Source organism: Amborella trichopoda, chromosome 4 (assembly GCF_054954075.1).
Source record: "Amborella trichopoda isolate Santa Cruz 75 chromosome 4, AtrichopodaSantaCruz75HAP2 v2.0, whole genome shotgun sequence".
NCBI lineage: Eukaryota > Viridiplantae > Streptophyta > Magnoliopsida > Amborellales > Amborellaceae > Amborella > Amborella trichopoda.
The window spans coordinates 5,046,470-5,118,475 of NC_142339.1; the positions used below are offsets into that span (position 1 = coordinate 5,046,470).

The window sequence follows — 72,006 nt, forward strand, 5'->3', positions numbered from 1 at the left end:
TACTATATCTTTTATTTATAGACTTAGACCCGACCCAATGTGGCAGGTTAAGTCCTAATCCAATTTATGAACCTGATCCAGACCGTCTGGGTCTACCTTAGACCTACTCCTATCCGGTCTAGGTTGCGTTTGACCGGACCCTACCCAACCCGACCGATTCCCACCCATAGATAAGATGTTAAATAGCTCTTACTTTGATATATTTCCCTTTATTTTTTTTCAAAACAATATTAGGAAAAATACAATAGGGAACATATGAATAAGAATGGTCCAAAAAGTACCATCAAATAGGACAATTATTTGATCTGGGAAAAGTTTATATAGAACCGATGCCCTAAATTATCAAATTAGAGCCCACCTCAAAAATGTCACTAGAAGGGTTTGTTTTGATGCCCAAATATCCTCAAATCGATCATCTCAACATCAAGATGCAGACATGAGAAAAAATAGATTTCAAGCTCTGGAAGTTGTGCATCTTGTAACGCATTTTTGGACCGTTAATTTTCAAGATTTTCAAATTTTCATAGATATGCTATTTTTTAGGCTTTAAATTTTATAATTAGAGAAAAAATGTATATTTTAAGGCTATCACAAAGATTTTCAATGTTGAAACCATATTTCTTGACTCTATTTAACGGTGGGCTCTACTTTGATTGTTTAGAGCCTCAGCTCTATGCAAACCACACCCATTTGCTTAGCATACTTGGTTTTATAGATGGAAAAAGTTTATGTGCATCTCAAAAATCTCACTAGAAGAGTTTTTTTTATACACAAATATCCTCAAATTGATCATCTCGATCTCAAGATGCATGGACACGAGAAAATATGAATTTCAAGCTTTAGATACCCAAATATCTTCAAATTGATCTTGTAATGCATTTTTGAACCGTCAATTTTCAAGATTTTCAATTTTTCATAGATTTGGTCGATCTACAATATTTTTTAAACATTAAATTTTATAATTAATAATAAAAATATATTTTAAATCTATCACAAAGATTTCCAATATTGAAACCTACACTATTTGAAGGTGCCCTATATTTTGATTGTTTAGAGCCTTAGCTTTATACAAATCGCACCCTTGTAGATATATGGATAGTTTTCTTCTAAATCTGCAAAGTTATTTGTGATTTTCGTTTTTCCTTTTTTATTCGAAACGCACATAGATATTTGAATTTACTTTCCAAATAATTAATAGAGATAAATAGCTACAAAATATAAAACTTAAAACTCACAACACCGAATAACAATACGGTGTATGCACCATGGGAAGTAGACCATATACCCGTGGTGCATAATGGTACATGGCACACAACAGGGATATCCACCATTGATTCCCGAGTCTCCCGACAATCAATTCATCTGACATGGTTAATATCTATCGTCCATCGTCAGGAACAAACAGTGGATATCACCACGGAGTACGCAATACCATACACTACAGCAGCATTATGTCATTTCGATAAAGAGTAGGGCCTTTGGGGGCACATGCAAAAGATTGGGGAACATTTGGAGGGAGAAATCTGACGGCACTTTTGAAAGAGGCTCACACGTACTTAAAATGCAAAACAAGAAATCCGAAATTACCCTCGGCGAAATTTCGTATTAGCCAATTCTATGACCATTTCTCCAGGAAAATTTCCATTTTCTGGTGGCAAAAAAAGAAGTATTGCCATTTTTCTTATGGTAAAGAAAGTTGGCAAACTTTTTTGAGAAAATTCCTATTTTTAAGAATATTCGTAAATTTAAAAGAAAAAAGTAATGTAGCAGAAAATACTTAATAAAATTAGTCAGAAAAAGAAAATGGGCAGGAAAATGAAGAAATAGTAGTGCTTTCACCCTCAAATTTTGGGAATTTATAAAAGATAAAATTGAGTAAGAAATTCTATTAAAACAAAATTTGAAATAGTTGTTTACGGAATCAGACTTCGACCAGGAGAAAACTCCACTAAAAATTGAGAAATTCACAAATGATCAAATGGAATTTAATCCAATTTTGATGGAAAATAACCCAAGAAAATGAAATCTGATCAAGAAATACAGGGAAATTTACAGCAAAGAAGGGGGAAACAAAACAGAAAATGGAAAATGCTCATGAATAGAGCAAATGCACAAGAAACCAGGAAGGAAAAGGAAAATAATCAAGAAAACATCAACGAATTTACCAAAAGAAAAGAAGAAAGATACAATACTGAAAATGAAGTGGAAAACAGTATGGAATTCAGAAAAAAAGAGGAATAAAATATGTGATTAAGAAGGAAAATTTAGCTCTGAAGAGAGAAGGAATCTAGACAGAGTTATCAAAGTTCTTCATAGAGAGTAAATTCACACATCAACAGATGGATAATCTAGAGAGAGAAAGAGAGTAAAATTAAAGAAAGAATCTAGAAAGGGAACAGAATTATTGATCTAGAGAGAGAGAGGCTACGGATCAAGAGGGAAACAGTAAAATGCCCGATCAAGAGAGAGAGAGAGAGAGAGAGAGAGAGTATCTTGAGCGAGCGGGAGGGGGCAAAAATCACTGATGAAGAGAGAGAAAGACAGAAAAAGCTACCAATGTTAAGGCGCATTAGAAGCTCAGGGTTGGCCGTGGAGCGATCAATCTGAGTCATTTGCCCAATCTTCTCTGCGAGTGTCATTCGAGACAAAAGGTCGGCAACCCTCTCCTCTAATGGAGCTTTAGGATCCTTGTAAAGGGGCAATGGCGATGGCTGGGCTTCTGTTGTAATTATCAGAGAGGACGAGGACAGTAACAAGAAGAAGAAGAGTAAGAGAGAAGGAGAAGAAGAAACGCCATTAAATCCTCCAAAGGCTGCTTGGAAATTCATCGTGTCTCCAACTGATTTTCACAGCATCGCACAAAACAAATTTAACAAATTACGTTTAAGATGGGGATATTTATATTTAAAGCGGATAATTTTTTCTTTTATTTTATTTTTTTCGTTTTTGCTTTTGAGTTTTTGTTGTTGTAAATATCTCCGCATTTTCTATTTTTTTGGTTTCATTTCACAATACACACAAAGTTTTAAAAGATATTTTCGAGCATAAAAATTGTAAGTTTTATTTTTTCTAGCATTTAAGTTATATTTATTTACTTTAAACTTATTTTTTTTGGTCAAACAAATTTAAAAAAAACATACAATTTTTTTCTAAAAGCCTATTATCTCGAACTTCTCTCTTACGGCCTTTCCCTGAATCCCTTCTCATCAGTCTTTTCCATCGCTCTTCCCTCACTCTCTCTCCTCCCACTCTCTCTTCTCACCTGATATTTTCATACTCCTCTTTTTCTTTCTCCCAAAACCCCCTCTCTTTGTGTCTTTCTCAATTCTCTCCTCCCCCTACTCTCTCTGTCTTCTCCTGTGAATCCCTTTTCTCTCTGCGTCTTTCTCATATCTCCCCCTCGCTCTCTCTCTTCCCATGCAGAAATAATAACGAAACTTTTCTTTCTCTCTCCCTGAACCCTTTCTCTCTTTCTGCGTCTTTTCCATCTCTCTCCCTGAACCCTCTCTCGTGAACCCCTCATATCTCCCCCTCACTGTCTCTCCTGCTGTGCAGAAATAATAATGAAGTTTTTTTTTCTCTCTGCTTGAACCCTTTCTCTCTCTGCGTCTTTTCAATCTCTCTCCCGTGAACCCTTTCTCTCTCTGCGTCTTTTCAATCCCTCTCCCGTGAACCCTTTCTCTCTTTGCGTCTTTTCAATCTCTCTCCCGTGAAATCTCTCCCCTTAAAACTTACTCTCTCCTCCAGTGCAGATAACGATTGCCCCTAAATTACCAATGCCAATCTCAACTAATACTAACCTATACATTAACACCCAAATACACAGTATCTAGAACAGAGAGAGAAACAAGAGATAGAGAGAAAGAAAGAGATTGTCCCTAAATTCACCAATGCCAATATCAATTAATACTAATTTTCCAGCCTATAATAAATTAGCACCCAAATACACCGTATACAAGTATACAGAGAGAGAAAGAGAATAGCTAATGGAGAGAGACAAAAGAGCGCGCGCAAAGAAAGCTACTTCCCGCATAAACCCGATCAGCTCTCCATAACTCCCTGAATCTGATGGATCAGAGCTTCTTCAAGCAAACCCTGAGCCTCTCTCATGAGATCTGCCGCTTATCAAACCTTTCGATGGGTCGGCCAAAAGCTTGAATCATTGAGCTCCACCTTGAAAGAATCGGCTTCGAGCTTTTCGGCAAGCAAATCTTTGTATTCCATTGCATGGTTTTGTCCTATTTTTTACGGTTATTTCGGTTGGAGAAAGAATGGGTTTCTTGATGGTGTTGGTTGACAAAGAAGTTCGGAGAAAGGATTTTCATGGATTGGTGTTATGGATAGGACTTTCATGGATTTTTTTTTTTCAAAAACTGTTCTTGTTTAAATTGGTGTTATGCCGAGGACTTTCATGTATTCATGATTTTCACAGAGGTGAGAGGTTGACTTTAGGAGATATGGATTTCACATAAGTGAAAAGTTACCGTGATTTTACAAATATGAGAGGTTACCTTGAGGAGAGAGACGGGTTCGAGGAAACAATAGAGGAGAGAGAGTGAGATGTCAAAAAAGAGAGTAAGAGAAAAGTTTGAAGTATATATCTGAGGAGAGAGAAATGGTTATTTTGAGAAAGAGCATGTTTTTTTCGTATTTGTTTAGGTTTAAAAATAGATTTAGAGTTTATCTTAAGGGGTTAGCAAAGATCTTTCGAAACTTTGAGTTTATCAATAAATAAAACTTAAAAATAAAGGATAAAATGATATTTACTTTTAGTACACCGTAGTGACAATTAATTTTGACTAGTGATGTGAAATTGGGTAGCTACATTTATTGTATTGAGCAAACTCAAAGTTCAAAACAAATTTTTTTTAACTTTTTAACACATCCAAGAAATCAAATTTTATATCGGATAGTTATAAGTGATTGTGAGCTCCTTGCACTAAAAACAAATAATCTCATTGTATACAATCCCTTATAAAATGGGTCTACTTTAAAGTAGGAACCGAACTTCGGCTTGAGCTACATCTCAAGTTTGATTCCTACTGTTGAATCACCAAAAAATAAAAAAAAATCCATCTTAAAGCAACGTGTACCTTTAAATTATACCAAAAGATGCCGTTTTGATGTTGGAAATCTTTAGATGGCATGAAATTCCATCTTCACCCATCCTCATAAAAATTAAAGTCCCAAAAATCAGAAAGATGAAGTTGATCTATAAACTCTTGAAACTTTGAAAGTGGCCAGTCCATATAATGTTTATAAGATACACTATTTTTAAGATTTAAAAAAACTACTTTATTTCATATTCATACATTTTGAGGTCGAGATGATAGTTTAACCGTGTTAAAACTATTTTGGTGTATTTTTGTGACAAGAAAATCACCCAATGATATGCAAGAGTTTTCATAGGTGTGAAGTTTCAAACTAGAGTAAGTCCTACCTTATTAAATGAATTTAAAGCTCAAGGATCCATACATTTAAAGGGCTTTATATTGCTCCATAAATGCAAGGTTTATGATGGCAATCAAAGCGGCAACTTTGTTTTTAGGGTTATTCAATAGGAAGACATGCCCCTATCAATTTTTTCAAAGAGATTATGGAGTTAGCTTGTTTGAAGGTGTCAGTGGTTGGTGTCAGGAGGATTGAAAACCACAATATGATAACTAAATATGAGGGTGCTATGATCATGACCCAGCCCTGTCCTATCGAAGCGGCAGCTTGTCATCCACAATGTGTAGAATTGACTGGTCAAACAGGCCTCCAGTGATATATCCACTAGAAATCTATTGGAACTGCGAAACCTGCCTCAAAGCAAGCTTAGACCATGCTTAATCTCATTACCCCTAGTTGAAGATGAAAAGGTTCAGAAGTGCCGTGAGGTCAAAAGGATGAATGGATGACTCAAAATAGAGCTTGCTCAAGCCCTAGTCAAACATGCTTCAAATGGCCATCAAAGGGTCTCAAATATTAATTTAAGAAGCCCCAAAGGTATTGTCCAAATATTAAGTCATTCCGATAAAGTTGACCTGTAAAGTTAAAAATAAGAGGAAATGTATTTCAGAGACAAAAGCTGGCAAAACTACAAAGTAGATATCTGTGTAAATAAAGATATAAATTGTGTGATAGTGGGTCTGTATGTGAAAATAATTATAATTTGAATATAATTTTATTGATTTAATTAATAAATATGCTTTATTGCAATATTTAATTTATACTTAATGTTAAATTAAATTAGATTTATATTGTATATAAATATATACAAATAGTTTAATTAAAATAAAATGACCAAAATATTTCTCAAAGGTTAGGGGTATTTTTTGGTATTTTATTTTTATAAGTTTTTAAAAATATTTATTTTATTTTTTAGAGGTGAATGAAGGTTAAAAAAATGAATGCCTTAAATTTCAGTTCATTACCATTCATATATAAAAAACAAAGAGAACGTTCAAATAGACGACAATCAGACAATGGCAATACATAGCTACTTTGATGAACTACAATATGGACCATTTGGTCATTTAAAGAATGACTGCCCCATCTTTACCCATTTTTTATTTTTACCCCAACATTAGATTGAGATGAAATGTGAATGGTACGCGCACCTCACTTGGGGTGCATTTGTATAAAATGTCAAAAGCAATTCAAATAAAAGAAAATAACAAAAAATACCCCTCAAAGTTTAAGGGGATTTTAGTTATTTTATTTTTTAAAGGATATTTTTAATATAGTTAATACATGTGCGTGCGTGAAGGTGAGAAGTACGAATGCCTAAAATTTTAACTCATCATTAATATATTTTTTAGAATGAAAAAATAAATAAATTTTAAATTCTTAGATATGTTGTCAACCATATATTTTGTTGTAACCAATAACCACATTTTTCTTTTAATTATGTGATCTAGACCATCAATTTATTACACCTGGCTGAGCGATAATTTCAAAATCTCGCTCATTTAACAAATATCACGCTCTCATCAATGATACCTTCAATAAACAATTAAAACTAGCTAATTTCTAGATCTCCAAGTTCCTAGAATTCTAGGAATAAAGATTCTCAGACTTATAATTCTATGTAAGCTGACAATCTGTCAGTTCAAAATAACAAGAATCTAATTTTCAGAAGTGAAGAACTTCCAATTCTCAGACCATTATCAGCCTTCAAGTTCCCCAAAATGTAATTACAGTGGCATCCTAACTTGATGGGCTTTCTCGAGGCCCTGGCTCGTAAAATAGTCGCGCATGGCAGCTCTCTCTGATTTTGTAGAGCTAAGCGACTGCGCCGTGGCTTTGCATGATCACCCCGAGAGAAGCCTTTGGGATACTGCCCATCATTCACCTGGAATTTGAGTTCAAATATTTTGAACTAGTATGAGATTGAGAGTGGACACCGAAATCCTGCACTCTTTCTCTCTCGACATGCAGAGAAGTCGGTCTCGAAACCGTCTCTCTCTGTCTCTGTCCATCCAAATTTACATGTTCCCCAGCAACCGAATCTCTCTGACACTGAAGCTTATTCTAAATACAAAGTCTCTCTCTCAATTCACATTCCAACAATGCTACCTCTCTTCAGATCTCCGTTAGATTCATAAAGTGCCCCCTCTCCCAAACCTCACCCCATCTCTCTTTCTCTCCGCCTCTCCAAAAGAGAAAACACAGACACAACACAACAGCCACCAGAAATCATAAACCTAAAGGAAAAAACCCCGTTCTCTTCCCTTTGCCAGAAATCATAGGCCTATTGGAAAAGCCCAATCCTCATCCCCAACCGTGCAAGAAATGTAACAGGGTGCAATCATACATGAAATTCTACCAGTAGAAAAAAGAAGGAAAAGAAAAGTTGAAAGCGCATATCAACTCTCAAGGAATGTCATATTGGGAAATTACCATGCTTCTAAAGATGCCTGGCTGGATGGCTCTATTAGAGAATTGTATAGAATAATCTTCAATTGCAATGTTGTGCTTTCCAGACAAATAAAAATGTTCAGGCCAACTCATGAGAACTTCGTGTTCACGAAGTGAATGGCCTAAGGTTCCATCAGATTGAAATGCAGCAATATCGAAGAAGATAACTCTCAATCTTGTATCTGCTTGAAAATGAGGTCCATGCAGCAATATCGAAGAAGAATACTCTCAATCTTGTATCTGCTTGAAAATGAGGTCCATGAAAACTGCCACGTCTTCCATCTTTGAAGAGAGAATAAAAATCAACTAGTACGAAGATTACCCTAAACAAAAGAGAAAGAGAGAGGGAGAGAGGGAGGGGGGGACTTGTGCAAGATACATCGGGATCTGAACCATAAGCAAGAGCTATTCTATGTTTATTCTGAGTTATATGAACATCAATAAAACAAGGGAAAATTACATATATATCCATTTTCTCAACTTCATAATGTTTTATTTTTAAAAAAGACAGAACTATCCATTTTCGGTTTTTCAAAAACCAAAATTTTTAAACTTTTTTGGTTTTTCAAAAACCGAAAATACACTTAATTTAGTTTTTTAAAAATCGAAATCATGTATCATCCCATGACAACTAAAACCCTTTTTCCTCTGTTTTATCTCATCCACTGCCATGTTTTTTCTAGTAAGAGAGAGATCAACCACCTAGCTGTTCGAACTAATCAGGAGTTTTTGCTCTTTGCAAAGATGGACGAAGAGAGAAGGCATAGAGAGAATTACAGGTCCAGGTTAATGGAAGATCATGAAGTGCCTAAATGGGCCCTCTCAATCGCCAAGGTAGAGAAAACCGTGGCCGAAGCTGAAAATAACCATGTTAAGGGAAAGAGAAACCACATCTCAATTTACTACGAAAATCAAGAGAAAAGAGCAAACCCCAAATGGGTCTGTGCTACTAGAGAGAGAAAAGAATAGCCCCTTTATGTGTTAAGGTACAGGAGAAGGAAATGCATCTGATTTAATGGCCAGAAGTGAGGATATGGTGAATGAGATGGTCGATTCTGATTTTACGGTACCAGAAAAGCTTAAATTTAATATGACCAAAACTGATGACGATGAGAGAGAAAATGGTGTTGTTAACTATGGCCGAAATGGGGAGATTCTCAAATGGACCAGCCCCAAGAGGAAGAAGTCAAGCCATGGCCCCCTGAATGGTTATGGGAGAGGGGGTTCATGGGATCCTGAGTTTCTTTTACTGAGGAGATAGTGTCAATCCCAAATGAGAAAAAACTGGCAACGGATGAGAGAAAACTGAGGAAAATGGAGTTTTAGTTGTCAAGAGACGATACATAATTACAGGTTTTCAAAAACCATAGTAAATGAATTTTTTTTGTTTTTGAAAAATTGAAAAGTTTAAAGATTTCTGTTTTTGAAAAACTAAAAATGGGTTGTCCTGCCCTTTTTAAAAAAAAATTGTTAGGAAGTTGAAAAAACAGATATATGTGTAATAACAGAAACTTGGGGATATTTCTGTAATAACGGTAAATATAACAAATATATATATATATATATATATATATATATATATATATATATATATATATATATATATATATATATATATATATATATATGTAATTTTTCCATAAAACAAACATTCTTAAATAATACTTCGAAGGCAACTACATCATAAGCAGATCTTAGGTCGATGAAATTGAAGTTTCTAAAGCTCCATACAAGGTAAGAGTTGTAAGACAAGAATGTCACAGGTTACAAACGGTAGCAGGATTTTTGCAATACGAGCATGTTCTTAAAAATACATTCAAAGTCAATTTCTTGGCCATGTTAGAAAGGAAAAGATTGAATTGGAGGAGATAACCTGGAAACAAATAATTTGTATGTTTTGGGGATACTATTATTATGATTGCGCCATCCGTTTCATACGTTTAGTGTACCCTACGAGGGTTATGAAAGAATAAGAACGGGCTTCAAGTTCTCCATTCCACTTAGGAGTGTTCTATCTCCAAGTTAAAGTCAGATGTCTCCAAGTTGTAGTTAGAGAAATAAGTTTAGGGTCTTTTCATGGAGAAAACCATGATAACTTAAGGCTTAAGCAAAGGCTACCACACTTATAAGGTTCTTGAGACATGTTCTCCTCCATAGAGTCCTATAATGTTGGATTTGAAGTTCGCCCCTTGTGGATGCAGGGATATCTATGAAATTTTTCTATACTCTTAGTGATTAATAAAGAAGAGGGATATCTATGGGATTACAGGACTTGTTAGTGGTAAAGAGAAAAGATAAAAGAATCTCATGTGATATGAGATTTTCAATTGAGGATAAGGTTGATTTGATAAAATCATCATCATCATCATAGCCTTTTTTCGATTAATTGAGGTCGGCTACACAAATCTTAGTCCATCATTCTATTCTATTAAAAGTCATACCCTCAGTGATGCCATAAGTACCCATATCTTTCCAGACTACTTCCAACCACGTCTTTTTGAGCTTATTCCTTGTCCTTTTTAGTCATTCCACTTGAACTAACTCGCTCCTCTTAACAGGTGTTGTACTTGGTCGGTGCCACACATGGCCAACTCACTTAAGTCTACTCTCTCTCATCTTATCGCCTATTGGCGTCACATCTAAATTTTCCTGAATGAATTCATTTCGAATTCTATCCCTGCTTGTCATGCCACTCATCTATTTCAACATCTTCATCTCTGCTACGCTCATTCTATGGATATATTATTTTTTGTTCGCCAAACATTCTACCCATAGAGCAAAGCTGGTCTCACAGCTATCGTATAGAAGTTGCCATTCATCTTCATTGGTATGCGGCGATCATATAAAATTCTAGTTACACATCTCCACTTCGCTCACCTAGCTCTAATTCTACGTGCGACATCTTCCTCAATTTCTCATTTTTTTGGATTATCGACCCAAGATATCGAAAGTACTGTCTTTTTTGTACTTTCTGGCAGTTAATGTTAACTACTTCATCGCCTCTACTCCTATTTTTACTAAACTTGCATTTCATATACTTTGTCTTAGTCTGACTAATTTTAAAACCTTTGGATTCTAGAACATCCCTCCAAAATTTCAACTTTGTGTTGACGCCATTTTGAGTCTCATCGATCAAAACTATATCATATGCGAATAACATGCACCACAATACCTCATCCTGTAGGTGCCTAGTTAAATCATCCATAACTAAGACAAAGAGGCATGGGCTCAATGCTAACCCTTGATGTAGACCTATTGTTATTAAAAAGCCACTCGTCTTTCCACTAGTTACTCGTACACTAGTTAACGTTCCATCATACATATCTCTTGCCAAGTCGATGTAGTGTCTAGAAGCTCTTTTGTTTCCAATACCAGCAAATCAAATATCAAGATTCTCTATCATAAGCTTTATCTAGATTAATAAACACCATATGGAGGTCTTTTCCCTTCGTCTTAAACTTCTCAATCAGTTGCCTAAGTAGAAAAATAGACTCATCTATTGATCAATCCTGACATAAAACCAAATTGGTACACTTCTTTCATACCTTAGTCGTTGCTCAATCACTTTCTCCCAAAGCTTCATAGAAAAAGATTTATCTCGTCTATTTTAGATAGTATGTCTATTTTAGATAGTATGTCTATTTTAGATAGTATTTGAGGAAATACTATCTAAAATAGAAAAGATAATTCATTTTTTGGATATAATTCTCTCATGGGATATTTTCTATATAAAAGTGTTAAAAAAGAGAAAACTGTTAAAAATTTCATAAGGTGTACGTACCTTTCAAATATAATTTTCTCTCTACACTTAAAGCTTACCTCTCTCTTAGTTTTCTCTCTTTAAAAACCTTAGAATAATAGAAACCTATAAGTGATTCAAGAGCTCTCGGATCTTCCATCAAAGGCTCATGATTTGCATTGTGTATATTACAATTTTTTTTTTTGTAATCGGTAATCGGTCTAGGGATGCGAGCATTGAACTCCCAATTTGGAGGAAATACATACATAAAGTAACTGAATAATTTTATCAATCACATGGGAAGAATCCAATCTTGAAAAAGGTATGTGATTACTTTTGATCCATTCGTTTTTTTGTTTCGTTGCTTTTGGGTTGGAGCCTAACATTGGTGTAAGAGCCATTATGATAGAAGTTCACCTTTCGGATCTGATAAACAATGTGGTTGGTGAGCTAAAACACAAAAATCGTATTTTTTGGAGGCTTTTTCTTCCATGTTTGTGCTTTTTCGGGTGTCTTTCAAACGTTCATAGGCCCCTGAAGGGGTCCGTGAAGGGGCTCGAGAGTGATCCAGAGATTCATGACACACACATAGGTGTGAACGGTGTGTGCTAGGGATGCACGGGCAGGCCCAAATGTGCGATGGGTGCACTTTGACCGCCCTGGTCCACTGTGCGTGTATGTGTAGACGTGAGGCGTACCAGGCATTCACCGTTGCTAGTCTCGCGTGGTGGTCTATAGTGGACCAACAGGCCCACAACACATATAGATGAGCGGCCCCGCTGGCATGTGGTGCACAACCGGTCCCTTATGCGGTGTGCACCTGTGCGTACCGCGCAATGGATGCGTGGTGGACCGGTGTGGAGCACACTCGACAGCATGAACTGGCAGACACGTGGCCTATAGACACAAGCGCATACATGGCAAGTGCCACAATGTGATCCTAAGCATGTGTGGTATGCATGTGTTACAACACCCATGATGCCTACGATAACATGAAGCTGCAAGATTTATGGAGTGTCCGCAGCGGTAGTGTTTATGTGTGGCCTCACTGCACTTTTGATGCCCTTTTTGGTGTAGCCTCGATTGTGCACTAATATAGTGTGCCTTAAACTTCCAAGGGGCATAACTTTACATTCAGACGTCCATTTTCAAAGAACTTAATTTGTTTTTGGGGTAGATAAGAAAGCCGACAATTGGCAAGGTCTCGTCTGTTGATTGTGCTCTAAAAACCCTATTTTGGCCATGGAAACAATTTTTTAAGTTGCTTTTTCAGTATCTTGTGGCCCTTCGATGTCAGTAGGGCCAAGACAATATGGTTATAGGTCATGTTGGACTATAGAATGAGATTAGTTTGCCCTTTTGATGTGGGATTTCGCATCCAGGATGCGACCATTACCTCAATGACAAGGATCAAGAGGTTTGCTTTAGATATGATATCCAATGCTCAATACTAACCCTGACCGCTATCTGGTTCTGCGAACATTTTACTTCAGGTCGTTTTAGAAGTAGGGCTTTTTTATTCTTGAAGACTCGAGGAAGCGTGGAAGACATTGATACCTTTTGAAAATGGGCAACCGTGTGAACAAACTCACATATTCATGTTATTTATTTAGTGTGATCGTTTGAACTATTTGGGTTGGCTACATAAATCTTGGTCCGCTATTTTGCCCTTCCAAGGGCCATATACTCAGTGAGGCTATAAGTCGCCATATCCTTTTTCACTACTTCCAACCATGTCTTTTTGGGCATACCTCGCCCTCTTTTAGCCTTCCACTTGAACCAACTCGCACCTCCTAATAGATGTTGTACTGGGTCTACGCTAAATATGATCAGCCCGCCTAAGTCTACTTTCTCATCTTATTACATATTAGAGCCACGCCTAACTTTACCCTAATGTATTCTTTCGAATTCTATCCCTTCTTGTCTTGCCACTTATCTATCTCAACATCCTCATCTCAGCTCACTTATCCTATGGATATGTTGTTTCTTGACCGCCTAACAATCTGCCCCATAAACCAAAGCTGGTCTCACAATTGTGTTATAGAACTTCCCTTTCAGCTTCATTGGTATGCAGTGATCACATAAAACTCCGGTTACATATCTTCACCTCGTCCACCCAACCCTAATTGAATGTGTGGCATCTTCCTTAATCTCTCTATTTTTGTAGATTATTGATCCAAGATATCAAGAGTGCGCTCTTTTTGGTATTTTTTGGGCATCAATAGTAAGTACTTCATCGTCTATACTCCTATTATTACTAAACTGGCATTCCGTATACTCTATCTTTAGTCTGGCTAATTTTAACCCTTTAAATTTTAACGTATCTCTCCAAGGTTCTAACTTTATGTTGACGCTGCTTTGGGTCTCATCGATCAAAACTATATTGGTCGCGAACAACATACACCACGATACCTCATCTTGTAGGTTCCTAGTTACATTATCCATAACTAGTACAAAGATTGCTTGGGCATTTCCATGTTTAGATTTCCCACATCTTTAGAGGGAAAATGTTTAGACGGTGAGAGCCTTTCCAGTATCTATAGTTTTTTCAATATCTTCTTGATGAGCAAGCAGTATTGGGAAATCTAACTGTCAACATGGACCCTCTAGTACAAAGCATACATAACCTAGGCTTGTTACTAGATGGAGACTTCTTAGCCATGAGTAATGATCATCGTGCACAATACTCTATATTAAGTGATATGCACAATGACCAAAAAACAACACTCTAAAGTTTTCCAATAGTCAGTCATGTAAGGCAAGCCTCCCAGCTCTATTTTGCTCTCACCTTAACCACCATATTGCATGCATTCATGCAGACATTTAACATGCCACCAAATGTCTCATTGACAAAGCATTTGAGGGAAAGAATCACAGGGTGGTGCAGGCACATATAATGTTTGTGCACTAGTAACTTTTTCATTCCTGGGAACCCGATGGCGATACTGATGATGCATTTGTGGACTGTCACTCAGCTCAAAATTTGGAAATATGATGTCCATGTTGTGAGCCATTTTGTTTCAGACCCTCGACGACCACATCTATTAGCAGTTCATCGAATTTTATGCTATGTTCGAGGTACTTCCATTCGTAGATTATTCTTTGACTCCACATCTTCTTTAGATCTCAGTGCATATGCAGATGCAGATTGGGCAGGTGATCCAGACACTTGTTGTTCCACTACAGGATATTGTGTGTTTCTTGGGTCATCATTAATATTATAGAAAAGCAAAAAACAGGAAACGGTTTCCAAGTCAAGTACTGAAGTTGAGTATCATGCTATGTCCTCTGTTGCTAGTAAGATTTTTTGGGTTCGTGCTCTTCTAAATGAGTTTGGTATCTCTATTTCAAATCCCATAACCAAAGGGCAATTAAGATTGTATCTAATTCAATTTTTAATGTACCATCATTATCTTGATGGTACATTGTCTCTCTCTTATTTTTTTCTACTGTACAAACGGCTGATATTTTCACCAAATATGTTACTTGGAGCTGCCATGATTTTTTAGTAGATAAACTAATGCTTTACTCATGTTCGCATCAGCTTGAAGGGGGGTAATAATGTGTATACACAAATAAAATATATAATTTTCAATTATCTTTTATTGTCATTGTATATTTGTATGGTGATAATGTGGTCTACACTAAATTTGTATTTGTATATAAACACATTTACGGTTTCATTCCTAGTTAATGAGAATTGATCGAGATTGTTTCTCTTTCTAAACTGTTCCTCAGCTTTTCATCTTCTCTATAGCTAATAATTGCCACTGTAAGAGTGATAATAGCACCGACCTAGTTGCCAAGGTGGAATGGCCCAAGGGTAGCGACGACCAAAAGGCCTAACCCAGTGGCAACATTCTAATGAGGAAAGATGACATTGAGGGTGCTGATAGTGACTGAACGTGAGGCAAACATAGCTCTCCAATATGAAAAGTCAACCTTGACCTTCTACGATCGTGGGATAGATCTGCCACTTAACTCGTGAATGCACCGAGTTGAAGGAAGCATGAATGGTTTACTCCACTATCTATGCTAGTGTATGGACAGGATGCTTAATGCTCATTCACTTTCCATTAGTTGGATTGTGGAATTAGGAGCATCAGAACATAGCATAGGAGGGAGATGCGTTCATTAAGCTTCCCTTATTCCAGTGGGAGGCATGAGCACTAGATGGGGAGCAACATCACTAAGGGTGCAGTGTGTCTAAGGTCATTTGGGGCATCATGTGTTCGAGATTGGACCATGTTGTTTCATTATATGCTTTATGTTCTTGGAACATTGAGGAGCTTGTTGTTTAGTGTCTAGACCATAGTTACCCGAAGCAATTCAAAAACTGAATTGATTTATGAATAGGAAGTGCGAAATTGCTGCCCGCTGGAAGATTCATGTTTTCGAAACCAACTTTCGTACAAGAAGAATCGTTATGGAAAAGATTCCTATTTTTAGGAATCGAGATTAGACCAAAATAGAATTGAGATCCCTACATAGATGGAATCAAGATCATTAGCTCTTTGGAATCAAGTTTTCGACCTAGTTGGAATCAATCGATATGGAATCGAGATTACTTCAATTATGAAATCGAGATTTCGACATCTTTGGAATCGAGAGGGAACTGAGAGGTAAATAATACATGCTTGAATGACATTCATTTTATCGAAATACTATACATACACGTTTACATTATTTGTATTGTTGGGTTTATGTGGCCTTTAAAGGCCTTGTGTAATAAAAAACATTTTATTATAGTGGAGCATAAACTCAGTGGGAGTGTGGTCCTTAGGGGACTATACTAAGCAAACGATGTTTGCTGATACCGGACTGTGCTTGACGATCTAGGCCAGTCAATTGGAAAACCAAAGGTACTTGGGCTTAGAGAATAAAGCAAGAAGGGTTCTGTATTATCCCTTGATGAGATCGGAGCTTATGCATGGATGAGTGAGTCAAGGGACTATGTGACCCTTGTGTGTGATGGTAGAGACGGGAGCCAAAACCTCATCTATGATCCATCACACGGTATGTATATCGATAGATCATCGGAGAAAGCCAGATATCCACCTTTAGGTGAAACGTATGCATGTGCGAGAGATACCCCTATGCACCATAGAGCTGTGGTCGCATTAGGTCATTGTGACCTTGATTCGTCTCTAAGGGAGGACCTTGATTCGTCTCTAAGGGAGGACTTGTAAGCCACAGACTAAGATTGCGACCCCTTGGCTCATCGGTTAGACTTTAGTGACCCGCTAATGAGCACCTACTTGGACTGTGGGTCATGCGAAACACTGAGTCCATTCGATAAAGTAAGTGTGGTCTGTAGTCCATAGTTGAAGGTGGAGTACTCCATTATTGCAGATTGAATTCTTAAACCATATGGATCCATTTCTCATCAAATTAATTTAATTATGTTTATTTTATTATAGCAATTATTTTAGATTTATTATTTGATTTTTTATGAATCTTTTAATATTTTATTTATAATTTTTGGACTTATAAAAATGAAGTAATTGATTTTACAAAGTTATAAAATTCAAATAATGTTTTAAAATTATTTTGTAAAATCTCTTGGGGGCCCATAGTGCACATGGGCCCACCATGTGACAAGTGGGTGGGGCCTACATGTGCTACATATGGGTAGCACGCCCTACCCCTTGCATGAGTCCTCATTGTTTTGAAATCAATAAATCTATTTTTGGTAAGTATATATCTTGATGCATGCGATCAAATTGAAATATGGTACATTTTGACCATATCTTATCTAATTGAGATAGCAAATACTAACTTGATATCTTTTGAAATATTCTTATGGAATATATGAGATGGATTATGTAATTTTATGGAATGCATAATATTTTAATAGATTTAATTTATTTAAATATATTGATGGGAAAATGGTTTAAAGAAAGAGAGATAATAGTCCATGCACCTTCCATAATGTTGATGGCCTATCTATATAATGGATGGCTCAGATCTCTCACCCCACAAGTCACCTTAATCAAGGTCCATATTCAATCTCAAGAAAGAGGCAAACTATGATAAACTTAAGAAACCCTAAACCTAATTTTGTACTATAAATATGGAGGTACCCTCCCGTATTCTCTACACCTTCTCTCACCCACAACTCTCTCTGTCATCTCTCTCCTTAGGGTTTCTCTCTCTAACCCTCTCTCTCTCTTAAAGACACATTGGGGGCATGCCCCAACCCTAAGCCTCCTACTCTCTCTCTCTCTCTCTCGACCTAAAGATACTAATGGTCGAGAAATTAAGGTTAAGCCTAAATTATTTTTGGGGTTAGGGTTTTGTAGAGATTTAAGACTGCTACTCAGTTTGACCAAAATTGGCTTTTCCAGCTTGAGATTGAAGCTAGGCCGCTGACCCGCATCATCGGATGTTGGTGATTCGGTGTGGGGTGTAATAAGCCCGGTTGAGGTAATCTCCGGCATCTTCTTTTATTTTATGCAAATCTATTTTTATTCTCAAGCATAGTATTTAGTTGTAAGAATGACATAAAGTAGTTGAGTTTTATTTTATTGTTAAGTTGCTTTTATTTTGAAACATTTATTGATTGTAATAAGACCATCTGTAAGTGATCGTTTTGCCAAAGCAAAAGGGGTGATTAAAAAAACAATTTATATTCACCGAAAAAAGGTCACATAGGTCTTACTTTCATGTATGACACTATTTCTAACATTTTGGAGATGCAATATCTCCATTAAATCAATACAATGTTACTTAAAGAATTAAGTAAAGAACGTGGACCACCATTTTAGTTTCTATTGGTCATTTCATATAAAAAAAAGATGACTACACCTTGTAGCTTGCGAATGAGTGCCTAGCTTGAGTAGTTTGATGCGTTGAAAACTTCTAAACATTACTTCTCGAAAAAAAACAAAAAGAAAAAAAAAAAGGGGGAAGTGGTAGAATTTTTGTAAATGTGGAAATTAGTTAAACTAGTTTTAAAAAGTGTAAAATCCAGATTCACCTAATGCGGAATTGAAAATCAATAAATATTGGAAACGAGATTATATAAGTATTGGAATCGAGGTTCCTAAAATAAGTAATCAAGATTCTAAACTTCACGAAAATGGATTACATGAAGATTCTCAGTCGAAATCACCGAATCGGTTTCTGAATTCGGATCGCAACCTTCAGTGAGAGATTCGGATAACTATGGTCCAAACTCTTCTACATAATGTTCAGTTTCTTTTCTAAGGGGTTAGCATTCTTGAAAAACTGTGCGCATGATTACTTGTTTTTAATGAGTTTTCTTATAGATGCATTGTTAACCAAAAATTGAACCTTCTCAAGTTAGAACCTTATTTAATGTTAACATTTGTCTGAAAAGCCCTTTTATAAGGTACAAAGATCGTAAGAACCTTTGGAAGTTATCTAGACTTCTGTTCAGGTCCCTTGAATAGAGGCCTTATGACAAATCCCATTATTAATACTTGGGTCATCACTGAGTATACATAATCTCACTTGAAGCAAAGGAAACTTATTGCTTCAATAAATTTAAGTTGGAGATTCAGAACCAGTTAGGGAGGAGAATTATGATTATCATAACTGACAAGGGGCGTGAGTACATAGGAGAATTGTCTGGGACAAATTCTCTCAAGATCATAGGATTCATCAGCAGGAAATAATGTCCTATAGTCTGTAGCAATATGGTGATGCAAGAGAAGGAATCATATCGTACATGACATTGTAATGTTCATGATAGCACAAGTATATCTATATGTGAGCTCCAAAGAGATCCTTTATTGGCTGTAGCATGCATATTGAATAGGGTGCCGTCAAGGTCTTTGTCTTAAAACCCCTCAAGAAATTATGGTGACTAATCTGAGATCACATCTATGCAAATTTTAGTCCTTGGGTGTCAGTTGTGCTTGTTATCCCATTTGGCAATGAGTTAAACTAGAGGTCTATAGTGTAAACCTTGCTAGGTGTTTTAAGAACTCCAATGGTTATGTCTTGGGTTGAGAGTCTGAAGACGGTGACTTGAAAATATTGAATCCTATGATGGTGATTTTGTTGAGCTGAATTAGGAGGTCTTGGATGACTATCGATCTCAAATAGATAATGCTGAGGAGATACCTCCACTAGAGGATGATAGTGGGACTATTTTCATAATCATTAAGGACAGTGAAAGGGAATCACCATTATTTCCTGAACCTCATTGGGCTTAGGAACTTTTGAGATTGAAGAGGTCTAGCCTGCATCTCCACTAATGCGAATGAACGAGGTCCATATCAGGAACACTAAGGCCCTTTGTTGCTGGCAATTGGATTGCCCCAATGGATTGAGAGATAAAAGTTTTATGGAGATGAACTGAGTATGGGAATCAAGGATCTTTCCCTCTGATAATAGTTCGATGGGACTATACACAAAGCCCAGCTAGAGGGCATGAAAAACCCAGCTCAAATTTCTCTGGACAGTATTGTTCTAGCATCTGAAAAGCATCATCATCTTCACCTCAACAGCTAGGGGCCTGAAACAAGCCCCAAAAATAGTACATCATGTAATAATACAAAGGTAGATCATTGGCAACCCAAAAGAAGGTTGGACTAGTTCCTTTTTTTAAGTAATGTAGGTATCACTCTATTTTGTGACTTAGTATATCTTATAACACATTATTTAGACAACATCTTACGTATCATGTAACGGTGTGACGATAAAAGGCTCGGGTAGCCAGTGCAAGAGTGTGGGTTTGAGTCCTGAGAGTGGCCACTTTTTACATAAGCTAAAAGTTATGACCGTTTCCAGTCCACCACTCCCAGGATCCTGCTTAGATAGGACCAGAACCGGATTATGGCCATTTTTATCTTACATATCATATAATGCATATTATAGAACGTCCATTTTCAAGTGTTTATAGGTCTATTATTTGTAACACATTTTATCTATCTTACATATCATATAATGCATAAACGTCCATTTTCAAGTGTTTATAGGTCTATTATTTATAACACATTTTGTCTATCTTACATATCATATAATGCATATTATAGAACGTCTATTTTCAAGTGTTTATAGGTCTATTATTTGTAACACATTTTATCTTGTATGTATTTGGACCATCCATTTCCAGCTTTAGTAAATCTACCCGATCTATCCCATTTAAAGCTTCCAATGTTTTAATGAGACTTGAAAAGATTTCTAGGTTATTACAGAGGTTTACAGCATTACAGTTGCATTTCCTCAAGGGGTTTTGAGGTGCACTTCTACTTTTCATGATAAGGAATAGGGGCCTTATGTTACCACGCCAAACCATAAAATGAATAAATTGGCCAAATTAGAGCTCTTTGTTTTCTTCTTCTTTTTTTATTTTTTATATTTAAGATCTATGGTTGTGAAACTAGTTGATGGATTTTCTTGCTTTCAAGTCCTCAATCTAGTGTTGCATGGCATCGATACGGTTGCCATATCTAGTATGTGTGTCACGTGTCTAGCAGTATTTGTAAAATTGAATCGGAACAGTTAATTAGACATGGGGCTGGGATCGGTTAGAACCATAACCGGAGTAACCAGTTAACTAGATTTTTTTTTTTTTAAACAGATCAAAACCCCAAAAAAAATAAAATAAAAATACAAAAATTTAGATTAAGAGTATAATATCTTATTATATACATTTATCTAACAAAAAAAAATTAAAACAATTTTTTATATAAATTAATATTTGAATATTATAGTCATGTACATCATTCCAAACAGGTTATATAAATCTTTTTGTTTCCTAGAATGAAGAGTGGTAATAAATTTTCAAAACCTTACCACAAATGTATTTCCCCAATGTAAATATGCACTCCAGATATTCGTGTGTTGCAGAAACATTACATTAGTCTATACTTATTACTAAAAAATATAAGCACACATATATATTTATGCACTCCACTTTCAAGTTTTACAACACTTCAAGATATTGTTGATCATAATTAGAAAGAATGGAAAAGAAATTGATCCACCAACTTTTACAGGTCACAAGGTAGAGACGCCGATACATAAGATGTCACAAGGTAGAGACGCTGATATATATAGGTTGTGTCATATTAATCAAAACAACATATTTCTATCAAAATAAATATTTTTATCAAAAAATATTATTTTATTAATAAAAATAGAAAAGCACTTTCTATATTCATCACAAATTATAATTTTATTAAGCAAAATACCTTTTTTTTTTTGAAAAATTGATTTATCAAAAACTTCTAAAATCGAGCAATATTTCAAGCAAGAAACAACTCTCAATATTCAGGTAATCAAACAAATCGACACACAAGCACCGTAAAGGCTTCGATTACCCTTCAAATGCACAAAAAATCATAAAAAAATATTTGGTGTTTTTATTTAATTGAAAGAAATCGTGAAAAATTTAGATATGTGAAATTGAGCAAGAAAAAAATTTATATAAAAATATTTACTTAATAATAAATAAGCATACCTATTTTATGTGACAGATGAAGCCTTGACGATTAAAATACACAAATCAATTTGATAAACCCCCCAATATTTTGTATTTTGAACAAATTGAAAGAGGTACATGGTAGATAATTCGATTAGAATTAAAAACCCTCAAATTTCAGCAAAAACCATTGACTATTGAAGATGATATTGATGGAATAGCGAAAATTTAAAAAAGGCGTGCAAATCGGCCATTTCAATCCACAAAATCTCTTGATTTTTCAACGTTGGATTCAAATTTGCCTTTTTTTTATAGAGAATAAATAGTGTTTTATAGCTATAAAGCATGAAAAAAGCCAAAACATGGCAAAAAAAAAACGAATAAAAAAATTTGAAAAAATCAACACGTGAATTCCATCATCAAATAATGACTTCAATTGAAAATAATAGGTGTTATTTTAACTGTATCATTATTTGTTCATAAAACCCGTTATATTCTCTAACCGGTCCAGTTAACATAAAAACCGGCCAAATTGACCAAAACACAGTCGGTTCAATGCCTAACCAGCCAGTTTTGAGCTTGAAATTTTACGGGGTGGGTTGTACCTTACATCCCAAAACGGCCCCTAACCAAACTCAGAACCCTAACCGTTCTGAACTAACCTGCCCGTTTTTCTAACAATGACTTTAACTATTGGCATAACAACTGTGAAACAAGTTCAGTTGAAGGTGAGGTGGATGCTACGTCTCGTTAACTCACGGTTCAAAGCACATGAATATGAATTACATTTTCTTCTAAATTAATGGGGATGCCGTGTTTCACTAAAACATGCCTTATAACTGTACTAACATAATGTGTTGGGCTTGATTTTTTTTCAAACACACTTGGACCGCATGTTAACCTGGATCTGCATTTAGATGTGTCGACATGTATCCGGGTATCTATACATGTCAAGGTAATACTACCTCAATTCATCTCATCTCTATGATAGCTTTTGAGTGAGGTGTCATTAAATGCAATCACAGCTGTGCCAAAACCTAAGCCCGCAATTTAATGACCAACGTGATACACCTGTTGATGAACAATATGGGCTGAAATTGCCTAAGATTGTGTGAAAAAATGCAGAAATATTGCCTAATAAAGGGGACAGTAAAGATCTTAAAAGAATGAAAAAAAAAACAGCTTAACTTTGAATCAGGTGAACTAGTAGGTTTAACCATTCATATCAGATTTTGAGCGGACCGAATTTTGATTATATGGTTTTAAATGGGATGGGTACGGCTTAGATGTAGTAGACCGAACCCCAACCCATTGGGTTCGATGGTTGGGTCAAGTCAACCCACCAGGTTGAGAGGTTCACCTGACCCATTTGGCACCCCTACTTGACCAGTTGTGGCCTGATTTTCGACTTATTATAACCTTTTATTAGACTGTAACTGATATTTGGTGCTGATTCAATCAAACTGGCCAATCCAGTCCAATTCTGATAACATCAAATATAACTTCCACAGTGTTGCACATATAAGGACAATTCATAAAAGATTATCTGCTCCCACCAGAGCATGTGCTACATTTACTCCCCTGGTAAACCCTATCCAAGAGCAATTTAGGACTCCAAATTTTGAGAATGTAACGTAATCAAGAATAAGGACCATCCAATTTTGGGAAAGGGAAAATATGAGTGCTTTGTTACTCAAAATCCTATTGGTTTTTAAAAAATACTCATAAGGTGATTTTGAAGCAGAATCCAAAATTTCAGATCAGAAAATCCTCCAAACAACGTCTTTTGCCTGAAGAAGTGTACCGCATGCTCCAGAGTAGAGCACTACGCACTCTAGAGAGAGAGAGAGAGAGAGAGAGAAAGAGAGAGAGATTGGGCCCAAGGTGTGTTGTCTTTAAATGAGAGAGTTAACCAAAGACTATAATACACAAGTAGGCTCCTAAAACATAGCGATCAAAGCAAAAAATCATGAGTATTGGTGAAAGGAAAGTCTACTAGGGGAGTCAATTCTCACAATGTGGTCATCTTCTCCACCTGATTCATCACTTGAATCATCCTCAATTTCCCTGCTTTTCCCAGGAAGGGTCGTAACTGGTTGTGTTTGTTGCTCGAGGTCTTTTGTTATAAAATGCTTGTTCATGGTGGCTCCTTCTGATTTTGCAGACATGAGGGGTCGAGCAGTGGTTTGCTTGGTAGACTTCAAGGGAACTCTTGGATACGAGAGACTATGCGCTGGCTTTGGACTATAACTCCAAGGGAATCTTCGGGGACATTGGCCATCACTCACCTGCAGTTTAAGTTCAAACGTTTTGAAGTAAGACATCAGCATTGGGTAGTAAAATATATTCACACAAAAAATAAGTGAAGCAAACTCTATCTCTAAATAAATAAGCAAGTGAAATGAACCCTCCCTCCCTCCCTCCCTCCCTCCCTACATTGGCCGTCACTCACCTGCAGGTTTAAGTTCAAACGTTTTGAAGTAAGACATCAACATTGGATAGTAAAATATATTCACACAAAATAAGTGAAGTGAACTCTATCTGTGAATAAATAAACAAGTGAAATAAACACTCTCTCTCTCTCTCTCTCTCTCTCTCTCTCTCTCGCTCTCGCTCTCGCTCTCGCTCTCGCTCTCGCTCGTGCTGTCGTTGCCCGACATCTTAGGCCTTGACAGCAAGGCAAAATCTCTCTCTCTCTCGTGCTGTCATTGCCTGAAATCTTAAGCCTTGACAGCAAGGCAAAATCTATCATTTTCATCCCCAGATGTGAGAAAAGTTCACAGATGTTGAAACCAAAGACACTATAGAGACAAAACCATCAAAACCAAAGGAAAAATAAAAAAGATAATAAAACTAATTTGTGAAAAACAAGTAATCAACTCTCTAGGGAATATCATCTGAGACATTACCATGCTACCAAATATGCCTAGCTCCATGGCCCTTGCCGAGAATTGCCTTGAACGATTTTTAACTCCATTGGGGTTATCAGAATGCTTTCTTGACATATAGAAATGCTCAGGCCAACTCATGAGACCGTCATGTTCATGAATTGGACGACCTGGAAGATCATAAGAATTCGAAATCCAAGATCCAGATCCTCTTTGCAAGGGACCATCAGTTTGCACTGCAGCCACATCAAAGAAGATGACTCTTGATCTTGTCTCCACTTGATAATAAGCCCCTTGACGAAAACTGCTTAATCTTCCATCTTTAGAGACACCAAGACAAGGAAAATAAATTTACCAAAATATGAGAATATAGCCCTTAAACCCTGAAATGAGGACATGGGCATAGAATTGTAGAAATTATTTCATATACATTAATTGACCTACAATCAAATTGAAAACCTCACATAATAGAGGTTCCTTGTCACCCAAATTGCAAGCATGCCACACATTATGCTATGCATCCCTTCAAGTGGAATTTCACATAATAGGAATAAAGGCTTAAAACAATTCCCCAGTTAACATAATTATGCAAGGACAAAGTGATGCTTAATTTTCTACTCTGAGAGGTAGTTAGAGAGAGAAACATTATAACTACAGGTCTACGTGGAAACAATATGACCAAGGGATTCTGGAGACACATTAGCCTCCAAGCGGTTGTCCATAAAGTTCATTTGTAATGGGTTCAGTGGAGAGATGGATCGGCAAGGGTGGGCACTTTCCCTATACAGATGTTCAAATCAGTTTAGTATTAGGCAAGCCTGTAATTGGTGGAGGCTGCAAGAGATTAAGTTCCATACACAGCATTTCTTCATCCTGTTGGAGAAAAAGAAAGATGCAATGAATACATGGACTTCGTGAGGAGATAGAAAGTGCTCCTGGTTCATACATGGTTTAGTAGAATTGAGTTGTGATTTCTCATGGTACTTGGAAGGTTTCAAGCGGAATTACAACACAGAGGCAAGGCAACAAATACCATGAAGTCTTTTGCAGCTCCAATGGCCCAAGAAATAGATATCTCACTATAACATTTACTCTACCTAGCTTTTTGTTATATGCTTATTGGACAGATATACATATGTAACGAAAATTTCAGAATCTCTAGCTCGTATGATATTGGGAGATAGGATTACCCATGATTCTTTAGATGATAAATTGGCTTAACCCTCAAGTAAGCAAGCCAAGCACAGTACACAAATTAAGGGCAAAGTATCTTATAACCCAATCGACTGCGTAAAACAGTAGTCGACTGGAGTCATCACCATCCAATAATAGGACACTAACAGAGATTACACTCTCTCTCCATCACCATTAGTTAACTCCTTGGATGGTGGATGCCTAGTATCATGCTATAACTCTATGATATTGGGAGCCCATGATTCTTTAGATGATAAATTGGCTTAACCCTCAAGTAAGCAAGCCAACCACAGTACACACATTAAGGGCAAAGTATCTTATAACCCAATCGACAACATAAAACAGTAGTCGACTGGAGTCATCACCATCCAATAATAGGACACTAACAGAGATTACACTCTCTCCATCACCATTAGTTAAGTCCTTGGATGGTGGATGCCTAGTATCATACTATAACTGTATAATAGACTGATGGATTACTATAATTTACTTTCCTTATATTGATTGAGTCCCTAGCCAAATAATATGCTATCCTTGAAATTGGTGCATTAGTACTTAAACATCACACAAGCTATTACCTGAACATGAAAGCCTCTGTTCTGCATGAGAGGGCAGCAATACTGCTGGAGAAGTAACCAAATCTTCTTTTCTATATTGGGTTTTGACAAAGCCCTCCAATATGAAGGCAACAGAATGAGGAGGTATCTCTATGACTTCTCCACTTAAATAAATGTTCATGGTTGACCTTTCTGCAACAAGAGCCCTCAATTCTTGCATTGGCATTTTCTCAAATTTTTGAGGAAATAAGAGTTTGGCTACGACTATAGCACTTTCCTGTGTGTCAAGTCAGAAATAATCAGGACCCAATATATCACAAAAAAAGTTAAAATCAGTAAGTTTTTTATGAAGTTGAAATATAGTTCTCGATTTTGCTTAATTTTGGATATTTTAACTGAACCAAGAAAATCTTAAATAATCTATATCTAATTCAAAGTTTCAGGAAATCTCAACAGATCATATAATCAGCAACTATTGTTTCATTGTTTGAAAAGCAACTGCTACTGCAGAATCTAACTGAGTGCCATTTACTCATTCTTTAAATTTATGTATTACAGTTTACATGAATTTAATAAACGATCATTTAGTAACCTGCTTGTTTAAATCCTGTTCTCTTAATTCAGCTATCATGGTTTATAAGAATTTAATAAAGGGTCCATTTAGTACGATGCCTGGTTTTATTCTGTTTGGATACAAACAGTTCCCTCAACCATCCGTTGTTAACAGCAAACAGTTGGGAGCATCATTCATCTGTTCAAAGTCAGTTAAAACTATGATGGAGTTTGAGTAAAAGAACAATCATCCCCACCATCCTTTGTTAACATAGATATTTGAAGAAGCAGTTTGTATCTGCATAAGCTATAATCAGGTAGCATAATGTACTTATCGCTTTTCTTATTGATAACCACCCCCCCTCCCCCCCCCCCCCCCCCCCCCCCCGCTCTCTCTCTCTCTCTCTCTCTCTCAAACGATCATATGCTCCTCCAGATATATGGTCTATCAGATAAAGACCCTGTCTAGGAGTATGTTTAGGATCCCAAATTTTGGGGATACAACTTCCTCATTGTAGCGACCATCCTCAAATAAAATATACATACACAATATGCACTTTTTCTTTGCCCGAAAAGACATCCTAAAATTGAAAATTGAAAAGAGACCATCCCAAAATTTTAAATCCAAAAAACAAACTAGGTCCTTCACCCAACGACAATGATCAAAAACTTGGACGAGTCCACTAGCACTTGGGCCCTTGCCGAGCCGAATACTTGCGTAACACTAAGGGAAATTAAAATAACAAATAAATTTATAGATATTTTATATATAATTTTGATTTTTTTATGATGATTAATTAGTTTTTCTTGTCATATGCTCTATTTTTATATTTTTCCACTTTTTTTCAATTTTTCTGAAATGTCTCCAACTATAAATTCATTTTTTTCCAAATCCATCATTTATATATTTTTCCATCTTATTTCGACATTCAATGTTGCTTATAGTATATTTTTCTTTTTATCCCTTTTTTTTTAACAAATTTTTTATTTCTTTAGTTTTTAGCCCTTTTTAGCCCCGTACACTACTCGAGCGAGTACACTCAGACTTGCCCAAGTTACTTGGCTCCGGCAGGGCACAAGTCCCAAGTTCGAGAAGAGTTTTTTAACCTTACACCAGACAGAGTAGGAGAACAATGTGATCCTCTGGGAGCATGCCATATGTTCTTTTCTATTTCCTTTTAATCGGATACTATAGGATACTTATCCTTAAACAAATAGTTGCTCGACAGTGCATTTAGACAAACTAATAACTTAAGGAAAGTTCATCAAATAAACAAGGATGAGGTCTACATAAGTTGTCCACCTTAAACAATCAAAGTAAGGTGCACCTCCAAACCCTGCTGGAAGATACACACAAACCTTGTGATGACTGATAAATCTATCTCCACTCCTGATTACAAAATTCAAAGTTCCAAAAGTGGTGCAGATCAAGCCGATCTATGGAAACTTGAAAATCTTGAAAATAGACAGTCCAGATAATGTGTTACAAGATGTATTGTTTTTATGACTTGAAAACCCTTTTCCTTGTATCCATACAACTCGAGGTCGAGATGATCGATTGGAGGGTTTTCTAGCCTCGATACAACCTCTTTTTGAGGATTTTCAGATGCACCTTACTTCTATGACATAAGGTTGACACCTTATAAAAACTTATAATAAAAAACAAAGCTAATTAAAAATGTCTGAATGATATATTGGGTCTTAGACTTCGTCAGAGATCATGATAAGTACCAACTGGCACAAAAAACAACTTCAGGACCATGACAGTAATAGTAGCATAACAAATGGCCAGCTCCACATTCTAACACATGGCTTCCCAAAATAGCATTGGATAAGCCATGATATGGGTTGTCCTTGATGTCCTGAACGAGAAGATTCCAAAACTTTAAATGCATCGTTTAGCTAATTTCCAAGTTTCTAATACTAGATAGCAGAAAGACACATTGCACATTCAGCCAATTAACAGATGCATTCAGTGGGTTGAAATTGGAAAAAGCAAATTTTGATTAAATGTAAATTAACACCTGTTTCATCAGAATTAAATAGGCACCACAACAGACAATCTTATCAGGAAGCCTTGCCATTCTTGAATTACACTCTTAGTGAAATCAGTTTGGTCAATTGGCCAAAAGGGTAGAGATGTTTCCACATTATGTCATAGGGTATAAAGAAGACCGAGAGATAATGTTGAAGACTTCATCTAAGATTGCAGAAACAGTGATGTCTGTTTTGTTGAGTTCCTAGTTTATGCAATTAAGTTCTTCCTAATAGCAAGTCTTTGGCCCCTCCAATTTCAAATTTCAAACAGGTTTAACATAAACAGGCATCTTAACTTTTACCTGCCACAAGAAATCCTCAATTGTAGGATCCATTCTGAGTACTGAAAGTAACTTTTCTGATTCAATGAAAAAGCAATGCACAACAGATTCGGTGATCAAGTTGCAGAGGTAAGGCTTTCCAATTAGGGTTTCATAAAGGCCCAAAGTACTCCCATGGGTAAATGTTGGATGCAGCGAATGCTTATTCATCAAACCCTTACTTGTCCACTGCAAAGGGAAAAAGGAACAAAGCTTGAAGATGCTCTAAAAACGGAGTAGAATACCAACAGGCAGTATATTTGTCAAGCTTACCTTTACAACTCCATTTGAAATAAGCCATATCCCTTTTGGCCTGGCTCCCTCCTTATACAGTGAGACCCCACGCAATTTCATCATCTCCTTCGTGGAGTTCTCGAGAAGTTGGCGTATATCAGAAGGAAGTGCCCCAAGCAGAGGTTGCATGCTTAGTATATCACTAATTTTAGGCATCTTTACTAAAGGAGGATTTCTCAGAAGCTTTTTCAGATCAGTCTGCCATAGCAACAATGCAAAAGAATAATATAAAAAGTTTGTCACACTGAAGAACTTCAAATTTCAAACTTTGATTTAACAACATTTCCTTATTTATCTTTGTAAATACCCTTGAGTAAACAAGAGAGAAGTATAAGAGTGCAGTCAAATCATGACATATACGATGGGGGGGGGGGATGAAAGATAAATGAGACAAAAAATAAAACAACAATCAAGAACTAGGCACTGGAATCTTGAAAAGCAAGGTTTGGACATTTCCAGCTACCTGCACAGCATCGTGGAGCTGACTCATCTCCTTAAGTTCCAATAATCCCGATTTTTCAAGCTTTTGTACGTACTCACTCAGTTGTGACAGTATGGAGTATGTGACCTGTCGTGTCTTCACCACACGTAGAACCTGGAATCAATTATGACATGCCTTCCATTAACTAATGTGTTTAGTAAGAAGCTCCAAATGGTATGGCTGACGTCTCTGATAACACTCAAATTGTAAAATGTGACAGGAGAAACTATAGCATGAAAATGAGTGTGATTCTGCAAGTTAAAATGGGAAAGACATTTTCACCAGGCCACCATGCTCACCAATTAAATGGAGCGTGGCATACCTCACTCCATAAGCATCCATTGCCATATCTTGCCCTCAGACAAGTGCGATTAAAGATAGTGGGGCCATTGAAGCATGCAACCAATTATTTTGATAAAAGAAGGAAAATAGAATTCAAAGAACGTAGTCAATATTATGTGGAATGCAATGGTTGACTGTATTAAGAAAGTGTCAAAAGAAGTTTTAGGAAAAACTAAAGGGAAAAAAAATTTAGACAAAGAAACCTGGTGGTGGAGTGAAGAGGTTTAGAAGACAATTAAAGGAAAATGACATGTTATTACGCCAGCCAATGTAGTAGAAATGATCAAAACTTATAAATATAAAAAATTACTAAGAAAATAGTAAGACAAGCTAAACTTAAGGCATATGATAATCTATATAATAGATTGGGGACAAGAGCAGGTGAAAAAGATGTCTTCAAATTAGCAAACATGAGAGATGAAGTGTAGGGATCCATATTACATTAGATACATTACGAGTGAGGATTAGAGGATCCTGGTGAAAGATGATGAGGTCAATGAAAGCTGGAGAATTTATTTTCAAAAATTGTTAAATAACAAATACTATGGGAACACAACATTAGGTGGAACCTTTGACATAAATGAGAGCAGAGGTTATAGTTAAATTTATAGGATTAGGATATCTGAAGTAAAAAAAAGCTCTAAAAAAGACGAAGATATAAAAAACTTTAAGACTAGATGATATCCCGATGGAAGTTTGAAGTGCATGGGGGAGATTGGCAAAAGCTGGCTTACCAAGCTGTTCAAATAAGGCGTTGAGAACAAAGAAAATGCCAGACAAATGGAGAAAAGTATTGTGGTACCTATTTACAAGAACAAAGGAGACATACAAAATATACAAACTATAAAGGGATTAAACTTATGAGCCATGCTATGAAGCTGTGTGAGAGAGTGGTTGAGCAACGATTAGGCATGAAACGAGTGTATAAAAAATTAGTTCAGTTTTATGTCAGGGAGATAATTATCGAAGCCATTTTCTTACGTAGGCAACTAATTGAAAAGTTTAGGGCGAAGGGAAAAGGCCTCCACATGGTCTTTATTGATTTAGAGAAAGCACATGATCGAGTGCCTAGAGATTTAAATTAGCAGGTCATGGAAAAGAGAGGAGTCAATAGAGGCTATATTGATATAGTAAGAGATATGTGCAAGGGAGTACTACCTAGTGTGCGAACAATTAGTAGAGAGACAAGGGAGTTCTCAGTAACAATGGGCCTACATAGGGGTTTAGCGCTGAGTCCATATCTCTTTGTTTTGGTTATGGATGAGTTAACCAAGCACCTACAAGATGAAGTACCGTGGTGTATGTTGCTCGCGAATGACATAGTTGTGATTATAGTTACCCAAATCGCCTATGAGGGTAGCGATTTCGTTTCGGAATCTTGATTCGACATTTCTCCGGGCAAAAATCGATTCTAAAAGAAAGGAATCATGTTTCCATATTTTGTGGAACGCGATTCCACCTAGTTTAGGAATCTCGATTCCTTGATTGCCTGAATCAAGATTCCATATATAGGATTTTATGATTCTTAGCTACACAAGAATGAGATTCTGCTTATGAGAAATGTTGTTTCCAAATTTTTTGGAATTGCGAATCCACGTTGTTTGGAATCAAGTTTATATATTTCAAACATCGTGATTCCTTGCTACACAACAATGTGATTCTACTTATGCTAAACATTGATTCAAAGTATTAAGGAATTGTGAATCCATGTTGTCAGGAAGCAATGTGAGTATAGGGAGTGTGCTCAATCATGAGTGAGTGCGATATGTATGAGTGCATGAGAGAATTATAAGTTGTTGCACACGACAATAAAATTAAAATTTAAAATATGAGTAATATGTGAGCATAGGGAGAGCAAAAACCCTTTGATGTGTGCTCAATCATGAGTGAGCGCAACATGTATAAGAGCGTGAGACAATTTGAAGTTGTTGCACATGGCAATAAAATCAAAATTTTAAATATAAGTAATATGTTAAATTTTTTATTTTCTTATTTACTAATTTCAATCCTTCATTCCATGTTACCTTCTAAGAACTCTTACCAAAAATAAATAATACTAAAAAAATACGTTACTTCAAATTTAATAATGTTTGGCAAATGATGTGGGTACTAAACTACTAGTGTAATAATTTTTAATATATGATTGGCACCGTCATTTCTTCAAATTGAATAAGAGGATAAAAATGCTTTTCTTTAAGTAAAATAAGAAGATAATAAGGATATATGGGTGAAGTGCCCTATGTGGTCTTTTCGGTTAAATTAATCATTAAATATCAGAGAAATTGACAAAAAATTGAATAACGCAATTTTCAAAAGTCAAAAGACTCAAAGCTACATTTAACAAAGAAGAATTACTATGTCATGTACTTACTTTATAATTTAAGGAAAGGAGATAAAGGGAGCTTGCCCTTGTTCTCACTCCTTGTATGTCGTAGACTAGCTTCTAACCTTGTAGGCATAATAAGGTTATCGGTAGACCGAGTCCATTGTATGGGATTGTCCACAAAGATATCATAAAAGTTGACGTTAGTACTTGGAGTCTTGGACTGAGTATATACAGACCAAAATTCGATCTTGTAGTAATGGGTAAATTTATATATTTTCTGAATACTTCTCTCATATACCGGAGGGAATTGAGTCGCAATTCTAGTAAGGGGAGAATCTTGATTCCAACATGGGGAGAATCACGATTCCAGAATGGTGAGAATGTTGATTCCAAGTTGATGGGAACAACGATTCTAGAATTTTAGGAATCACGATTCCATATTTTTAGGAATCATGACTCCAGCAACCACCGAAACAAGTGGGGTCACGTGTGATTCCATATAGGTCTGAAATGCGATTCCAATATGAAGGGACATCGATTCTTGCAAATAGAAAACATGATTCCTAATTTTTTGAATCGCGATTCCCAAATAGTGAGAATCATTGTTCTCAATTCCGAATCATACAGACAGCGATTCCTAGATTTCGAAACTTCTAAAACACACGATTCCGATTCTAGAAACGATTCGGAATCACAAATGTTTCCAACAACTATAGTTTTGATTGATGAGACTAGAGGCAACGTCAACGCAAAGCTAGAACATTGGAGGGATGCTCTAGACTCTAAAGATTTTAAAATTAGCTAAACTACGACAGAATATATGGAATGCAAGTTTAGTAATAATAAGGGTAGAAACGATGAGGTAGTTAAAATTGATGGCCAAGAAATACCTAAATGAGATTGCTTCCTTAATACAGGAGAATGGAAAGATTGAGGAAGATATCGCACATAAAATTAGAGCTACGTAGGAAACGTGGAGATGTGCATCCAGTGTTTTATGCGATTGCTGCATACCATTGAGATTGAAAGAGAAGTTCTATAGGACAGTTGTAAAACTAGCCATGCTTTATGGGACAGAGTGTTGAGCAGTCAAGAAACAATATATCCATAGGATGAGCATAGTTGAGATGAGAATATCGAGATGGATAAGTTGCAAGACAAGAAAAGATAGAATTCAGTATGAATACGTACGAGAGAACTTAGATGTGGCTTCAATAAGCGATAAGATGAGAAAAAGTAGACGTAGGTAGGCTGGTATGTGCAGCATAGACCTAATACAACACTGGTTTGGAGGTGTAATTTGGTTCAAGTGGAAAGCTCCAAAAGGGCAAGAGGAAGGCCCAAAAGGATATAGATAGAAGCAGTGAGAAAAGATACGTGACTTTTGGTCTTACTGAGGGTATGGCCCTTGATAGAGAAGAATGGAGGAACATGATTCATTTAGCCGACCCCAAATTGGGATAAGGCTTAGATGATGATAATAATGATGATGCAGTAAAAAAGGGGCATTTTCATATGGTAGTTTTTAGGGTTTAACCATTCAGTGCAATCTGGCCTTTCAAACACTAGTGGATTACATCAAGGGCATATTAGATATAATGCGGGAAGGACAAAGTCAAGATCAAATTCAGTTACAGTTAAATCAGTTTCGATTAATAATCAGTTTGATGCAGTGCTCATTTATCTAGTCTCTCAGTCTTCTTCATTTGTTTTGGGATCCAACTATGAAACGCAATCAGATATTTCACATCCCTAAAATCTATAATCAAGGATATAAATAATGCATAATGGACAAAGGAGAGATTAAAAATTTAGATAAGTCACCATACCTAAAATACCTAAAACATGTCCTTCAAGAGAATTAGTACCTGAGGGAATGAAAGGCGAACATCTTCTAGGAAATTTCTAGCTTCATCCCCCTCTGCATCACTTTCCTGAATGACAGCAGCAGCAACCTCACTTTCTCCTGCAGAAAGTGAAAATAAATTTCAAATTCCCGAGTGACACTTAGAAACATCTAGGCTGGTTGCAACATCGACATAGGAAAGTCCAATGGAAGATATCATGAAACAAAAATAAGAAGCCTAACAAAAAGAACTTGTAATTCTCTTAGCTACACAAAATTATTGCAGCATATGTTTGGTTATTTCTTTCACAAAAATGAATTACCTCACTCGTGGGAAAAGAAACATAAATTATTGATATTGCTTTGAAGTTTTTCTTTAATTGTAAATGGGAAGGTCCATTGGTCTAATTTTATGTCCAGATTGATTTACTTCTGTATTCATCAATACCATTCATATGATACAAAGAAAAAAGAAAAATGATCAACAAGAAGAACTTTGTACCAATGAATTCATGAAGTTGTCTCCTTGCAATTCTGTGAGCACGTAGAAATGCAGCACAAATGCAACAAGCGGACTCTAACCTTTCCACGGTGAAATATATGACCAGCTTTTGTGGCAAATGACTCATTTGGAGATACCGGTAGTAGTTTGGAAAATGAACATTTGTTTTCAAGCCTTTCCAGTCACACAATGGTTGCTCATGTACCCGATCAATTGCTTCATCAACTGACTGCATCAAAAGAATAGCGGAAGTTTGAGTTATCCTTCCTTCTTCGAGCATTCCCCAATATGCAGCCTGAACCCCTGCAGAAATACACCAAAACAATAAGAGGTTGTCACCAAACAAATATCACATCTTAAACATCTATTGATTCTGAAATAACTACAGTTTTCAGTCCACAATGAAAATTATTATGTACTATTCGCGTAGGCAGGACATATATCATCATCATCATCATCATTTTAGCCTTTTTCCAATTAATTGAGGTCGGCTAACGATGGGTTTTGGCAAAATTTTACGTTGGCTGCCTACCTAACACAACCATGCCCCTTTACCCGGGCATGGGATTGGTTAAGGGAAAGTTTTAAGGTCATCACCCTTCTTAGACCAAAGCAGGACATATATATATATATATATATATATATATATATATATATATATATATATATATATATATATGGGAAATGCTAGGGTTAGCCCACCAACTAATGGAACAGTATAAGCCCAACGGCCCAGATTGAATCTAGGCTGATCTGACGGTCAGGACTATATTTTGGTAATATAATTTTAATATTTTTATATAAATCCAAATAACATGAAATTTGGAACATCAACTCTTCTCATCAAGGCGCACCTAATAAAAATATCAAAAAAATAATTCACATAAAATAAATTGATCAAAATACCAATAAAACGTTTCAGAGGCATTTTGGTCAATTTATTTTCAGGGGTATTTTGGTCAATTTATTTTATGCGAATTATTTTTTTGGCATTTTTATTAGATTCCACTAGTTTTGAAGAATAGACGCTCCAAATTACAAGTGATTTAGATTTATAGAAAAAAATTAAAATTCAATTACAAAATATAACCGTGATCATTGGATCGGCCCAAATTCATTCTGGGTCGTTGGGCTTATATTGTTCCATCAGCCCATGGGCTGACAAGAGCTTTTTCCTATATATATATATATATATATATATATATACCATCTGCATTACCGTTCGTCAATGCCCTGAATATAAGAAGTCCTAGTTACGGCGTGAGAAAGTATAGCTCAGGACATAAGTTTGAGGCCCATTTGGGCACACATTTTTTTAGCAATTGCGCTGTTTTCTTTTATTTTACAACCTTAAAGATTCATAGGCTTCCAGCTTGCTCCACCACTATTTGCATGGGAGACAATTTTTGTAACCTATTTGTTCCCAGAAGGCCACCAAATACCCTCATAAGACTGAACGAAAACCAAAAATAAATAAATAATTCCTTGTATTCCCATAAAAGTGGACTTCTTTGGTATCAACTATGACTTTTTCAGAAATTGACAATAAGGTAGGCAGGGTTTCTGTTTGAGATGACGATTAAGGTGTCCAAACTGGGTCTATGTAGATAACTCTTAAGAGAGAAAAAGCAATAAAGTCTTAATAGATGTTTCCTGGGATCTGCCTTAGAAGCCAAATATACCTAGAGTTACACTGGAATTTGTCAGGCCAAGACTTGCATTACATGCATCTTTATTTTTTGGTCAGTAAGATGGATACAAAGAGTAGGTCATGGACTTCAACTTATACATCAACGAGAAGAGTGGGAAATGGAGTTCCTTTACTGTTGAGAGAGACCTATCAAAATATATCTTTGAAAAATGTCAGTACATTATAAAAAATGTATGCATTGAAGGATAAGATCTAGGGTTGGATTTGAAACCCATCACCAAGAACAACGGAGATAGGACAAGTGATGTATATAAGTCATAGATGAATCCATTAAAAAATTCCATAAAATATTTCAACGAAGTTTTAAAAAAGAGAAGAAAAGGGTCATAGAGGTTTCATTTTTGCATTGTCTTCACATGTTGGCCTCCACATCCTTTCCTGGTATTTGTCGGGTAATTAGACTCATGAGACACCTATTCATGTATAAAAGAAATCTGTTATCACTAATGAAAAGCATATTATCTTAGCCATTAAGACTAATCACAAGTTTTTGTCCTTTTATTTTTTATCTTTGTAGGAACAAACTAAATCAAATGACACCACCAGGATATCTTAACTGGTCTTGTAACAACACTTAAGTTCATAAATTTTATTCATCTCAAAACCGAAATCAATATTAATTAATTCCCCAAAAAGTAAGTTCAATTAACTTGCCATTCAAGAGGCGCACTCGAATGTCTCCTACATTCATGTTGTGTAGATAATGCTGACTCTCAGATGTATGGTGAGCCTGTGCCTGTCTTCCATCAGCATCAGTCAAGGATGCAATGTATCTTTTCACTGTTGGCCAATCAGCAGGTCCAAGCTCTTCATCATCTCCAAGCTCTCCAAAGGCTTCTAGGGCCTTATTCATCATCTCATACCTTGTGTACTCCAAAATTCGTATCTGCCATTACATATCAATCGCTGCAGTATGAATTCTCTGCCGATCATTGACACATCCCCTTATGAGGATAAAAGCCAAGCGCCATACAAAGTACAGCGCAAAACTAATAGATTGGAAGACAAAGAAATACGTGTATTTCTTTGTAGTGTAGATAGAATGAATTAGTAAGCCAAATTTTCTTGATTGATAGGAGGCAGCAAAAAGAATGATGCAAAAGACATGAATTAGGCAAGAACCTTAACACCTTTAACAAATCGAACAAACTATCCAATAAAGCCACCGGACAGAAATTGAAGTTTCGGTCTTGTCCCACAATGTTTTCTGGTCGCTAAGTATCATAAACTTGAACCATTTTATCAAAATGTAGATTTGAACAAAAAATAGAACCATTGTCCATGAAGCAAAATTCAGTTTGTTGTCTATTGCAGCTGATAAATTTGGGTCAATATTTATTGCTGACCCCAGATAGTTAGGATAAGGCTCAAATGATGCTGATATATTGTCGTGAACTTTCATATTGAATGAAGGTTATAAGGCCATATTAAGTGTTTCATGTCCTTTCAAAGAGGTCAGATGTCTAAAAGGCTTCACAGACCTTCTAGAAGATGCGCTTCATGAAATCACCTTCCAGGAGAGGGAGGCGGCCAATTATCAGAAGGTTTACAGTCAGGAATCCCAAGTGACAGATCTATAATATCCTATAGTACAAGACTTGGATAGCTTGTCAGCATCTCATAAGGAGATGGGTTTCAGCAGTGCCAGCTCCACCAAAATTGGCCTTTCAAACATAACACATCCATATATCATTTAAGAACTGGGGGTAGGGGAGAGGTGGGATATTAAGTAAGATTAAGTACTGTCAGCAACATTTCAACAAAGAAGGTTAGGCAGAAGCATCTGAGTTTCCAAAGTATCTGATGTGTGTGCTGTGTCTATGGTGTGTAAACATATGCTAAAAACCATTAAGTGCATGACCAAGTTACATAGACAGTATTTCAAGTTTACATATACACACAGATATTTATATTTGTATGTATGTATCTATGAATAAATGTTTCAGTATCGTTTTATTCATACATATGCATATATTTATGAAAAATTCACATTCTTAAGTTAGTTTCAATTGGCGAGGAATAACTTTCCTCCATAGTTTCAACCATAACTACATAAATGTGCAGCACATGCCACTATTTCACCAAATAGGTTTACTGGAAGTTTGAGTTTCAAATGCATTAAAATAGCATATAATACTTGATCAATTAGGGTAAAAATATCTTCATCAGAGAATGAAGGATTAAAGCCCAAAAATACAAACTTACATAAATAATTGAACTTTTCCCTTTCCAGTGGTACACAATGACAAGGAATTATGGTTTCTACATAACCACTAAATGTATACATGCACATCACATTAAGTGACGAGAATAATATGCAATGACAGACGACATAATATGCAATGACTCTCAATAGACAAGGTCCATTTCAAAGGTTAAAGTTGAACTGTACAATAGAAAAACAGTGATAATAGCTTTGAAAAAAGAAAAAAAGTCACAAGTCATCTGAAACTAAACAACGACTTAACTGATGAATTGTGAGCCAGTAACAGTTACTTTCAAAGGTAACAACTGATTTAAATTTTTTTTTCCTTATTTTCCATTTCCCTAAATTTACACTACTAAGAGAAATTTCTTAAGGGATATAGTGAGCAAAAACACTAAGAAAAATAAATAACAAACCAGATAATAAAAAATACTAGTCTTTTAAAACAAATCTTCAAAAAAAGAGCTTCAAGGAGAATATGACAAAAACCCAACATCAAGTATCTCTGAGCTGCACAGTTCACAATCTACAATGAAAAGCAACCCAAAATCAGAAAGTTATTTTGAGCCATACCTTTGTATCTGAGAGTTTGTCCATGTTTAAAAAGTGTAGAACAAATTGGGTAGTTGATCCATTCAAAATAAGTGTCAAGAACACGATTCCACCGGTAAGGAAAACAAACTGTAGCAGAGAAAAGTTCCTTAATAAAAAGACACAAACAGCTAAATGCATGCCCAAAAACATTCAGCTTCTACAAACACTTACAGAGAAATCAAATGCAACTAAGAACACAATACCTGATCACCAGTTTCTTCTTGGAGGAAAGATGTACTAGATTTGTCACTAGCGCGCTGTCACGAAATAAATAAGAACCTTGGTAAAAAGCAAGAGACATCACACACATGCATGTGCGCGCACCCACACACACACACAAATAAAGAATGAGGTAAAAGGTACAAGAATACGTATCCATGTCAAACAAATGAAGTACAAAAGAAATTACTGATCAGTCCAAGTCCAAACACGAGAAAAATAGAGAACTTGGTTACAAACATACACACATACAAGAACTTAGTAAAAAGGTACAATAATATGTATCCAATGTCAAACAAATGAAGTGCAAAAAGAGAATATATGGATCAGTCCAAGTCTAGACAAAATAAAAGCAAGTGAAAAATGCCATGTAACCATTTCAGATGAGAAAAACCCCAAAGTAGGCTAGGTTCTTTGAATTGTCTGACGCCATCAATGAAGAGTTTTCAGACTGTGTATGCAGGACAAGATGGCTCTTATTTTTGAATTTTTCTTATAAAATTTTAGGGATGTCTTGTTGAAATTATTTTGGAGTTTTTTTTTAAGATTTTTAAGTTTTTTTAAGGATTCCAAGGTTTTTTTATATATTTAGAATTTGAGAAGTTATCTAGAAAAACATTTAGAGTGCTTATGGAATTTTTTGTTTTATCTGGAGTTAAAAAGTCCTCACCAATTTTTATTTAAGTTAGAACGGTTTTAGGCATTTTACTTTTGGTTAGGGGCATTATTGACTTTGTAATTAAACAGTAAACAAAAGAGAGGTGCGTGGATCCCCATGGGACAATTGATGTGATTTTTTAGGAAAGAAAGAGAGAAAAAGCTTTGGCTTTTGAAGACCTAGGAAGGTTTTGAAGAAGAAACCAAAGATTTCTTCCACTTGTTGCATGTGTTTGGTGTGAAGCTTGCTGATTTTGATGCTTTATTCAAACTTCATAAATCAATTTAAGTATCAGAGCTCAGGTTTCTTCAATAACAAATCCAGGGAACTATAACCAATTCTAGAGTTTGCTGATTTTGGGCTAGGGATTTCCAAATTCAGCCTAGATCTTGCTGATTTCAATTATTTGGTGATTCTATGTCTAGGTTAGTGATTTTAGTGAACCAATAACAATGAGAAGGGGTCGTGGAATGGGGGTTTCCGTAGACCCAATTAATGATCCAAGACAAAAAGAGATTGAAAACCTCAAAAGGCAAGTTTGAGAGCTTATGAAGCGGCTCACAAGTATCAATCATGAGCAAGATGGTTATCTTTCGGTCCAAAGAGATCTAGAATACAACCCGTTTCACCATTACGCTCCGTGTGAAGAGTCAAGTGAAGAGGAAAGTGATAGAAGACCTAGATGTGGGGGACATCACTTTAGGATTTTCGATTTGAAGGAAGACATTATTGATTTAAATGCAAGTTTCCAAAATCAGCAATTTGTAGATTGGGATCCGCAACCAATCTTCGATACATAATCAGATGAACAACTAGATCTCTTAGGAAATCCTAACTATGATAGGCTTTAAGATGATGTTTTGGAAGAGGATTTTGCTCGTGAAGAATACAGAGAGACGACAGTAGGGGGACTGATCAAAATTATGGCCTTTGAAGATCTCAAGGATATTTAGAAGGTGGAGCATTCACGAGATTTGGGGCATTGGAACTAGCAGCATAGGGGTAGCATGGCCAACTCATAAACCGCAAACTATGGCCCTGAATTCAAAGAGTAATGAAATAGGTGTCAAGAAAGCCTTTTAAAGCCAGAAAATTGAGTTTGAAGTTTCCCACACGATTTTCAATGTGAGTTCAAGGACAAAAGAATTTGATAAATTTGTATCAATATACATACCAGGATCCTTTTCTTGAGGATTTCTTATCATGAATAATAATTAAGCTAACAAAGAAGAAGGTAGAAGAAGGTGGTTTCGATGTTGGATTCATCTTAGCCCATTTCAAAATTCAAGGATGAGTTTTCTCCAACCAAGGGAGAATGATGTAAGACAAGATATTCTCTTATTTTTTGAAATTTTCTTATTAAATTTTAGGGCTGTTAGAATTCTTTGGGCTATATTTTTAAGATTTTAAGTTTCCTTAGGGATTCCAAAGTTTTTTTATATATATTTAGGATTTTAGGAGTTATTTAGAAAGAAATTAGATTACTTATGAAATATTTTGTTTTATTAGGGGTAAACATGTCATTATGAATTTTGATTTAAGTTAGAATTGTTTGTCATTTTGATTTTGATTTTGATTAGGAGCATTATTGACTTTGTAATTAAAGTATTGAATAAAAGAGAGGTGTGTGGATGCCCGTTGGGCAATTCACGTGATTTCCAAAGAAACAAAGAGAGAAAAAGCTTAGGTGTTTAAAGACCTAGGTAGGGTTTGAAGAAGAAACCCAAGATTTTCTTCTACTTTTTGCGTGTGTTTGGCTTGAAGCATGTTGATTTTAGTGTTTTCTTCAAATTTCCTACATCACTGTGTAATCAATAAAACATGCCGAGGGTGTCATCCTAAATAATCAAAATGCTCTATAATCTAGATGCAAAAACTATATTCATGGAGATCCATGCTTCTTGCATCTCAGAATGGTCAAAACAAGGCTGTGGTGGTACCAAACTGTGCAGTTCTTTATGCAGGTTTACTAAATATTTATTTTTTAGTCCATGAAAATAAGTAAAAGAAACAAAAATAAACAAGAAAAATAAAAGAAAACAAATTAAAGAAATCTGTTTGCCTCAAAGATAATGAGCTCTAATCATAAACATAGATAAAGTCTAATGATCTAGCTGCATACTAATCAAAACGGTCTCAACTACAAAAGATGCAACATCATTCCATCATTGTGTTTCTTTGCTTTATGAAAGTACCAAGCATATAACAAGTTTTGGTGTTAAATCCACGAAAGAAATTGATGAAAGGCAAACTTATACTTATTTTTAATTTCTATTCAATTTTAAAGGATGTATATTTTGATTTTGTTTTTAGGATTTTTTGTTTTTTATTTTAGTTTTAGGATTTATATTTAGGATTTTTAGTTTTTTTGGACTTCTAGGGTTTTTATAGTTTTTTTATTTTTTACATGAGTACTATTCACAAGTGCTATTCATGAGTCTAGTTCATGGGTACTGCTCACAGGGGTAAAACTGTCATTTAAAAAATTAAGTTTTAAGTTAAGATATATAAGTCATTTTAATCATTGTATAGACATGTAATGTCTTTTAATATTGTATAATATATAAGAGGTATGTGGGCCTTGAGAGGGTCAATTCCACATGACTTATAGAAATTGAAAAAGAGAAAGCTTTGGCTTTTAGAATCCTAGCTTGGGTAAGGATAAGAAACCCTAGGGTTTTTGAATTGTACTTGTGTTTGGCTTTGTTTCTTGCTGATTTTATTGTTCCCTCAAAGTTCTCTGCATCAGAAACGTTTAGGAGAGCCTCAAATAAATCAAGGCAATAACAAAAGCACTTATTTCTATTCAATAATTATTACCTAGAATGATATAAATAGAGAGAGAATGGTAGGTAGCACATCATGAAAGAAAATTGACAACAATAAAATTTTGCTTGCCTTAACAGATAATGATAATGACAAAGCCACAGCTCCCCGTAAACCTGACCATACGAGAACAGTAGCTTCTTTCCAGTCCAGACCATAGCCAAAGCATCGCAGGCCAGGATATAATAGTCCCACAACTATAGCACGAGACACTTGAACAAAGACGTAAAGGAGTAAGAGGTACATCCATGAGGATCCTGTAAACCACATCTACACGAAACTTTGTTAGGAAGAATGTTACCATTGTTGTGTATTTAACATGAAGTAAAACCAGTAAACGATACTTCTTTAAGATGCAGTTTTCGTTTACAAAAGGTGACAGAGCTCTTCATTTTGACCCTTAGGTTTATTATTCTACCTCACAAAATACCCACAAGAGAAAGTAGGAGTGCATGCATATCCTTGTTCTTTAGTATATATTATTTAGAAGCAGTGGATTTCAATCAAGAGAACAAAGATACAACTGTAACATCATATTCTTTTCAATTTACATAACCATAAATACAAGGTTCAATTCTATAAGCACATGAAATTAAAAGGAAAAACCAACATAAGTTTGAGGGTTCATCTAAGGAATTCAGTCAAATGTCAAATAATCACGGTTGACAAACTCTTTCAATTTCAAAAAAGGAGTGAGTCATTCATCATTGCAATTTTTCAACGCTTAGTGGCAAGCATTAGAATTTGAGCTACTATTGTACTGATTGTGGTATATTTCCAAATTGATCACATTGGGATAAATAGATAATCCTTACAAGTCTATTTCAATTCTTGATCCAAATGACTAGCTCCTTGTAGTTGCATCACATTATGAAAGCCAATGACATGGATTGGATCTCATAAAAGAGAACTACCTACTCAAGCATAAATATCCTTCATGTTATGAATAATTCAGCTAAATGAAGAAAGCGGTGCCACATAAACTATAAGTCTAAACTACAAAATAAAACAATAAAGTCTAAGCCTAACACGCAAAAAGAGGCACAAAGTTATAATAACAAAGAATTTTCTACAATAAAGCCAAATGGAGACCACCAGCAAGATAGCAAATCTTCTACAGACCTTCACTGTTTTTTTATGTTGAGGGTGACAATAATCTTTGTAGGTACTCAGCAGTACATGCACTCATCTAACATGTAATGAATCATGATTCTGATTCTATATGCATAGAAAGCATGCTATTCTTTTTGAATGACATCAATCCAAAGGTAATATGACATGTCATGATAACTGAGTTTTGTTTCCATGAAACAAACTGTTACCTTGGTTTTCAACATGGATTCCACTTCGAAGCACGCTCTCAGCTATAACAACCCCACTGCCAAAAACACAAAATTTCAAAGAATCGTTAGATTCTTCTTTGATGCCATGATCATGGTTAGAAGATGATACAATAATTAGCTCCTTAAAATGACATCAAAACTAGAAAACCTTACAATTTGGATATAGAAGAGTAGGCACAAACTTATCCTTGAATAAGGAAACAACAAAATCGTTTGTAGCTTTTCAATGTTGATTTTGTCCCCTCAAATGTGCCTTAGTTGTGTTTGACACTCCTTAAATGTCTGTAGGGTGAAGCATATGGACCATAGTTGTTGGGTTTGGGAGCGGGACCAGGTGCCAAATCGGGGTCAGGAGCGAGGAATCGTGAAATGCTAGGGGATCCCTATGATTGGAAGCATCATCCAACTTTTTGGGGATCATAATCGTAACTTTTTGGGATCTTGATCCCAACATTTTGGGATCTATGATTATATAATACTCTTTAAAATAAGTATTTCTTTATTTATCGGCAGCAAGCAATGCAACTATATTGAAACTATAGTTGCGTTACTACTTGGCTATAAATAAAGAAAATCATCAATATGGTTGTTGTTTTAGTCTTTGAGGTTGGGATTGAGATCACTAACAGTGGGAACAGAAATCCCCAACAATAAGGATCGGGATCCCAAAATTTAGAAATCGAGATCCTTTTCCCTTAATGTGGAAGCGAGATCCCAGATAAGGATCACCCCCTATTTGGAAGATCCTGGCAACTATGATATGGACCGTATAATATTATAGCCATTCATATGGCATCCACATATATAATATTGCAGCTTTTACATTAAATGAGTTAAGTGGTCCTAAGAAAAACCCCAAATGAAGAAATCTTACATTCCATGTTGTGATGTGGCACGTTTTGATATTGGAAATTGAGGCCACTTCAATGCAAACAAGTTACCTAGGGACATTGTGGAGAGGTCTTAAACACTGTCAACAACTCAGTGATACACAAATTCCCACACCCTTTGTGTGATGGACTAATGCTGGTCAATCACATCCCCATGCTGTCATGAGTTCAAAACAAACATGCATATACATACAGCTATATATATAAGCAAAGAACCTTTTTTTAGGTTTTTTTTGGTGACGAATAAGAGGAACTTGGAAGTTTACAGAGACAGGATGGTATTGATGGAGGAAGATCAGTATATGTCTAGGTTTCACAAACGTGAATATAAATGAGACACATAACCAACAATCTGCAACAACTCATGCAGCCAAACCTAGTTTGACTTAATCAAGCTTCTCTGAGGAAGCTGATACTAGTTCGAAACATTCAACCATAACCCATCCTCAAAATAAGTATTCTCAAACAAAAACCATTGCCTCACAATAAGTGGGGCGAAAGTACCGCCATCAATCATCTATAACATAGGGTCATGCTCTAACCACGAATATACTTACCATGCAAGGATGCGCAAAAATCATGCACCATTTATAGGTCTAGTATAGTTATAACTATAAATGTGGTTAAGATGAGAATGCGGTTGGGGTCAAGGTGGTAGCATCTCTTGTGCCCCAACAAAAGTCTAGGCTTCCATTCTCACCTAACACATTCAAAAACCACAAACGATTTCAAAAAACGGGACTCGTCATCCCCACCGAATTACCCAAAAAACAAATGTGGTCAAGATGCTAAGTTCATTTAATATTACTTGGGTTATGCCAGACTATATCCTGTGAAGGATAGGAGCGTTTACGATGGAACAAGGCACTGAAATTGCCAAATGATTGTTTTGTAATTCTAATAGATATTCTCATTAAATGTATGCTTTGATTTGCTTTCCCATAGAACACCATCTCTCTTAGAACAACAATGATACTTTTTACAAGGGAAATTGGTTTCATGCGGTGGCTGCTACAACCAACACATCATGATGCAACTCATTTTGTCATTTTATGGATGAGTAAGGACTAAGGACCGAAAAGATTCAAAATCCGTTCTTCTACCCCTGAGATCAGTGCCTAAAAAAATGGATCTGAAGCCCTAGAAAACTGCAATCTGGAACATCCATTTCAATGGCAAGTAGATCAATCAGTCGGAGCTTTTGAAAGGCTCCAGAATCATGTTGTTGTGATGGATGTCGATTTTCAAGTGTTTTTAGTGTGTATTGGGTTCTCATTCCATGGAAAAGTTGGAGAATGAGGTCCGGCCATAAGGGTATGAGGCGCAGCTGCAGCTGCACCTTAACAGACCATTCTACTTATCCTAAGGCATGTTCTATAGGTAAAAAACAATGCAAATTATTCAAAGATGAACAGTGAGTAGTATTGCTCATGTACTTGCCCCATCAATTTACAGAATATAAGATAAAAATAAACAAAAAAGATCATGCAAACTTTACATGCCAGGCAAAGGAGCTTTCTATCCAAATCATATATGTAATGCATCTCTAGTTCATTGCTTGGTGGTACATAAAAAATAAAAAAAAAATAAAAAAAAAAATGAAACCACGATACCAAAAAGAAAGTCATTTTTCTTTAGGAAAAACATAAACTGCAGGTCTAAACCATGACCCAAGTATAGCTCAGAAACTTGATAACCATAAACACAGCAACATTATACAGTTATTTATAGTGTGACGGCGTTTACCTTAAGATAAAGATAAGAGTGTTTGCGATGTAGGCAACCATCTCCCTGGGGAGGCAACGCCAAACAATTTCAGAGAGTTCAGTAAGTCATATTATCATCAAAGTGGAGTAATTAAATATAAATTTCCACTATCAGCAAACATGAATCTAACATCTGCTACCATATCAATCATGACATACAGAATCCTCAAGGGAGGCAATAAAAAACAAACATGAATATAAGTAGAATGGTCATGTATGAACACCTAGAACGATGTATTAGAACCTTGAAGATACAAAATATCACTTCCCGATCCTTGAACACATTCCTTGACATTTATGACATTTCTAGTTATAGGAGGACTTGACGACTTTATTGTGTTATAAAGAGAGCAAAAGCCTCAAGTTGCATGAAACATAAAGAATTGCATTTGTAGGTTGCATCAAACAGTTTCTGCATATGGATCGCATCCCAAGGCAACATAAAGGTTTAAAAGTTACAAATATATTTTCCTTAAAAATGAAAAACCAAGAATGATAGAGCAAATGGATCTATTGTTTTGCAGGAAATTAAGGCTAGAGACATAGACACAAAGAATACAAACTTATAATTACATAGATGCATATGTACATGTATGCGTGTGTGTACAGGATGAACTTCCTTACAAATACTCTATATTTTTTGGATATGAAATATTCCTGTAAGCTATTGCAAATGATTTCCAGCAAGACTTTTTTCATCATTCTTCATGGACAATGATGAAAACACTTGTAATGAGAGACCTAGCATCGGTCAATACAAGAAATGGCTGGAAAAACCTTATGTCTTTGCTACTTATCACATTACTGTTTTTATATTATCCATTTGGATAGTCTCATTTGGAAAAAGGGGAGCAAATAGGCAAACTACCACGTATTTTACCTTCATAGATTGTTGATCTACTTCCACTTTTCTTAAGAGATTAGTTGAATCTATTGATTAGTACCTCATGGAATTAAAGCTGGGTGGACGAAGTGGGGACGTGCAACCAGAGTTTTATGCGATCACCACATACCAATGAAGCTGAAAGGAAAACTCTATCGCTGATCTGTGTTTATTAGGCTGCCTAGTTATATAGGACAGTTGTGAGACCAGTTTTGTTTTATAGGTTGGAATATTGAGTAGGCAAGAAACAATATACCCATAGCATGAGTGTAGATGAGATGAGGATGTTGCGACGAATAAGTGGCAAGACAAGATGGGATAGAATTCGAAATGAATACCTTCGGAAGAATTTAGGTGTGGCACAAATAGGCGATAAAATAAGAAAAAGTAGACGTAGGTGGGCTGGCCATGTGTGGTGCAAATCCAGTACAACAACTGTTAGGAGGTACGAGTTAGTTCAAGTGGAAGGCTCAAAAAGGGCAAGGGATAGGCCCAAAGGTTATGGTCGAAAATAGTGAGAAAAATATATGGACTTATGGCCTCACTGAGATATGACCTTTAATAGAACAGAATAGCAGACCAGAATGCATGTAGCCAACCGCAATTAGTTGAGAAAAGGTTTTGATGATGATGATGATTAGTACCTTATGGTTACTATGTAGTACTCAGGTATTGTTTGTCCTTGGTGCATAGGCAAGTTTCTCAATGAGACCATAGACCATTATTTTGGTAAGTCTTGTTTCTCTTTAAAGGAAAATAAAGATGGACTCATTACTTTTGGTAAGCCTCATTTTCCTTCAAAGATTGGTTCATAGGGAACAAACATAGCAAAGGAGGTGTGTAATCATAAAAGGAATACTGGAGTACTTGACACAAAGAAGAAGTACATGAATTACAAATATACCAGAAATGATGCAAGCTTTGTTGGCTTTCACCCTTGAAAGCTGTTCGAGCCACTGCAGCATAGAACCTGTCAACATAGTGACATGTCAAGGGAAGAACTTAGAATAAAAATTATAAGAAAATATCCAAATTGCAGTACATTTCACTTACATTCCAACAGTCATTACTGTCAAAACTCCGGACACTTCAACTTCATCATCAGCCTAGCACATAATGAACAATATATGAGTTTTAATATTGTTCACACAGAAACAAGAAATTAGTGGTGACACAATAGTTCAATTCACTTTTGTATAGTAATACAATTTTATATATCTTTCATGCGGTAGCAAGTCCAGTAGAATGTGCATGCATGTAGCAAACAGAATTGGCAATGGAAGAAAATACGAGAAACTATGATGTAACTGGGGCGGCAGAAAAAATAATCCCAGAAAATCAATATATTTTCAATCTCTAGAATTCGCCCCTCTAGAATTTTCATTCATAATTTATAGAAATTACTGCCAGCTTCATTTTACAACATTTACATTCACTAAAACAACCACCTTGCAGTATAAATCCAAAGACAGTCAAAATTCAATGAGACATGTTGACCAAGCTAACCAATGTACCAATTCCCCACACTATAAGATTAATGACCTCAACTGAAAATGAGAAACATAACTAATCTAACCCCAAAATAAATTGAAATGCCTAAACTGCCCCCATAATTCCAGCAAATATGAAAAGACAAAAAAGTCCCTTGAATATGAAATAATCCCTCCCAACAAAACATTATTCCCCCAGGTTCGAGGGAACTCGACACCGGTTGGAAAAGCCAAACCCACCATTGCAAAATTAACCATAACCAATGCAACATATATTCCAATTCAAAATATTCAACTTTTATGTAAGAATCCTATTTCCGGCATACACTTTTCGGAATCAAAATAAAGTCTCATGCACATGTATCATGCAACACCCATTTCCAAGTCAACAACCAAGCTCATCAGGCGTCCATTTTTGCACTGACTAGTAGTGTTAGTCCAACACTGCATCATTCACTCCTCCTCGGAAAGAACTCAACCTTGTGTTCAGTAAATCTTAACCAAGCTCATTTTACTTCATATGAACCTTTGATTTTAGGTATGGTAGTTGATGTCGAAATTGTTCGACTCGTCATGGACCTCTCATAAGTCTCCACACTTCAAGAATTCATTCACCGTCATATTTTGAACTATCACTGATGTAATGAGTTTTTAAATTTTTTTTATTTTACTATTCTCTAGATTTTAGGTTTGGGGTTATTTTGGCTTCCTAACTCCGCCTTGGCAGGCCCCCTTCCCATGCCTAAGTAAAGGAGGAGAGCTGTATTAGGTAGACAGCCAGGTAAAATTTTGTGGCAACTTTTCATAAATCCTGAATCTTCGTTATTATGATAATGGTTAATTATGAGTTCCTAGTTTTCTTTTTAGGAGTATGTGCATTTTTTAGTTGTAGAGAATTGTTGGGTAAAAATTGGAATTGGAATTTTTTTTTTTAAGATGAAGGGTAGGGATTTAATTAGGGTTTCCTGGGAAACAAGTTAAGTGTTAAGGTTGTTTTTTTTTACAAATATGTAACTATTGGATCTGAAATGAGAAGAAGAATTTATTCGGGTCCTATGAAGTGATCTTTTTGTGGTGGACTCCCTTGTAGACTCTGAGACAAGGTATAATCTCTCATCTTTTAATTTTTATTTTAAATTTTTTGGTTATTTTTATTTTCCTTTCCCCATTCTCTCCTGCATCAATTGGTATCAGAGCCTTGAGATCTATACACCATGATCCCATCACAACCATCTATTGATCCAGATGTAGAGCGTGTGGATCAAATAATTGAGAGACTCAAAAAAGACTTGACAAAACGTATTGGTCTCTAATTTGTTGGATTAAGTCCAACAATCAAAAGTTTGATAAGAGAAGGGTGGAAATATCAGGTTGGAACATAGTGAAGAAGACAGTGACCATAAACTCGAGGTCGAGCTTCTTCCAACCCTAGGAGAATGATGTAAATTTTTATTTTAATATAATTTTCTGGATTTTAGGCTTGGGGATATTTTGGGTTTCTAGTTTTCTTTAAGGGTATTTATGTCTTTTTTAGTTGTAGAGAATTGAAAGGTAAAAATGGAACTTTATTTTTTAAAAAATATGAAGGGTTGGGATTTAATTAGGGTTTCATGGGGAACAAGTTAGTTTTTAGGATTATTTTTTTTATAAGTGTGTAACTATTGGACCAGATATGACGAGGAATAGAAAAAAGAACTTATTTTGGGTCTTATGAGGAGATCGTTTTGGGGTGGACCCCCCTACAAACCCCGAGAGAGGATACAGTCTCTCATCTTTCAATTTTTGTTATTTTTTTGGCTTATTTATTTTCTTTTTCCCATTCTCTCCTACATCAACCACCTTCAAAAAATTAAAGTTGTAATTGGTTGAAAAGTCCTCTCAAGAAAAGGTCTTCTCCCTTTAGAAACATCTTCATATACATATGGTGAGAATTCAAACTCTTCATAACATAAACTTTTTGGCCCATTGGAAATAGGTTTCTCCTCAACTGTTACCTTGATTGCATCTTCTTCATCGAAAATGGGTGGTTTGTACCAATCGACAATAGTTTCCAAAATGGCTCTCGAAGATGAGAATGACCATCCTACCACATCCATGTCGTCTTGAGAATGCTTCACGACTTGAATCATCCTGATTTCTTGATGATCAAAGCCTGCTCTGATACCAAATGATGCAAACAGAATTGGCAATGGAATAAAATACAAGAAACTAAGACATAACTAGGGCTATTGGGAAAATAATCCCAGCAAATTGATAGACTTTCAATATCCAGAGTTCACCCCACCAAAATTTTCATTCATAACTACTTTCTAATGAAAGATCTAATACGTTCAACATCATCGTTAAAGTTTTTTCCCACCTAATTGGGGTCGGCATCTAATACATTCAACATAAATCCAAAAAGCGGAGGTCTTAAGCTAATCCTAAGGATAAACTCGTTCTATTGCATACAAAAATGATGACCATAAACAGATTATAACTCATAGACTGATATATTGGACCATATTGAAATTAATTAAAAAAATCACAAAAAATATGGATTACTCAAAAAAGATTTGCATACTAGAAATAGGTAGCATAGACAGCAAAGGAAAAAAATAATCCAATGTTGAACATCCAACCCCGACCTGAATGCTGAAGGCATTTCAAGGCACACCTGCACTACTTGCATTTAACTCATTATGAAGTCCGAAGACAAAATATTGACCTAAAATTTTCCATCAGCATCACGCTAGCAATCAAGACAAAATCCTTTTGGCAACCCCATTAAAGTCCTTGGAGAAACAGATACAAGTAATATTTTACCATACAATTTGTTGGAATTATGTCCATTCAAGGCCTTAAATTCCGACATTTTCTATGGCTCTTAACTTCAGTGAGAGTAAAACAGTGACATGACTCTGGGAGCACATGGACCAAGAGCCATGGAACCCCAATTAACTCATGAGTAGGATTTATATGCATGGGAGGTACCGAGAGGGTTGAGAGTCACCTCTTAGTCAGGGTCGGTTGTCATGTTTGTGTGTCATGTCTAAGTGATGGGCCAAGGTATTACGATTTATGTATGAGCTTGATGACAAAAAGCCTTGTACGGGGAGGTTAGGACCAATAGAGGACATTGGCCTAAATCCCTGACTCTTAGAACCTTCTCGTAGTATGTGCATATACAGTTGCAATGCATGGAAAGACACTCTTATAGAAACTGGTTAAACGTATGCACATGTGCTAAGAGAGGAAACCCCTGCACCAAACGTGTGAATGTCCTCTAGGGGGTGCACCTGAAATCCACTTATGCTTGGGGATTCAGAATCGTACATCGATTTGATTTTGATTGGCTGAGAACATGAGCCCTTGATTATACACCCTTGATTATACATTGTGGGTCATGAGTCTATTGGGTCATACCGAGAAGGTGGCTTTGGATTCTGGCTCTAACCGAGTGGAGTGCTCCATTTTGTAATTCAACTCCAAGGATCCTATCTCTTGTAAATATTTTTAATCAATGCCAAAATGATTTATTTTGATGAAAATGATTTTTATGGATTCATGGAAATTTGTCTGGATTTTTTGGGCAAGAAAATCCATTTTTCAAAATTAGTTGAAACAAATGACAAACAAAGACAGTTACTCGGAACCCACATGGGCTACCTAAATGGCCAATGGGTGTCCACGTGTTGCTTGGGAGTCCCACGTCACCCCACGTGGAGATGATGTGGGGGTAACGTCAACCCCACAGGGGACCCTCCATGTCTTTATGCAGTTTGTTGTTTTAACTTAAGGACATTGAGTTATAGCTTTTTATGACATATTGAGTTTTTGAAAAAATTATTTTGCCACATGTTTAATACTTAAAGCAACGGGTTTTTGCACATGTGTGGAGGATTCTAGAAGCGATATAGGGTTTGTAATTACAAACCTAACTCTAAGGTTATGTGGTAAATATGCAATCAATCACCTAGTTTATGGGCATGATTTCATTGGCCCCACATGCTCTTACAAAATAGAGGGAACTTTTGAGATTTGTTTTTTGCTGGAATATTTGACAAAATTACCATAAAGTATAACCTCCATCTTGGTTTTAGTTTTCTTAAATCTAAAAGGCATGGGTATTTTAATAACAAGAGAAATTAGAGTGAATTAAGGGAGTATAAAGGTATTTAAATGCATACCACACATCTTGATGGCATGATGGTGGATGGTGAGTCAGGATCAAGCCTCTCTTTGTAGCCATTGGTAGATGACATGGACGGTCAAGATTCATCCATCTAGAAGCATCTCCATACTTGAAAGTTATAATCTTATAAATACCCCCTTGAGCCTTCATTTCCCACATGAGTTCACTTCACATTTTATCCTCCAAAAGTGGCATACATCTCTCTCCCTCTTCATCCATTGAGTGGCACGCCGAAAGCAAGTATTCTTCTTTTTTTCTCTCTCTAAAATTCTCCTTCATGTTAAGGTGATAGAAGAACTCCATTGAATGATTCAAAGCTCAAACTCAAGCCATGGATGATCTAGCCTTCAAGCCTTCAATAATAGAGTAAGATCATTTCTATTTTCATTGATTCCTTTAGTTTCTCTTTGCTGTAAATTATCAATTACAACAATATTTCTTCATCCTTTAATGATTAGATTTTTTATCCTTTGAATGATCATTGATCTCTCTTCATCCATATAGTTAAAGGTTTCATTCATGCATATTTTGACATAGTTTTCCAAGAACTTTCTTCTTTGATTTTTGGAGTAATTTTAGCTGATATTTCTTTAAGTTTTTCATGACCATATAAATCACTTAGATCTTCTTCATAATCTCTTGAATTGTTAATTTTATAAGACGAGACTATGCTGAAATTCTGAGAACCAAATTGTGAAGTCAATTGAACCAGTTTTGGGAATTAAGAGTCCAGTTTTCTCCCATGATTTTCCCACTTGATTTGATCTTTAGATATCTGCAAATCATTCATGTTTTAAGTGCGTATCAATAGATACTTGGCTTCCCACTTATTAGATGATGAATTAGCCCGGTTTTGAGGTATGCCGTCACATGTCACCCAATGGCACATAGCTAAGACCCAATGACGTAAACTGGGCACCCAAGAGCTCCGATTGGCTTCCCATGGTCATGATACATTGCATACTTGAGCATATGTAGTCAATATAACGGAGATCATGTTGTGATGAGTTTTTATAAGTCTATTGATATATAATTTTGCCTTGTAAATTTGAGTGGTGCTGAATTTTCAAATGCACACTATACATGTGTAGTTAGATAATCTCCTTTTATGGCTTGTTTTTTACATGTGCAAGGGACCCTAATTGAGTTGTATCTTCTCATTTGAGTATATTTGGAAGTCAATAGCTCACTGTAGTTACGGTGACCTTGCTGAAATTTGATATTGCAAGTTGTATTTTCAAGTGTATTGTAAAATTTCAAGGTGTATTGGTTTTGTATTTTGTCTACATTGTAGTCCAAGTCAAGAGAATTGGTTTCTATGCACTCTCAATTTACCGAACTACACAGTCTCAATGATAATCAAAGTTTATCCCAAATAGCATATTGGCCTCTTTAGAAGAAGTTTACAGGTTTAGAATTGATTTGCTGCATAAATTGTATAAGCTGCCAATATATGTCCTGCATGAAAATTTTAATGTATAAAAAAAATAAAAGAGAGATTGTATGTCAAGGCTGCTTTGATAATTCTAAATGGTTTCTAAGTACAACAGCCTTGAACAAGATGCTATTTCAGGTCTCAAAGTCATTATCACTGATACAACAGCCATTGTCTCCTTCATGGTAATGATCCTATTCTCAAGGATGGTGACTACTAGTGGACAGGAATTCATGATTTCAGCCTTCCACCTCCAGCTCAAGCTCTCACTCCTGCTCCCAGAGTAATCTCCCTCTCAAGATCTAAATTACCCTATCATTACATATTCTACTTGTGGTCATTCAGACCATCCATCAATTTTTGTCAAATAGTCGTATTTTCTGAATAAAAAAAAAATTTTGGGACAGATTCAGATGGATGGGCACAAGAATATAAACAGAAAAGTCTAGAATATTCAGCAAAGCCCTATCTTTAGAGTCCAAATTTCAAAAAAGACAAAATAGAGATAATGATCTTACAATGAAGTATGCGATGTAGCTCACTGCAAGTGTCAAAGTGATTTCTATGACAGTGTCGTTGAAAATAAATCTGAGCCACACAACAGATACAATGCCGAAAGCAAGACCAACAGCTACACTGAACCCAAGAAATAATCTCATAAGCAATTCCACATTTCAAAAACCTACATCTTCTCCAAAAACAGTAGTAGGTACATACGCTCCAAGTGATACTCTAGTTAGAAATTTGACCACTGCTGCAGTGTCGAAGCTCTGACCAACAACCATCTCAAAGAAAAGCTGGTATACCACGATAGCTGTCCTGAAAACGGTAGGGATTTCCTTTTTAAATTTCAGATATAATCAAAGCACGATAGCCATCATAAATGTTTATTTATGCCTGTGTCCCACTATATCATATGCTTAAAGCCATAAACCATAGTATTTTGGTGGAAAACATTATTTTCAAGATAACTTCTATATGAATGTATGATTGCTTAAAATTTCCACAATATATCCACAATATAAGAAACTTAACAAGATTATAAAAAATATTTTAAAACCTTTTTGAAAATAAAGAAGATCAGTAATACCCATCATTCATCAACGACTCTCCCTCAATTATAGTATTCAATTTTTTGCTTGCACCAAGTTCTTTTAACAGAGCTACAACGGCAACAGGATCTGTGGCACTAAGAAGCCCTCCTAGCAGCAAAGATGTTTTCCAATTCCAGCCAAATGGAAACCACAACTGCAAGAAATTATAAGACAAGTTTTATCAATACAGTAATAGCTTCAAATATTAGACACATCAGCGGATAACAGGTCACTTACTTTACAAGCAATTCCCAAACAAAAGGTCGAAATTAGAACCCCAGGAACAGCAAGAAGCACCATCTGTGCCAAACATCGCTATGGGCACCAAAAGATCAAATCAGTTTTTCCACAATATACTGTCATTAAAGCAAATTTATTTCCAATTCAGAGACAAAATAGAGTATTGAACCATGACTAAAGCCACACATAGAAAGAGGCTGGGGGATGTGTAATGATGAATGATGATTAAAACCAAACATAGCAAGAGTTTGGCACTAGAAAAAGTTTTCATTACGTCAAACCTAATAATAACCCTATTTTGGTATCTAACTAAAGGATAGTAGGTTTCAGGCCAAAGGATAGTTCTTGAGAAGCACCGTAGGTTGGACATTGGACACGTGTTCCCTTTCTAGGATAAGTGTACTAATCAAAATGCCTTAAAGTCAGAATCTAGCTCCAAATTCATGTAAATCAGTACTGATGGGTGTGCAAAGGCAAACAATTAGAATTACCACATATTGCATCAAAAGTAATGAAGGTCAGAATACATGTTCTCTACTTAGTTGAAGGCATAAGGAAAAATATCAGTCCAGAGAATTTGTTAAAGAACCAATTTCTAGGGAAATTTTCAATATCTATTTTTCTTTTTGGGAATTTCTCCAACAACATTGATATTATAGAAATCAACTTTCAAAAGAAAAAAAGAAATCCTAGTATAGAAAAAAAATCCTGGTATAGAAATTATTACCTAAAAAAAATTCCTCACAAAGTACACCGATTTTAGTACCAAAAAAAATTAGAAGTAGGAAACTCACCTTGATTTGGTGTACTTCCATGGCAAATGAACTCTCAAATAGTAGAGCAGGAAGAAAAACGGATAATAGGAGTTTGGGATTAATATCAGACCCTGCATGTCAATTACATCACATAGAGCTTAGGTTTTATCTTACTTTAAAGAAAATATAGGTTTTATTTCTCTTGACTAGATCAAATGATGATGTACTAGAATTGTTAATGATAACCACTGCGGAAGTAAGAACATTTTCACTTGACACAAAACCTCTATAAAACATATATAATTATTAACTTACAAACACGAATGCTAGCGCCCAATGTCCCCAGTCCATGTTTGGTACCATATTCTGCAAATCAAACTACACAAGTAAGGTTCTAACAAGCCTTTTACATGTGGGTAGCAAAAACAAAACATAAATTCAATAGGATCAAAATACAATGATGAAAGTGTGGGAACAAAGCAGTAATTCAAGGTCTGCAATATAAGGTATCCAAACCGCTAGGCAAATGGGCTTAGCTAATGTTGCTAGTGGGAACTTTCAAGGAAACCAAGCAACCATTAAGATTTTATGAGCGCTAAATAAATGAAGCCTCCTAAATATGAACAACTGATATCATTTGCAGCATTCATCACCCTTAATGAAAATTACTTTTCACTTAATTACTAAATCACCCATACCAAAATGAGTGTTCAGAAGCTTGACTCGTTTCTTGGCCAAGCCGAGTGGACTCGGCCAAGTCCTGCATAACCCAAAAAAGGGCCAAAAAACAATTTAAAAAATAAAAAAATAAAAAAAGTTAAGAATATGAGATAGCATGAGGTAATAGAAATCATTAGATGAAAAATCTCTAAAAAGATGGATTATTGAAATTTTTGATTTAGATATTGAATATTTCCAACAAAAATTGAAAAAGGGGAAAAAATTATGAAAGTTCCCAAATCGCCTTAAAACTATCAAAATCATCCAAAAAACTAATTATTAGTAATATGGTGGTCTTTTCCAATTTTTTACATTTTTTCCATTTTTGTATTTTTTTTCTTCCTTAATATGGGTGGGACAAGTTGCTGTGGAACTTGCCCCTACTCAGGTCTCACCCATATGGCGAGCCCAAATCGACTCCAAGCGAGTCATGGAGCACTGACAAAATCTATGGGGTCCACCACCTACAGGGACCATTATTTCCTTTCCTTTTCCAAGTTCAAACTTAGAGTTTAACTCCAATATCAATAGCTAAGAGCGATCACCCCCCAATAACTAAATTTATGAATCCCCATTAAGATTATGATACAAAGAAGCATGTAGAAATATAGATATCTTCTACGAAATAAATTGGAAGGATATGGAAATCATTTCACTCGAATCCCCCCCAAACAAAAAGAAAAGGAGTAGCACAATGACTTCACCAGTAAAAAATATCGTAGAGGAAAAACCAGAGGCAAGCGCAAACAACTTCACGGATGATGGCATTATGAGAAATTTGATCGGAATGTTCCATTTCCTCTAGTTTCCCAGTTTCATGGTATATAAATATAATAATTAAAATTAAATGCGGTGCGAAATTGAAGCTCACACAAGCAAAAATATGGCACCATAAATAAGAGTTCATCCATTCACCATAAATAAGAGTTCATCCATTAACGTCAAAACACCACATCAGAGAACAAGAACAAAGGATTATTCAACCATTAAACAGAAAACAACAACAGATCAGGGAGCAGTCATAGGAGGAGACTGACCGAGAGATCCAAGGCCAATGCCAAGCACAAGCAACGCAACTGTGTAAGGGACCCTAGTTCCTCTTAGCAAGTGCCTCGAAGCTATGCCAAGAACCAGAGATAAACCGACAAAAAGCACTGCAACTTCTGGTCCGGGGGAATTCTCTTCCTCCAATATCTCGTTTGGAAACGGAGCTTCAGTCACAGCCGCCATGGTTGAGGTTTCAAATACAAAATCAAACGAAGAATTTGCAGAGATATGATCCGATCAAAGACCAGCAAATGGTCATTCCCTTGAACTGACGTGATGGAGCTCTTAGCTACAAAATCAAATGGAAGGATAGAGGTTTCACAGCTGAGTATGAGAACAGAGATTCAACCAGTGTTCCACTAATTATGAGAAAAATATTGCTTCATGCCTGAATCTCAATTCAAGAGAAAATGCAACACCACAAGTTGCAGAGCAAAGATGTCATCCCAGATTCAACCTTCGGTCACTTGCTTAACCAAGCATAATCGATTTGAAAATCGAGACAACAGAAAACCGGAAAACCAAGACAACAGAAAACCGACGCTGGGAAACCAAAACACAGGGAATCTCGGTCAAAATCCTGGCACATTATTCACTAAAAAATTCATAAATTATTGTTTCTCTAATATCGATTTCAAAATCAAAATATGACCAAATTTAGGGTAAATCCCTTCAGGGGAGCGCTAATAAAAGGCCATGATTTCTCCAGTTTTGAGACATCTTAATAGGACTGTGAGCTTTTCTTCTCTGGTTTTCGTTTAGAAGAAGATGGCGTTTTTGGGTGAGAGAATTTGGGGGAAGAGGGATTTTATGAGATGCAGAATGACAGTGAGTTCTAGGCCTTGGATTGAGGACGCTTGCTTGAAAATCAATGATTGTGACGCTCTGATGGGTCTGCCAGATAATGTGGTGGTACCGCCGGCTTCAAATTCATCGGTGTTTTTGGGTCAGTGTCGAAGAAGGAGAAGATGAGTCCCCATGTCTTCAAGCTCGGGGTTTTACAATCAGCTTTCTCCCTCTCTCTCTCCACGCGATAGTTGTTTACTCTCTTTCTCTCTCTATTTGAAATCTTTGTTCTGAATCAAATGTAACGAATTATTGCTCGACCTGGTCAGTTGGCACCAAGTCCGGTGGCACAATCTTTACCTAGCCGATCCTCACAAGCTCTTCGGTCCATACCGGTTGCACAACAAAGTCAGTTGTCACGACCCCCCCCCTGACCGCTACGTTCCCAAACCGGATGGCATCAGAGTGCGAGATTGCGATCAAAGGTCGTATACATCACTCAATTGGGAGTGACATCAACACGTGATAAGAGTGCGGAATCAAAGCAAACCACAAAAAATCAATAAAATCTCATCCAACAAAAACTAAATATTGAATAAATTAAAACCACTAACTTCATTCATATTCAAAAGTCTTTACAATAAAGGTTGAGGCTGTATTAATCAGAAGTTAGAAAGAGATTACATTATCCGAAGTTCAAAAAGATGTAAGGGTCGAACCACCTTTTGCAAGATAATTGGCTAGCACATTAGCCTCACAAAAAACATGCACAAACGAAGTATCCAGAGTCCTAGATAAATCCCAGATCTGCAGCAAGGTGGACTTAAGCTCCCAGGGGTGCCTAAGAGTTCCATTACACCAATTAATAACGTTAAGTGAATCCCCCTCCACAATACAAAACCGGCCAAGTTGCCTTTCAGTGAAGATCTTTAAGCCATGAAGAAGGCTCTGTATCTCCTCATAGGTGGACATTCTGTCCCTAAGGGGTCCAGCATAAGAAAACACCACCATACCATTCCAGTCTCTTAAAGCACCTCCAATGCCAGTCGGACCAGGATTTCCAAAAAAGCTTCCGTCAAAATTGAGTTTAAAAGTTTCCTCCAAGGGGGGCACCCATCTACCCTTCGGCCTACTTTTGAAGACATTTAGACGAAAGAGGATTAAAATCAACTTCGAACATATCAGATCGATCCTTTGACACAGAGCAGAAGAGCCACATCCCACGAAGAATATTGTCCAACACCTTCGCAAAAGGTAAGCTGGCACTATCGAAAGCCCTACGGTTCCTTTCCTTCCAAACCTCCCAGAGAATTAGACCTCTCGCCATCTGCCATAAGATCAAGCCAGCCTTGGGCAGGGGAACCGACAAATTCAAGATAATCCCAAGAACGGGCATCACCAAGGCAAGACCAAGTTCATCAAAAAACCAGCACTAGATTCGAAAAGTGAAAGGGCAATGAAAAAAGATTTTTGTCATGTTTCAGCATCCAATTTACATAAAAGCACACATTAGGAAACACCTTACCTCTCTTGATAAGGTTGTCAACAGTGAGAATCATATTTTGCACTGCCAGCCAAAGGACAGCTCTTATCTTTAAAGGTAAAGGCCATTTCCTGATTGGGGCAATCTGAGGCATCGACCATATCCAGCGGTCATGGAACAAGAGGTTATACATGGACTTAACTGAGTACTGTCCATCGGGCTGAATCTCCCAAATGACTGTGTCAGAGGCAGTATGTGGAACATACACCTCATGGAGAAGGAAAAGCAACCCAATGAATTCTTGAAAACAACATCGGGAATCCTACTATAGGGGAGAGAAATGTCCCAACTCACCTCGCAACACTTGCGTACAAACACATTAGCGGCAGTAGCATTGGGGTTAACCATATGTCGAAAAAAAACAAGAAAGAGAAACTTCAAAGGCACATCTCCAACCCACTTGTGATGCCAGAAAGAAATGCTACAACCATCACCCAAGCACCACTGGACATCCTTGTGAATCAACACCCTACATGAATGAATGTGCTTCCAGAGAGAAGACATCGCCTGTGAACCTCTTCTACCTCCTACCCACATCTGAAATCGATCAACTGCATATTTTACAGCAACAACTTTGTACCACAACTAGTCTTTAAAGACCAAGCTTCTCCACCACCACTTAGACATAAGTGATTGGTTAACTAAAGTAACTCGCCTTAAGCCTAGTCCACCTTCCATCCTAGGGGTACACACCCTATCCCAGCGCAAGAGGTGAAACTTTTTAGAGTTGTCGAAGGAGCCCCACAAAAAAATTTTCATCTTTCGATCTTCTTGACTACCCTATGAGGAATCTGCAGCAAGGACATTTGATAGATCGGTAAATTCGAGAGACAAACTTTAATCAAAGTAATCCTACCTCCAAAAAAGAGTCATTTATACTTCCATAAATCAAGTTTAACTTGGATTTGTTGGATTACTTTATCCCATATAGCCATAGGTAACCTCCCATCTGAAATAGGCAGCCCCAAGTACAAGATAAGGAAGTTCTCTACTTTGCACCCCAGGGTAGTTGCTAATTGGGCCAATAAGGAGTCATCACAGTTAATACCAACTACAACCAACTTCGCGAAATTGACCTTAAGTCCTAATGCCCCTTCGCAAATGTTCAAAATGGTAGCAATCCTAACCACCTGCTCAGTCTTAGCCTCACAAAAGAGCAAGGTGTCGTCAGCATACTGAAGGTACAACACACACGGCCATCATTGGGCAGTTGAAAGCCTCGAAAGTATCCCTTAGCCACCACATTGCAAAAAACGTATTGAAGCACTCAGCGTAAATGGTGAACAAAAAAGGGGATAGGGGATCACCTTGACGGAGCCCCCTAGTAGTGCGGAAGAAACCAGAAGGACTACCCTTAAGAAGTACTGAGAAATGCGAAGACGACAAGCACCCAAGATTTTGACACATTGGGTCTCCTGAGAAATAGATTTCAAAGTCTGGGGGTAAGGAAAAATTTTCCCTTAAATATATTGGTATTTGTAGAATGAAGCGGTTGTTGTATAACTGCTACTTTATGTCCGCTGCCCTAATGCTAGTGAGATGGTAGGATAGTCTTTTAAGACAAAGTTGTATGCCCCTATTTTAGGAAGAGAGGGCACGAGGAGGTGGTCGATGCAGAGAGAGAGGTGCGGATCCATCTTTAGATCCTAAAAAACTAAAAAATATTCATGTGGTATTTCTTTAGTAAGATTTTGGAAAGGAAGAAGTTTACATAGAGCGAGACTATAAACAATCAAATTCAAACCTACCTCAAAAATTTCACTAGAAGACCCCAAATATCTTCAAATTGATCATTTCGACATTAAGATGTATGGACATGAGAAAAAAATGGAATTCAACTTTTGGAAATAGTGTATCTTGTAACGCAGTTTTGGATGGTCAATTTTCAAGATATTCAAGTTTTTATAGATCTGCTCGATCTACACTATATTTGAAGGTTTAAATTTTATAATTAAAAAAAAATTATATTTTAAGGCTATCATAAAGATTTCCAGCAATAAAATCGCATCTCGATACTATTTGAAGGTGTGTTTTATTTTGATTGTTTAGAGCCTGAGCCCTATACAAACTGCACCCTTTTAGAAATTACAATGTTTATGATTTCATAAATTTAAGGGATATGGAGAGAGACAGTGAGGACGTAATGGGGGGGGGGGGGGGGGTATATAGAGAGAGAGGGAGGGGAATATGTAGGGAGAGAGGGGGTAAGGAGAGAGAGATTAGAAGGGGTGAATAATTGGAAGCTAAAATCAAAATCTAAAAGCATGCAAGGGTAAGTTTCTATTTTTAAGAATTCTAATTTTGTCTAAGTTTCTATTTTTAAGAATTCTAATTTTGTCAACCGATCAAGAGAAAGTCTGAGATAATTTTCTCGGAGATCAGAGATATATTATTTTCATTAGCCTTGCCCTATTTTCAATGAAAACTTACCTCTTTTTCATTGGCCTTCATTATTACCCTGATTGCTAGAGTATATAAGTGCACATATTGATACTTTTGGATATCTTTGATCTATATTTTTACTATTAATTATTGCCGCTCCAAAAAATATAATTTATATTTTTATATCTAAATTTTCTGGTGCATTTTTTTTCTCTATCTACCAGTTCATCTGCTTGCAGGTATGTCCCTTTCATCGTCTCTTCATATGTTGCTTTATTTAACATATTAAATTTTGGGAAAGCTTTTATTTATAACTATCTTTGTTATTTGTTTAAAATTTATAAAAAAAATTACATTGTATGCTGACAGTTTTTATTGTTTCATGGGTTCATGCAGATAACATCAACGATGATATTTGTACCTAATTTACTAGGAGGTAGAAATAGTGATGGATATTTCAAATAATAAATATTGTATGAGTAGTTTTATAATATCAAAATTTTTTGCCTAATGTATTTTTTTTTTACAATATTATGTGATTTTATTAATTTTTGCATCTTTATTTGCCTAATGTATGTTTTGATACTTTTTTGCTTAATTCCATCGGAAGAATTTAGGTGTGGTACTAATAGGCTTATACGAAGAGAGAAAGTAGGTTTAAGTGGGCTGACCATGTGTGACGCCGACCAAGTACAACAACCGTTAGGATATGCGAGTTAGTTCAAATAGAAAGATTTAAAAAGGCAAGGGGTAGGCCCAAAAGGAGTAGCCAACCACATTTAATTGTAAAAAAAGGCTATACTGATTATGATGATATTTTGATATTTTTTTATCTCCACTTACATTGTTAAAGGCTATAATGATCATGATGATATTTTTTTATCTCCACTTACGTTGTTAAAGGCTATAATGATCATGATGATATTTTGGTAGTTTTTTATCTCCACTTACATTGTTAAAGGCTATAATGATCATGATAATTTTTTGATATTTTTTTATCTCCACTTACATTGTTATGCGCAACGCAAATGAAATACAAATTGACTAGTATGACTATAAGGTATCAATTTTATTTTTGAAAAGTTAATATAAGATGTCCACCTTTAATCAAAGTAAGGCACACTTCTAAATCTTAATAAAAGATGCAATTTTAATAACAAAAACCCTTATGACGATCTAAAAATATATTTTTGCCCAACTAAAAGCTACAAAAATCTTGTATAGAATGAGATCTATAAACACTTCAAATCTTGAAAATAGATGGTCTTGACAACGTGTTACAAAATGTACTACTTTTAGAATTTGAAATCTTTTTCTTTTTTTTATATCCACGCGTCTCGATTGTCGAGTTTTTTTTTTTTTTTTTTGACACCATAACAATCTTTTTTCAAGTGGATTTTTAAGTTTTGACCGCTTATATTGGTCAGTATTAAGACGTGGGCAAAATTAAATTAGCTCATCGGAATAAAAGCTATTAAGCAACTATTTGAGTGTTACGTATCAGTTATAAAAATACAATTAATAAATGAGTTATCACCTATCCTTTTTTTGTCTTTCATGCTTAGTCTCGTATTCTATTTCATGATTTCAACTCCGTAACGTATGGGAATATCTCAACTTGTAGTGATGCATAAATTTGTTTTTTCCATTAAGCCGCCTTTAAACAAGTGGATTATGATTTGGACTTCGGTACAAATAAGATATTTTTTTCAAAATAATTTAAAAATATTATATCCTTATGTAAAATTCATTGGAGATGTAACCTCCTCCGCCAACAACAAAAAAAACTTAATATATTTTAGGGCACGTTTGTTAGCAGGAAACAATGACATTTAAGATAGAAAAAGTTTACATAAAGTTGGTATCTTAAAATGTAAAATTAAGGCGCATGTATAAAAAATCCTTTGAAAAAAATGTTGTTTTGATGTTGGAAAAACATCTAATTGATTATCTTGACATAGATATGTATGGATATTAAGAAAATAAAAATTTCAAGTCACAAAAACAATACATGTTGCAACAAATTATCTGAACGGTCTATTTTAAGATATCCTTGCATTTATAGATGGAAAAATATATAATGAGACTATTTACATTTGATACAAGGTGGTCACAATTAATCTTAACCATTGAATGTGAAATTGGATGGCTGTATTTATTACATTGCTCAAACTTCAAAATAAATTTTCTCGAACTTTGTGACACACCCAAACGATTGGATTCCACATCAGATGGTTGTAACTAATTGCTTCAAGGGTACAATGATTTCATACAACCGTTGTATAGTAGTATGATGCAACGACCTTAAAAAACCATTTTATAGCCATTTGTTTGATCCAAATTTTGAAATATTCATTTTTTTCATTATAATGAACAATCACAAAAAAAAAAAAATTTTGAAAACACAAAAAAAGAAAAAATTGAAAACACAACCTAGAAAGTATTTTTTAAGCCCAATTAACATAAGCCGTTCATTTTGGTGAGATGCTTAGATCTAGGTCTTAGAAGGACTTTTTCATTTCCAATTTTTTCAGATGGCTTTATTATTATTAGATGAGCAATGTTAAAAAAGGAAAACGATTTTGAATTTAAAAGGCTAAGATATTGAAATTTACAAAATGAATGGTCTATATTCGTTTTGGGAGGGGGCTCATTTTGACCATATCTAGTGTTCAAATTGAACTTTTTTTTTTGGATTGACTATTGAGATGAAGAGAGTGTGTGTGTAAAATTTGAGGTCATACAACTACCACAAACATGGTTTTTTAGAAGTGTCGTGCCATCATACTATAATACATCCGTTGCATTGGATCATTGTTCCGAGATAAATGGTCTCATTGTATATAATTTCATAAATATGAGTTTAAAAATTTATAATTAGAAATGTAAATAGATTCTTGTGCCATCTTAATAATTTTTTATACCAAAATTGAATATTTGACAAACTTTGGAGGTGTGCCATTAGCTTTTTAAGATTTAACAAAGACCATTCGATTTTTTTGATGGTTCTTGCTCCTGAACTACTCGAGAAAAAGAAAAGAAAAAAAGAAATCAAAATGTCTAAAACTCAAAACTTAATCTTTTAAAATATTTATATATAGTGATTTTAAAGTGTATAGTAAAAACTTTAACCAAAAAGTTTCTTCAAGTCTTTTACCTAACAGTAAATCTAACTATATTATAGATTAAAAGTGCTTGCCTTCAATGATGCAATAATCAACAGGAATCCTCCTCTTACATATAAACAATAGGAGGTCGTTGGTAACGGTACAGAGAGAGAGAGAATGCTTGAGCCAAAATATAGTATAGTCCCTAGAAAGATCAGTTAAAATGTTTGAGCCAAAAAATATTTTACTCCCTTTACTGTCAATTATTTTCCCAGGTGAAAACCTGCCTAGGATTAATTTTAGGACCCAAATATTGGGGATATAACTTCTTCAACCCATAGATTAATGTCAATAACTTTATTTTTCTAATTGTACCATTTACGTACTTGACCAAAGAAAAATCTCAAGATTGAATAGAGACTGTCCAATTTTTAAAGAGGTAAGATCTAAGAATTAAAAAAGTCAAATTTCAAAATTTTCTTTTAAGAATAATCATTTAGCGATTTTTTAGTGGTTCCCAAAATTTCAAATTAAAAAAATCCTCCCAAATAGAGGGAGTAAATTTAAACTTTGCTTCCGAGGGAGTACAGTATACATGCCCATTATTTAAAGCAATAGCACATGATCCCAACATGCTCCAAAAAAGTTGCTTTTACCCGGGAAACCAAAATTGATGCTAAATTTAGCAAGAGATATATAGTTAAAATATTTAAAGCAATCGCTCATGATCTCCACATGCTACTATGACCAAGTCCAACCATAACTGTGATAATATTATTATAACACCAAGCAACCATCAAAAAGAGATTATTATAACCAACATGCCTAAGGTTTTGTACTTGATCCATGGGAAAGATTGTAATGAAGGCTTTCAACCGCGTAAGGGCCCACTTCATGACAAAATGACACATGTAAAAAAAGATTGAAGTTTCTATAAGGCCTATGTTTTATGAAAACAAAATAAAGCCTCACTCCCAAAAGCACTTTCGGCAATAGAAATCTCCATGAGGCTCTAAAATCAATTTTTAACACTGACAATAAAATTTTGAAACTAAAAAAGTAGTATAGATCTTACGGATTTAAGAACATTTTTTTTAGGGTGAAATGGACAGTCTAGATAATTTATTACAATATATATTATATTTAAGAATTTGAAATCCTAATTTTTTTTTCACAGCCATAATGTTCAAGCCAAGATGATCGATGTAAAGGTTTCCCAATGCTTGTAATTTTCGATGAGTTATGAGATAAGGCTTTATTTATTTTAATATGGCCACAACCCTATCACACTATTTTCGTATAAAAAATATCACAATAAGTCAGCACTTTTTGCTGTTAATTTGAATTATTCATTTAATAAGTACCATAGTAAAGGAAGCTTTAATTAATTATTCAGTTAATTAATTGGCCTGGATAAGGCATAATTGAACCATTAATAATGAAATAAAATTTGAAATTTAGAAAACAAATTAATTTCAACTTTGTTCATAGATCATTCTTTTTTATTAGAAATTTTGGGAACCGCTTAAAAACCCTTAGATGACTATATTCAAAAGAAAAAAAAAAAAAAGAATTTTGAGTTTTTTGACACTAGATCTCACCCTTCAAAAATTGGATGGTTTACGACAAATTTTTAAGTATTATTTTCTTTCAAGCCCAAATAAAACGCAATTTAATTTATTTTTATTGAATATAGCATATATGTTGAAAAGGTTACATTTCCAAAAATTTGGGATTTTAAAAACACTCCTCGGTTTCACCCGATGGAGTAAATAGATAGTGTGCTACCTTGGAAGCATGAAATACTTTGGCTCACATATTTACTTTTGGAAAATGGTTTGATAGATAGCAACCCTATCAAAATATATAAAACCTCACCTTAAAAATTGCAATTGAAAAACCTTAACATCGCTCATCTCAACTTGAACATTATGTTTGTGAAATAAAATTAAGATTTAAAGCTTTAAAATAATGAATATTGCAATAAACTATTTAGGCTGTCCATTTTGCCCGAAAAATATTCACACATCCACAAGATTTGTACTATTTTTTGTGTTTCAAATTTTATTGTTGGTGTTGAAAACTGATTTTAGATCGATCATCGATATAGTGCATTCCAAACAAGGATTTGTGGTGAGGCTTTAATTTATTTTCATAGAGCCAGCCTTATAGAAACTTCAATCTTTATTTTTTTGAGTAAAAAAAAAGACACAAATGCATCTCAAATAAATGATGTCATAAAGTAAATCAAACTTAAAATATGTTTCGGATCCTACATCCGTGTTTAAAAATATTTCGTTGAAAAAGGGACGCATTGGAATCGACCTTGATATAAACTTTTCCTTTTGACTTTTTTGGCCTTAACAGTGGATGGAAAGATTGGTCCTCATATTTGCGTCTTAATGCCAACAAGCGGGAGCAACACGGGTGTAACGCCAACAAGTGGGAGCAACACGGGTGTAATGGGTGCAACACGGGTTTATACGTGACCGCTTCACCGGAGCAGAGCAACACGGGTTTACACATATCATATGTCTGCCCTCTCGCTTTTCTACACGCGCAATGCAATATCTATTACATAAGGAATTATAGAGAACAAAGCGACGTTCATCTTTCGGTGTAGAATAATTCCCACAAAAAATCATTAAAGCAAGACGATTCAATATATATTATTATAGAAGCTAATAAAATCACATTATGAGACGTGGTGGTGTTGCTTGACAACTCTGATTTTTTGGTGGACGTCTAGAGTTCGAACCTTAACGCGCGTCCGCGTTTATTTTTGTTGTCAAAAAAATAAACAAAAGCAGAAAATACTATTGTAAAAAAATAGAAAAAATAAAAAATAAAAGGCCTTTCAGGATAAAAATAACAAAGATAAGACAACATTTTTTTATTTTTCTTGTAAAAAAAATACAAGGTAATATAACAAGTATTTCTTGCAAAAAAATAAAACAAAAGGCATAAAAAAATAAAATGTACTTTGGCAGCATCATTTTTTTATTTTTCTTGTTAAAAAAAAAAAAAAGTAATACAACAAACAAAAAACATGTAGTACAACATCTTCTTCTTTTGTCAAAAAAAAAAAAAGATAATCAACAAGTATCATATTTTTCTTGTAAAAAAAAATAAAAGATAACACAATAAGTATTTCTTGTCAAAAAAATAAAAAGCATTTCTTAATACAACCTAGGAATAAATGGTCTAATTATGTTTTTATTTGTATAACATGATGGTCTTTAACATAAATTTAGTAATATTAATTTAAATATAGGATTCATACAATGAGGCCATTTGAAATCTCTCTCTTTCTACTAACAATCTCTTCTACTAATTTATTCTAGAAACCTAAAAAATTAAAGAAAATTGGTACGCATTCTAATAATTTCTACATTGATAACCAAATCTTTTATTTTATTTATTAATTTTTGTATTATAAATCATGTAGTGTACTATTTTTCTTACAGTTGTCAATAATACATTTTAAATTAGATTATATTATAAAATATTTTGGATTTGTTATTATTTATATAATAAAATAATTATAAAATATTGTTGGTATATAATATTATAGTTAGTTAGGTTGTAATAATTTGGGTTTTTTTAGCGGATTAGGGTTTTTTCCCAATTCGAGATTTTAGTGGCTAATTTTTCATCGATTTAGTTAACTTTTTATTGTAGTCCATATATGATTATATACTTAATCCATGATAATTCTATGATTTTTGTTGTGTAATGTAAATTTAATGGTCAACATAAGTTCATACAGAAAAAGAACATCTCAATATTCATAAATTGATGAAAACAATGAAAGTTAATAATATAGTATCCTCATTTCTTATTGGATTCTAAACAAACAACATGTATAATGAATTTTAATAATTTTTTTGGATTTTTTAAGGCTTAATTCGAATGATTCGGCCCGATTTTCGATCCCGATCGTCGATTCACTGATTCACCAATCCGAATCGATTTTTAAGATGTCCGATCCGAATCACCGATCCATTTTTTAAACCACCGATAAATATACCATTAGGGGAATGTAACCGGTCCACTTTATGTGGTGGCTCGAGGGGGTGCACTAGCATTCTTTCAGTGGTTCGGATTGACCAAGAATACAAAGTAACTTTATTTTTTATTTATTTTTGGAGTAGAAAAATCACAAATGCATCTCAAATAAATGATGTCATTATTCTAAAGTAAATCAAACTTAAAATATGTTTCGGATCCTAAAATTATTTTGTTGGAAAGGGACGCATTGGAATAGACCTTGATTTAAACTTTTGCTTTCAACTTTTATAACCTTAACCGTGGATGAAAAAGAATGGTCCACATCTTTGCGTCTTAACGCCCAACGAATAATAAATACTGTTGGGCGCAAGTATCCCGTCCACTTTATGTGCTCGTCGGAGGATATGCACAAGCATTCTTTCATCGGTTCGAATTAAATAAGAATATTCATTGGGGTCGGCTACAATAACCCCAGTATGCTATTATATTTTATTAAGCGTATCTTTAATGAGGCTATAAGTGTTTATATATGTTTTCATTACTTCCAATCATACCGTTTGACTTTTTTTAGATTTTCACTTTATCTAACTTGTACCCATTAATAAGTATTCGATTGGGTATGTACCTCATATGGACGAAAACACTTTCGATGGAACCCGACCCATATATGTGACCCATGAGCTCAGCCGTCAAATTTGAGTAGATGGCTGAGATGGCTTGAGTTACAATATCACAACTGGGCTCTTAATC

At 35.5% G+C, this 72,006-nt stretch overlaps 2 protein-coding genes across 14 annotated transcripts in view; both read right to left on the reverse strand.

The window, feature by feature from the left end:
• LOC18439264 (uncharacterized) overlaps window positions 1-3,531 on the reverse strand; it is a 12,618-nt gene extending 9,087 nt beyond the window's left edge. The window contains exons 1-2 of the mRNA XM_088864500.1: window positions 3,263-3,531; window positions 2,555-2,839 (exon numbers count right to left, since the gene is read on the reverse strand). Of these exons, the coding sequence (XP_088720626.1) occupies window positions 2,555-2,839; window positions 3,263-3,275 (298 nt within the window). The 5' untranslated portion in view covers window positions 3,276-3,531. The remainder of the gene's footprint in view (window positions 1-2,554; window positions 2,840-3,262) is intronic.
• Window positions 3,532-23,910: 20,379 nt separating this feature from the next.
• On the reverse strand, window positions 23,911-60,615 carry SOS1 (sodium proton exchanger, putative (NHX7) (SOS1)). Of its 13 annotated transcripts, XM_088864501.1 has the most exons (24): window positions 59,816-60,517; window positions 59,418-59,716; window positions 57,976-58,026; window positions 57,700-57,791; window positions 56,903-56,980; window positions 56,662-56,819; window positions 56,289-56,390; window positions 56,090-56,207; window positions 49,526-49,578; window positions 49,377-49,442; window positions 47,570-47,614; window positions 44,913-44,968; window positions 43,663-43,847; window positions 40,091-40,144; window positions 39,867-39,974; window positions 37,742-37,973; window positions 35,377-35,679; window positions 34,897-34,994; window positions 30,343-30,474; window positions 29,859-30,077; window positions 29,568-29,774; window positions 26,698-26,953; window positions 24,947-25,245; window positions 23,911-24,325 (listed from the first exon to the last, which is right to left on the reverse strand). In XM_088864501.1, the coding sequence occupies exons 2-24, from the start codon at window positions 59,608-59,610 to the stop codon at window positions 24,005-24,007; spliced, it is 3,426 nt and encodes a 1,141-aa protein (XP_088720627.1). In that variant the 5' UTR covers window positions 59,611-59,716; window positions 59,816-60,517; the 3' UTR covers window positions 23,911-24,004. The 13 variants fall into 13 exon arrangements, 11 of the variants coding, with proteins under 11 accessions (XP_088720627.1, XP_020526044.1, XP_088720628.1 ...); XM_020670385.2 differs by having other exon boundaries at window positions 56,289-56,385; window positions 59,418-60,545; XM_088864502.1 differs by lacking the exon at window positions 56,090-56,207 and having other exon boundaries at window positions 56,258-56,390.
• Between the last annotated feature and the right edge of the window lie 11,391 nt (window positions 60,616-72,006).

Coding starts and splice junctions, on each gene's coding strand:
- SOS1 (XM_088864501.1), bottom strand. CDS start 59,610: ATGGCGGCTGTGACTGAAGCTCCGTTTCCAAACGAGATATTGGAGGAA. Junction 58,027..59,417: donor CATTGGCCTTGGATCTCTCG/GTCAGTCTCCTC, acceptor TTTGATTTGCAG/AATATGGTACCAAACATGGA. Junction 34,995..35,376: donor ACAACTTCATGAATTCATTG/GTACAAAGTTCT, acceptor CACTTTCTGCAG/GAGAAAGTGAGGTTGCTGCT.